Below are 68,791 nucleotides of genomic sequence, written 5' to 3'. Positions count from 1 at the left end.
ATGCCATCCAGCCATCTCATCCTCTGTCGTCCCCTTGTCCTCCTGCCCCCAATCCCTCCCTGCATGTGTGGCAAAAAAATAAAAATAAATAAAAAAATAAAAATTCCAGAATCAGATACATTAAAAAGAAGTCTAAAAGCTATCCTTTTACCATGAACTTGTAGGCAATTAAAACATTCCCAGGGTTTCTATTTTTTAATCAAAGTTGATATTAGGTTCATTCTCCCTTGGCTACCCTTTGTCTATTTTAAGATAAGGTGTGTATTGTATTATATTTTGTTTCGGGTTTTTAATCTATCAATCTCAGCTATCGAGATAATATTGAATCCCAGCCCTTCCTAAAAATTAGAAGGAAATCCACATTTACTGAATCTCTCTCCTGGGTGATTAACTTCTGCTGTGCAGTCTAATTCTCACAAAGCCTCTAGGAGGTATTCTCATTTGCTGAGACTCAGAGAAGGAAATCGAAGCCCATAAAAGCTCCCATAGCTCGTGCGTGGACGCTTGGGTGGAACCCTTCAGTGTGCCGACAGTCCCTTATAACGTGGCATCAATCATAAACAGGATACACGGTCTTCCGTGTGTCCACTGGGAGGCTAGCAAAAACAATTCAGTGAGCAGGACTAGGGCCAGACAGTGGGGAGCCCTCTTTAGGCTCACGCAGGGCCAACAGCCCACTCAGTTTGTTCTATCATCCACAGATCCCGTCACCTCTACATGGGACCCACGTGTCTCCTCTGACCAAGAGACCCTGAGGGATTTTGTTACACATCTATTGCAAATCATAGCATGCAGGACACAGCCTTCTCTATTTTTTAAATTAATCTTAAAAAAAATCTTTTAAAATAACTGAAGCTAGTTTGGTTGTATCTTTCACTTGTTCCTTTTCTCAGGGTTTACTTACCGTCTGTTATTCACTAATTTTTAGGTTTTGCTGGGAATCAAAATCAAACCAATTCTGGTCTACATTCTCTGGAATACACATTTCTTCCCTGGTTGAATTTTTGTGCATTTGGTTGCTCTCTGTTTTAAGTGTGTAAACGATTACTGAGAATGGCTCAGATTACATTCTTTTTTTCCAGATTACATGTTTATACAACCATTTGTGTTTTTTTTAATGGAGGTATAAATGACACAAAACATGATGTTGTTTCAGTTATACAGCATAATGATTCAATATTTGTACATATTATGAAACAACCAGCACAAGGAGTCTGGTTAACATCCCTCACTATACAAAGTTTCAGAATTTGTTTCTTTCGATGTGAACTTTTAAGATTTACTCTCTTAGCAACTTTCAAATATGCAGCACTGTATTATTATTTATAGTAATTTGGGCGTTGTACATTACATCCCAGGACGTATTTATTGTATAACTGGAAATTTGTACCTTTTGACTCTGTTTCCCCATTTTATCCATCCCTAGCCCCTGTCTCAGGCAACCACCAATCTCTTCTCTGTAAATCTGTTTTTTTTTTAAGATTCCACATGTAAGTGAAATCATATGGTATTTGTCTTTCTCTGTCTGACTGACTTCACTTAGCCTACTAGCCTCTAGATCCATCCTTATTATCACAAATGGCAAGATTTCATTGTATTTTTTATGGCTGAGTTGTATTCCATTGTATTTACATACATACTGTTTTCTTTATCCATTGCTCTATTGACGGGCACTTAGGTTGTTTCCATATCTTGGCAATTTTAAATAACACTGCAATAAACGTGGGGTGGGCTCCCCTGGTGTCTCAGACGGTAGAGAATCTGCCTGCAATGCAGGAGCCCTGGGTTCGATCCCTTGGGTGGGAAGATCCCCTGAAGGAGGAAATGGCAACCCACTCCAGTATTCTTGCCTGGAGAATCCCCATGGACAGAGGAGCCTGGTGGGCTACAGTCCATGAGATTGCAAAGAGTCAGGCACGACTGAGTGACTACATGCACACAAACGTGGGAGTACATACATCTTTTCAAATTTCTTCTTTTTTTTTTTTCTCTCTCTCACCTTTTTATTTATTTATTTATTTTTTTAATTAAAAAAAATTATACATGTGTTCCCCATCCTGAACCCTCCTCCCACCTCCCTCCCCATACCATCCCTCTGTGTCGTCCCAGTGCACCAGCCCCAAGCATCCAGCATCGTGCATTGAACCTGGACTGGCATCTCGTTTCATACATGACATTTCACATGTTTCAATGCCTTGGAAAAATACCCAAGAGTAGGATTGCTGGATCATATGGTAGTTTTATTTTTAGTTTTTTTAGGTACTTCCATCTTAAAGGAAATCAACCCTGAATATTCAATGGAAGGACTGATGCTGAAACTGAAACTCCAATACTTAAGCTGCTGCTGCTAAGTCACTTCAGTCGTGTCTGACTCTGTGTGACCCCATAGACGGCACCCCACCAGGCTCCCCTGTCCCTGGGATTCTCCAGGCAAGAACACTGAAGTGGGTTGCCATTTCCTTCTCCAATGCATGGAAGTGAAAAGTGAAAGTGAAGTTGCTCAGTTGTGTCTGACTTAGCAACCCCATGGACTGTAGCCTACCAGGCTCCTCCATCCATGGGGTTTTCCAGGCAAGAGTACTGGAGTAGGGTGTCATTGCCTTCTCTGAATACTTCGGCACCTGATGTGAAAAGCCGACTCATTAGAAAAGACCCTGATGCTGGGAAAGATTGACGCCAAAAGGAGAAGCAGGTGGCAGAGGATGAGATGGTTAGATAGCATCATCGACTCAATGGACGTGAATTTGAACAAACTCTGGAGACGGTGAAGGACAGGGAAGCCTGGCGCGCTGCAGTCCATGGGGTCACAAAGAGTTGGACACGACTGAGGGACTGAACAGCAGCCATACAGTTGTCTACAGTGGCTGCGCCAATTTACATTCCCACTAGCAGTGCACGAGGGTTCCCTTTTCTCATGTTTCTTTGACATTAAAGTGACAAAGGTTTCATATCAGAAATGTCTCTGCTATTCCTGGTCCCATTAGAAAGCTATCTTTCTCTTCTAATACTATTTTAATACCCAGTTGTTGTTTTTTTTTACCTGACTTCAGGGTTATCTTTCTATAAACAGAATGTAGGGACTTTCCTCCTCACCCTTTCATTGGCGATATTCAAAACTGAACTAAGTGTCAATGAACCTCTGAGAGTCATAGCTGTGGTGCTTAGTCTTCCACAAAATCCTAGAGTGTGAGTCAAGTTCAAGTTCAAGGTCAGACTTACCCTTCTTCTTTGCAGTCTGAAGTGTGTCTGGGTGATCTCTCTTCCGGTTTTCTCGTCACGTAAGAGTGCACAGAAAGCCAGTGAGATGAAACAGCAAAGGACTGATGTTTTGCTTTTCGAACGTCTGAGGGTTAAGTGAGTCTGAAGTTGACTCAGCGGGGTTGCCTGGTGTGCTGCTGCTACTGACGGGCCTGCTCGTCCAGCTGGGTTCACTTAAGGCGCCTTAACTGCTTATCTGCTCCCCCATTTCAGGATGGCTCTTCCCGCATTCCTGACAGCACTTAGCTCGACCTAATGGACAGAATGTGAATCCCAGATGGTACCGTTTCATAAATCCAACCTACCGACCGTGCATTTACGTCTTCAGCAGGCATGGAAACTACAACATACTCAATCCAGGTGTTTTACATTTTAAGATAAGTCAGGTGCCCTTGCAGGGAATTTGAACTACTTTAGAGCAAGCCCACAGTTTTGTTTGCTGTACCCACTGGTGTGGGTTGGGTGACCCTGCTCAACTAGGAGGGCTCCCCATGGGCAGAGCCAGTGGGAAGCTTGTCTGTAGCTGTGAAGTCTTCTTGTCTCGGTGTCATCCAGAAAGGTTGCCAGGAAGCCTTGACCAAGGAGAGGAGAGTGTGTGCGCTTCCTTGAATGAGGACATTAATGGCCCAATTATAGGGAAGTTCTTAGCACCAGATACCTGTTCACTCAGTGCATTGGGAGCCTAAAAAAACAACTCTGATTTAGGAGTGTCCGACTCTGTATGATCCTATGGACTGTAGTCCCCCAGGCTCCTTTGTCCATGGATTCTCCAGGCAAGAATCCTGGAGTGAGTTGCCATTTCCTTCTCCAGGGGGTCTTCCCAACCCAGGGATTGAACCCTGTGTCTCTTATGTCTCCTGCATTGGCAAGCTCGTTCTTTACCACTAGCGCCACCCTGAAAGTTAATCACTCAGTCGAGTCCGACTCTTTGTGACCCCCATGTACTATAGCCCACCAGGCTCCTCTGTCCATGGAATTCTCCAGGCAAGAATACTGGAGTGGGTTGGCATTTCCTTCTCCAGGGGATCTTCCCGACCCAGGGATCGAACTCAGGTCTCTGGCATTACAGGCAGACTCTTTACCAACTGAGCCACCAAGGAAGCCACCCTAGAGGGCATTAAAATATACATGATGGGTGACTTCCCTGTCAGTCAGTGGTTAAGACTCGGTGCCCCCACTGCAGGGGCACCAGCTCAATCCCTGGTCAAAGAACTAAAATCCTGCATGCCATGTAGCACAGCCAAAAAATTAAAAAAATAAGAAAATATACATGATGGACTCCAACTAAAAGGTGAGCGTGAGTTTGCCCTTTGGTTTGGGCCCTTGGGTGTCACGATTTGCATTTGGCAATGTGCTGTGTAGGTCTTTCCCCTCTTCCGTGTGACAGCCTCTTCTCAATCTTCAGCATCACTTTCCTGAGAAGCCCACCCTGGGGACCTTCTCTGAAGTTGTCTCTTCCCTCCTCCCATCCCTGTGTATCATATCACCTTGCTTATTTAATTCATGGCACGGACCACAGTTTATAATCAGAAATTTGTTTATCTGCATGTGTGTTTTCTGTCTCATCCACTTGTTTATCATCTCACAATCTCAGGGGCCCTCTGTTTTTATTCCTCTTACTGTATCCCCAACATTTAGCACACAATGCTCATTGGTACTTAGTAGGTTCTTAATAAACACTGAATTAATAGATGAATCCATCCATTCAGTAGGTAGCACGACTGACATTCAGTGATGAGATCCCTTATTTTTTATCCTTTACTTTTTAAAGCTTTCTATTTAGTTGTTATAAAGTTGCACATATTTTAGTATAAGATTTTATTCATCATACTTTTAAACTGGTTTGGGAAAGTTGCTCAAATCACAGCTCCAATACCTACCAATAGATCCAGTTTTTTCCCAGAGGTAGTAGTGTTTATTAGATATTCCCATTATCTTAAAGCCCGATGTGTTTGTTCCTATTATAGTTGCTCCAGTATTATCAGACTGACCTCTCTGTTGGCATGAGCTATGGGCTCTCAGTGAGTATTCAAGTTTGAGGGCAGGGAGGAAGGGGTGAGTAAAATGATCCAAGGAGCTTAGAGAGAAAATACTGGAGCTTCTGTTTATATACTTTTGCAGATAGGTAGGAAAGAAATTGACCTTTGTGGATATTTAATATGTTTTGATAGTAGTTCATGGGTGTGCATGTTCAGTCACTCAGTCGTGTCCTGATCTTTGCGATCGCAGGGACTGTAGCCCATCAGGCTCCTATATCCATAGAGTTTTCCAGGCAAGAATATGGGAGTGAGTTGCCATTTCCTTCTCCGGGGGATCTTCCCCACGCAGGGATCAAAACCACGACCCTTGTGTTTCCTGCCCTGGCAGGCAGATTCTTTACCACTGCGCCACCTGGGAAGCGCCAGTTCATGTTTAAATTTGTGTATTAACATCCAGACATTAGGGGTACATACTCAGTTTTTTTTTTTTTTTTTTTACTGATGGGCTTCTCATTTTAAACCGTGTAGAAGCCACTAGACTACAACATTCTGTTAGGGTAAATTTTTTGAAGACATAGTTGTTTGCGTCACTGATGAGGTCAAAGATCATGGATACTGCTCAATTCAGGATAATTCTCTTTCCATTGGAAAACAGGAAAGCTATAGGTTGTACCTCTGGCCTGTCTGTAGTTCTCCACAACATCACTTTGTAAACACTTAGGATCAGTCCTAGGAAAACAGCTGACAATGGAAACCCCACTGACAGCAGGTCAGTAAAATTATCTTGGTACATGGAGGGCAGAATATTCTATTTTTACCATGTTTTTCCCTCAGGCCTCCATGAATCAGAGGAACTGTGTCTGTCCCTTGGGTTGATGCGTAATTCTGCTGGAGCTGGTGAAGGTCAAACTGGAGGGCCATTTATGTGATGGAAATTTACATGCGTTGCTTCCATTCTTCTAGCGGTGTGAGACTCACCGCCTCTTGAGTACTGAATTCCTCATGTCAGCCTGAAGTCTGCGCTTCCATAACTTCTGTCCATAGGTCTTCCCAACCCACTAAAGCCCAACCCTCTCTCAAATGACTGCTTCCCAAGGGCTGGAGGAGAGTTTCTTGGGTCTCTGATAGGTTGTTCTGCTTCAGACCACATATTCCCAGGCTTTTCAAGCTCTTGCCATATTCCATGGTCCTTAGTCACCACGCATGCTAGTTATCCTCCTTGAAATGGGCTCTCATCTGGCCTGGGGTGCGGGGCCCAGAACTATCTGTGATTACAGAGAGATGGCCCAGTGAGTGTAGGCCAGGCACCCCCTCCCTTTGCCCTGAACACCATGTTTCTATCATGTGGATGAGCCAGCTACTGGCTCTCCCTACAGACATATTACATTGCAGACACATACTGAGCCCCGGAATGAGGAAATCCCCTCTCTCCTCCCTGGGAACAAACGTGAATAATGGATCTTTTTTCAAGGTACTATGGAGTTTAGAGGGGAAAAAATGCTATAAATGTCGAGCACCAGCTATCTGCAGCATTCTGTGGGCTTCTGATCCTTATCGATGAGCACACAGACTGATTTATGTCCGCGGTCAGGGTGAACATACTCTTTCACATTCTTTTCTTTTCTCTTGCGATTATCTTACATGTGCCTTTCGACGTATCAACAGAATCTGTAAACTCAGTTCCCTTTAATAGTAACATAACATTCCATTGTCTTAATGTACGACAGTTCGCATAACCTTTTCCTAATTTGGGGCATTGGGTCATGCCCCATTTTTCCACTGTTGTGAATGGTGTTACCGTAAACCTCTCGGTGCTATTTACTTGCTTTTCTCTTTTGCATATTTCCCCTGGGGTCTATTCCTCAGCGGGGACCATTGGGTCAAAGTGTAGGGACAGTTTTATAGCTCTCTTTTATATATTGCCAGCCTGATCTCCAGAGGCGATGGATATTTTTCAAAAGTGCCAAAGAAGACAACCAGGGCCTGGAGAGATCATAGCTTAACTGGAAAAGCTGGTCCTGTGCGTTGCTTCAGGTTCCTCTCTAGTACCCTCTCCAGTGCTAATGATGGAGATATGAAGGAGGGGACTTTAGGAAGACCAGCACCCTCTGTACCCAGACGTGTTTACCCAGAAGTGCAATTGCTTCCTTTCTGGTTGGTTTTTTTTTTTAATGTGGACCATTTTTAAGGTCTTTATTGACTTTGTTACAATATTGCTTCTGTTTCATGTTTTAGTTTTTTGGTCACTAGGCACGTGGGATTCTGGGTCCCCGACCAAGGACCGAACCTGTACCCCCAGCATCGGAAGGCAAAGTCCTGACCACTGGGCCGCAAGGGAAGTCTCTGCTTCCTTTCTGTGAGGGGATTTTTGTCTTCTGAAAGGAGGTTTCACTGCCTGACCTAGGTTCTAATCTCAGCTTTGCCACCACCTCCAAATGTGTGCCATTAGACAAATCCCCTAACCCCTCTGAGTTGATTTCTTCCTCGTCTGTGAAGAGGTTAAATGATACTCCTTACTCAGGGAGTTTTGAGAAGCTTTTGTAGAGTTCTGGGCTCTTGTCATTCCCCATGACTCACTTGGTGTGAAGGGTCTACGAGTTCCTTCCTGCCTTGTACTGCTAGGAGCCAGCTCTGTTTGCCCTGGGACTGAGGGCAATAAACCTCTGTCAGGGAATGCATGGATTGTCTTCACCCATAACCTTGCTTCCCTGTGTTTAGGAACTGGAAAACATTGTGGGAAAGTTTATGAAGAATTATGTCTTTAACAGGTGAGGAAAGGCCTGCACGTAAATGTTTATAGGATGTGCTGGGTCTGAGGCCCATGCTTCGGTTTCCTCATCAGTTTCCTCATCAGCGTGGCTGCAGGAAGAGCATCTCGGTTTTTTCAAGACCTCCAGAGGTATATGACTTTGTAGACGAGATGGGCCGAAAGCTTAGGGAGGGAGGTCAGAGAGAGCTCTTCATTTCAGAAAAGGGTACTCACAGGGAAGGGCCTGGGTCTCTGGGTCCCCAAGGCTGTTTGCAGCACCCTTGAGTCCCTGGGAGAGGTTGGGAGGATGTGTTCAGGACCTGCCTTGTGAGACTTCCCTGGAGGCCCAGTGGTTAAGACTCTGCCCTTCCACTGCTGGGGAAGCAGGTTAGATCCATGGGTCGGGAAACTAAGATCCCACATGCCATGCAGTGCTGAGGTGGGGGTGGGGGGCCAAAAAAAAAAAAAGACCTGCCTTTCATCTCTCCAGTCTCCTTCTTGCTATTGCAGAAAAATGACAATAGGCTTCTGCAGGGGACCACCCTCCACTGGGGGGACATTTCTTCCATTCTCCAATGGCCTAGGTTAATGGGGCCACAAAGGCTTGCTCCTTCTCCCACCAGCAGGGCTTCCCAGGTGGCTCAGTGATAAAGAATCCGCCTGCCAAGGCAGGAAACGTGGGTTCGATCCCTGGGTGGGGAAGATCCCCTGGAGGAGGGCATGGCAGCCCACTCCAGTATTCTTGCCTGGGAAATCCCACAGACAGAGGAGCCTGGTTGGCTACAGTCCACGGGGTTGCAGAGAGTCAGACACAACAGAGCAGCTGGGCACACACTTCTCCCATCTAGAGGTGGAGTCTCATGCCTCTCCCCTTGGAGCTGGCCTGTCCTTACTGACCTCCTTGACTAGCAGAATGCTGTCCAAGGGACATTCTAGAACTTCTGGGGGTAAAGACCTAAGAAGCTGTGTAGTTTCCACCCAGGTCTCCTGGAACACTTTCTCTGGGAGCCCTGGGCACCACGTGAGAGTTTGTCTGCCCTGAGACTGCCATGCCATGAGGTCTTGGGAACACACTCCACTCAGCAGTTCCAGTCAAGCCCACCAGGCTCGAGACACGTGAGTGGAAGCCACGGACCCTCCAGCTGAGACCTCCTGAGGTGATACACATGAAGCAGAAAAATCACCCAACTGAACTTTCCCGAATTCCTGAACCCCAAGGTCAGGAGACAGACTGCTGTTTTAACCTGCTAAGCCCTGGGGAAATTTTTATGCAGCCACAGAGCAGAGAACACCAGGGCTACCTGGGCTGAGCTGAGTCCCTGCTTCATGCCCTCCCCTCAGCTGTAATCTCGCTTCTCACTCTCGGGACTAAATATCAGAGGCCATGCAGAAGTCATTGACGTCAGCCCTTCTCTTTGACAGGATTCCCCAGATGTATTTTTGGCCTCGTGTCTATTATTTATGATCCCTTGTTGAATTTTACAGTCAGATAGGACAGGAAGCATCGGCAGAGTTCCAGAATCCTGGCTAACTGGATTTTTCTGTTGTATTCAAAGAGGAAATGACAAAGCAAAAATCTCCAGCGCTCTTCCTGTTATATGAGTCGCCCCCGATACATGTGGGGTGACTCGATTCTCTGGCAGCCCTGTTTGGAGAGCCTCAGATCTTAAATGAGGACCTGTTCAGAGCACCCAGATATTTAAGGAATTCCAGTACTCCTTCTTGATGATGCTCATCCTCTTCTGGTATCCCAGGAGACCTGTATTTACATTTATTTTATTTGAATTTATTTAAACATGTCAGAAGATTAAAAGCGCACCTTACCCCTGCAGATGTTTCCCATGGAGACTATTAACAGGACCCAGACACGCACGAGAATCTGAAATACTGAAACAATCGCCATTTCAGTTTTCAGGCTTCTCTGCTATGACATGTCAATTATTAACTAAGAAATTAATCATTAAGGGCATTAATGAAATTGACCCAACCGTCTTGCTGGGCCACATTGCTCCCTACACAATGGAGCCCGTTAACTTCTGGCTTTTTCCACCCCTTTCATAGCAACCTTCTTTCTACGGGCTGTGTATTTTGAAGGGAGCCAACTCTTTTATTTCTACTTACTTCCGTGGCTGGTACTAGTAACCACTAGGGACCTCAAAACCAGCACTTCCTCTAACTTTCAGCCCTTCCAAAGCAGATTCTCAAAGGTCAGCAGTTCTACACTGACTCATTTGTTTCTCCACTCATTTATTTTTTTTCCCACCCATACATTTATTTACTTATTCAATAATCGTTGATAAAATGCTTGAAATGTACCAGACATTGTGTTAGGCATTTGGGATAGAAGATGAAGAACACCTGGCTGTGCTTGACAAGAGGCTCACGGTGCTTAATAGATGCTCAGTAAACAGATAAGGAATCCCTCTTCGAGAGGCCACGCTGGGATTTCTTGCCGGGGGAACTGAAGCTCTGGGTAAGTAACTAGCTGGACAGTAACGAGGCAGGAAGGAGAGAAGGCGTGTCTGCTTCTCTGTCCTGACCACATCGCTGTGTTCCTTTCCCTCCTGCTCCGCTCCTTCTGGTCCTTCCGCTGCACTTGGTCATAACATTGATTCAAAGTCTGAGACTTCCATCTCTGGGATGATACTACACTGTCTCTTGGCTCCAAGGCAATGCTTATGAGAGGATGCTACTGCCAGTTCTAGAACATCCCTTATTAATCTATTATGGAAAAGCAACAACTGTATTCCAGTGAAAGCAAAAGATGTCTCAGAAAAAATTTTAGTCCACGAAAGATGCCAGAGCCCCTCTTAGAAGGCAAGACAAAGTCAGCCCTTATCCCCGGATCTAGCGACTTGGTTGGCACTAAAAGGTTGCTCAGGGTTACTGTTGTGTGAAGGGTCTGGAAGCCCTGAAGCTCAGCATACGATTGCACTGGGCGTAGGCAGACCTTGGAGACCTTGAAACTGAGAACAGTATAAAATGCAGCTGATTTCAGTAGTGTTAAGGTCATTGCCCTCGCCCAACCTACTATTTTAACACTGCTCAATCCTTTCTTTAGAGCCTTTTTCCTTCTTCCATTCTGAGCATAGGCATAGCCAGTCAAGGCCAAAGCTCCAGAAGACAAGTGAATCGATTGGGAAAGTAATTGAAGAAATTTCCAGAGGTGGTTACTAATGAGGGTTTACATGTCAAACATCTATCATGACGCACTTTCAAACTGTGGCTTGGCTGCCCAGGTGACAGGAAGCAATGCAGAGCTCCAAGACGACGAATGAGAAAGTTCCCTGAGTTTCAGAACAGAGACTGGAGGCGCCATCTAGGAGACCCGCTGGACACTCAGACTGGGTGAGTGGTATTGACCTTGGTGTCTACTCTACACAGGCTCTCAACCTTGCCCTGTCCTTTGCCCACGTGGCTTCTGTTTTAAGAAGTACTCAAAATGCCTTCTACTTTGGGTTCCTGGTCCTAACTCTGTACCAATAGGCAGGTATTCAGACGGAAAGAGCATCACTGGTCCAATCTATGCTGATGCTGACCTGCTGTCTCACTCAATAACTGAAACTTCTGCCTGTTCTTTTGCCATCTCCCCTGCTGATAATGGCTGCCAGCAGTCAAGGGCTCCCTCTCAACCCCTTCTCCACCTGAAGTCCTGTACCCGCTCCTACCACTTTCCAGAACACATGAGTAGCCAGGCAATGCTGTGAATCATCACAAATTGGTCCCAACCAAGTTGATTAAGAAATATTAGACTTATGTAGTGGAAAGGGCTTGTGCCTAGGAGCAAAATCCTGTTTTTAGTGAGAAAAAGAGGACATAAAACTGTACAAGGTATCATAAACTTAGACTTAAGAAGTTACTTAGAAGAAATAACAATGCTTAATGTATATGTGCCTAACAGCAGAGCCTCAAAATACATGAAAAAAAAAAAACTGATGGAATGTAAGGAGAAATTGCAAGGAAATGAATGCACAATCATAGATACTGACTTCAACACCCCTCTATCAGAAATAGACAAATCCATGAAGCAAAAAATCAGTAAGGACATAGTTGAACTCAATAGCACCATTAATCAACAGGATAGAAGAGATGTCTGTGGACTACTTCATCGACATGCAATGGAATATACATTCTTCTTAAGCTCACATGGAACATTTACCAAGATAGAACACCTTCTAGGCCATAAAACATACTTCAGTGGTTGTAAAAGAACAGAAATCATACAATCTCTGCTTTCAGATCTGACAGGAATTAAACTAGAAATAAATATAAAAAGACGGCTGAAAAAATCCCCAAGACACATCTGAACAACACATGGTTCAAAGAAGAAATCTCAAGAGAAATTTTAAAGTATTTTGAACAAAATGAAATTGAAAATACAGCTTAAACTATGCAGCAAAAGCAGTGCTTAGAGGGAAACTTTTAGGACTTATATGTGGAGTCCAAAAAAAAAAAAAAAGATGCAGATGAACTTATTTACAAAACAGAAACATATTCACAGACATAGGAAACAAACTTAGGGTTACGGGAGGGGAAGAAGGGAGGGAAGGGATAAATCAGGAGTATGGGAGTAACAGATACACATTACTGTATAAAAAAGCTTAGATAAACAACAAGGACCTACTGTACAGCACAGAGAACTATGTTTGATATCCTATAATAAACCTAAAGGAAAAGAATCTAAAAAAGAGTATGTATATAATATATATATATGTATGTATATCTGAATCACTTTGCTGTACACCAGAAACTAATATAACATTGTAAATCAACTATTCTTCAGTAGAAAAATACATTAAAAAAAGAATATGTATCACTTAGATATTCAGAAAAACAATATTTATTTTAAATAAGAGGAAATGAAAGAGCACAGGGTTTGAACTCAGGACCCAATTCAGTCTGGGCTACACCCCTTACTAGCTCTGTGACCCGCGAGGCCCTTAGCACGGCACACCTCAGTTTCTGCATCTGTAAAATGAGGATGGTAAGACCTACCCCGCAGTGATTTGCATGTGTATATCTGCATACAAATAAAGATAAAACTATACAAGGAAAATGTGCAAGGCGCCTGAGGGATGCTCACTACGCATTGATTTCCAAGCCCTTTAAGGATATTTGGGAGTTGGTAGGTTCCAAGGAAATTTTGCTGGGCACACACAAGGCCTTTTGTTCACCCTTCTCCCTTTCCCATCCTGACATTCCTGATGACACAGACAACCCACCTAGGGGGGCTGCCCACTCCCCTAGGCACCAAGTGTCTCCATTTTGGAGGAGATAGGGGAGCCCTGGAAAGGAAGCTGTTTTCTACTTTGAAAACCCCAGAAAGCGCAAGGCTCTGGGACAGGCTGATACCGTCTCTTTTCTCCCTCTGCCATGCTTTAAAGAACGTTCTGGGCTTCCTGTCCCAGCCTGAGGGAGAAACCAAGGGTACACGTCACTAGAAAATAACTACGGGGCCAGAGCCTTACACGGGAACTTGGATCCGGAGTGGGCTTTGGGCAGACAAGGAGGAGACTGTTGCAGAGCTGGGATGGCGAGGAAGGGTGCCCAGGGCCCCAAGGGGGACGGGAACAAAGGACTTAGTCTCCCAACAAGCCTGGGCTGGGTCAGGCAGAACTGGGGGAGTCGTGAGCGGAAAACCACCCGGGCCCCTCCAGCTAAGGGCGAGGTGTGGAATGTGAGAGGAAGGTGAACGGAATGGCATGAAGGGACTTTGGTTCTGATTCACATTCAGTTTGACTCTGAAGCATTCCAAACGTGGTGGGAACAGAGCCTGTTTGGAGAGGATTGTTATCTGAGGACAGAGCAGGATGAAGGGAAGGGTGGGGGGTGATGGCTGACGGCTGCAGAGAGCATTCCAGCTTGCAGATAAGTGAAGCCAGAAGGTTAGGCATGATTCAGTGGAAGTCTGAAGAACTGCCCGTTCCACTCCTGACCTGAGTTGAAATGAGACACATCAGAGAGAACTTTTGAGGCTACGTGGTTCCGTAATGCTGGGCTTGATCAGTGGCTGTCAGATTTCAACTAAAGACATTTCCTCTTACTCTAAATTTGCATTCCAGGAAATGTGCCTGTTCTCTTTTGTGTGTTAACTGAAAACTTCCCTGGTGGCTCTGCAATGCAGAAGACCCGAGTTTGATCCCTGGGTTGGGAAGATCCTCTAGAGAAGGGAATGGCAACCTACTCCAGTATTCTTGCCTGGGAAATCCCATGGACAGAGGCGCCTGGTGGGCTCTGGTCCATGGGGTCGCAAAGAGTTGGACATGATGAGCGATTAACACACACACTAACTATCCATGGCTGGTTCCTCTTACTCTAAATTTGAATTCCAGGAAACTTGCCTTTTCTCTTTTACTTCTCTAATTTTCATTGGTAAGATAGGATTTCAGAAGCCAAGATGATTCACATTGTACAGCAGAAACCAATACAACATTGTAAAGCAATTATCCTCCAATTAAAAACTAAGAAAAAAAAAATACTAAGAAAATCAGAATGAAAGCTGTCAGTGATGGTCGTGTTACGGGGGACTGAATGTGACAAGAGAGTAACAATAAATGATGACAAAATTCCATTCAGTTCAGTCTCTGAGTTGTGTCCCAACTCTTTGCGACCCCATGGACTCCAGCATGCCAGGCTTCCCTGTCCATCACCAACTCCCAGAGCTTGCTCAAACTCATGTCCGTTGAGTTGGTGATGCCATCCAACCATCTCATCTCATCTCATCGTCAAAATTCCATAGGCATCTTTCAACGATAAACTTGACTCCCTTGTCTTTTGTCATCTTAGCCCTTACCTGCCTCCAGCCACACTCCCTTTTGTTCCATGGGCTCCTCCTGGGCTGAAGGGTACAAGCCACTTCTTGGAGTGGAGATGAAAGAGAACGGTGGCTTGGGTACCCTCAGCATCACCTGTGTTCACTGACCACCGGTGTTCACTGACCACCAGGAGGTAGGGGGCTTATTCTCCATTTCCAACGATCTTACACCTCACTCTCGGGAAATGTAAGAGTCTCCAGCATTTCAAAAGGATGGACTTTGAGGTTACGGAGGACATCCGTGAGAGGTGGATGGGCCATTTCCTCTTTTTCTTTAAAAAATGTTTTATTGATTTGGCTGCGCCTGGTCTTAGTTGTGGCACAGGGGATTTCTGATCTTTGCTGCAGCGTGTGGGATCTTGACTCACAGTGTTTTAGTTGCGGCGTGTGAACTCTTAGTTGCAGCACATGGAATCTGGTTCCCTGACCAAAGATTGAACCCAGGCCGCCTGCATTGGGAACACAGAATCTTAGCCACTGTACCACCGAGGAAGTCCCAGGAATGCATTATTCCGCTGCAGACTCTCTTTCCCTGACCTTCCAGGCTCATTGTCTTAACCCACCAAAATGCTGTTCTGGAGAAATGAGCAGCTTTGGACGTGCTATTTCTTCTGCTATAAAGTCCTGGCCCCAGATCTCAGCATGGTTCACCCCTTTAACCCTTCACCTTTGGGCTTAGCAGCAGCAGCAGCAGCAGCATTTTGACAAAAAAGCTTTCTGATAAGGGTTGACTTGTGTCCCTTCGGAATATGTTGAAATCCCAACTCCTAGTGCCTGTGACTATGACCTTATTTGGAAAAAAGATCTTTGCAGATGACCAACGGAAGATGAAGTCATTCATTAGGGTGCGATCCTAACCCAACATGACTGGTGTTCTTGTAGAAAGATGACACTTAGAAACAGAGACAGATGCATGCAAAGGAAAGATGGTGGGAAGGCATGAGGAGAAGACAGCTATCCACCAGTCAAGGAAGACCTGAGGTTGCCAGAAGCCAGGAGAAAGACACGGAACCAATTCTTCCTCACAGCCTGAGAAGGAACAGACCCTACCAATACCTTGGATTCAGACTCCCATGAGACAATATATCTCTGCTGTTTAAACCACCCAGGTTGTGATACTTTATTACAGCAATCCCAGTACAGTACCTTGCTCAAACTGCATTATTTAAAATTCCCCTGTCTGTACCTCTTGTTTTCTCCAGAGTACTTATTACTATCAAATATCTCCGACTCTTTGCAACCCCATGTTCTATAGCCCACCAGGTTCCTCTTTCCATGGGATTCTCCAGGCAAGAGTACTGCTGTGGGTTGCCATTCCCTTCTCTAGGGCATCTTCCTGATCCAAGGATTGAGCCTGGGTCTCCCACATAGCAGGCAGATTCTTTACCAACTGAGCCACCAGGGAAGCCCCTAAGGGTACTGTATATGTAGCTATTTACTTTTTGCTCTGTATTTGTTTATAGCCTGTCTCCCTCCACTGAGTGTACACAACACAAAGGCAGAGATTTTGGTACGTTTCTTCATGTATTCCCTGCATCTAGAATCAATACTGCCCTTACACACCAACAGGCTGTACGAGGCTCTCTCTGGCCCTTCTCTGGTCGTGCCTTCACCTCGGGGTGAAGAGTCTGTGTGGGTAAGTGGCTATGCCACATGGAGCCCACACCCCTGCTTCTAGACCATGCACCAGGAACCCACATGTTGGCCTCAAGCCCACTTCCAGAGTCTGCATCAGCCTCTTCCTTGAGTCTGTCCTAAGACTCTAGCGAAATGGGTGTGGATGGAGGTTCGACTGGCTGGAGCATCCACACAGCTTGCAGAGGGGCCTTTCTGGTGTGGGAGAAAGCTTCAGGGTAAGATGAGAAGAAGAGGGGGACACAGGCCGGGGTCTTCCTTTGTATTTGCCTCTTGCCTCTCAAAAGGTAGGGGGTTGGGGGAGACTCTACCTTGAATAATGTCTGGCATACAGCAGGCACTTGGTGAACAGGAATAAATGAATGTGTGAGTTACTCTTCAAAGCTTTTTTTATTTGAATTACACAGTCCTTTAAAGAAAACATCAGAACTTCCCCGGTGGTCCAGTGGTTGAGACTTCACCTGTGTTTTAATTAATTAATTTTAAAAATCTTCATAATTGCTTTACAATATTGTGTTAGTTTCTGCTGTATGATGAAGTGAACCAGCTGTATGTATACTATATCCCCTCCCTCTTGGAGCTCCCTCCCCTCTCACCCCCATCCCACCCATCTAGGTCATCACAGAGCACTGAGCTGAGCTTCCTGTGCTTTGTAGCAGGTTGTCACTAGCTATCTATTTTACACATGGTAGTATATACCTGTCAATTTCAATCTCCCACCCTCCCCTTCCTCCACCGGCTCCACATGTCTGTTCTCTTATGACTGTGTCTCCGTTCCTATCTTGGAAATAGATTTAGCTGTACCATTTTTCTAGATCCCACATATATGCTTTAATATACAATATTTATTCTTCTCTTTCTGACTTACTTCACTCTGCATGACAGACTCCATCCATGTGAGACTCCCCTTCTAATGCAGGGAGTGTCGGTTAAATTCCTGGTCAAGCAGCTAAGATTCCACATGGCTCGTAGCCAAAAAACCAAAACATAAAACAGAAGCAATACTGTAAAAAATTCAATAAAGACTTTAAAAAAGATCCACATCAAAAAATAATCTTTTTTTTAATAAACAATATCAAATCCTCAATGATTCAAATCAAAAGCAGGGCATATTCCTGGCTTTCAGGCTTGACCCAGTCTCCTTCAACTGTGAAACCCACAAGGCACCCCCATCCCCCTGTGTCCTTCATCTTTGCCATCCAACCTTCTGGGGGCTGGGATAAAGGAACTGTTACATCAGTTCACAGGAGCCTGCTAATAAGACAGGTAGTGAGAGAGACTTTTAAAACATTGCAGTAAAAGAACTGTAAGGAAAGGTCAATAACTTTACTAAAAGGATGAATTTCTAATGAGGGGATTTGGGGGGATGATCTGTGCTGTCTGGAATATGTCGGGGTAGGTTAGGTTTTGGAGCTTGTTATCACCTATCCTGCATGTGGTCCACCTGGTTCTTGCTGCTCAGGTAAAAACAGAGTAGAAACTCCTTCCTTTGCCAGTAAACTATTGGGGAAATGGGCTTCACTGGTGGCTCAGCTGGTAAAGAATCCACCCGCAATGCAGAAGACCTGGGTTCAATCCCTGGGTTGGGACGATCCCCTGGAGGAGGGCATGGCAACTCACTCCAGTATTCTTGCCTGGAGAATCCCCATGGACAGAGGAGCCTGGCGGGCTACAGTCCATAAGGGTCACAAAAAGTTGGACATGACTGAGCAATTAGTTGGGCAGGTGATTTTGTTTCTGATGCTCACCAACCTGGTTTGCCAATTCCTCCCACGTGGGGAATGCACATTGAATCATGTTTGGGTGTAAACATGTGATCGTGTTTGGATTTTAAGCCAGTTTTTAAATTGGGATTTGGGGCGGGGACGTGACAATATTTATGCTAACTACTACCTAAGGCTTCCTGACCCAGGAGAAACCTCTGAAATTTCACAGGAAGGGGATCCTTGAGATGTTGGGCCCTGAAGACTCCCTGTGGTTCCTGCAGGATCTAAGGACTGTGGTTGGAAGGCTCAGGGTCACACAGACCCTGAGCCTTGCCGGTCCCAGGGCCAGTACACTGCTGCCTGTGCTGGCCTGCAGCTTTGATGCGTGTAGTCGACTCACCAGCACAGCCCAGAGAGGCTCAGGAGCCAGGTCTGCTGACTTTCAACAAGTTAAACGCTCACCCCACAACACTGGCTTTGGGGCTTCATCAGATGGGATGAGTGAGTGAAGAATGCGTACAACCAGGATACACATCTCATTTCTTTTCTTCTTTTAGAAACGAGGACTAGAAACTAGATTCATAATTTCTGCTAGTTTCTGCCTCAACCTCATAAAAGCGACTATTGGAATACTTTCAAAGGTAATACTCAGAAGTACTGTTTATTGAGCAATTACTATGTGCCAGGCACTTTGCCCCTGTCATTCATTCTTCACAATGAACCGTCCTGGTGAGAATGATAATTCTCCCCATTTTAGGCAGAGATAATGGAGTAAAACATTTATTTACTTTAAAGATCTTACCCAAGGACACACAAGTAACCATCTAGGAATCTGCAGATCAATCTAACCGCACAGCCCGTGCTGTGGACTGCTAAGCTACTCTGTCTTTGTGATGTGGTTGCATTCTCACACTCAGTTACTTCATTCCACATGTGTGCCGAGGGCCTGCTCTTTGCGGGGCACTTTCCTCCACTCTGAGGACTATGACGGTGAACAAAACTGGATCCAGTCCCAGACTTATAGAGCTAACAGGCTGGTGAGGAGACGAACGATCAAACACCCACGCGTACAAAAATAAAATTGCACACGTGGGCTTCCCTGGTGGCTCAGTCTGCCAACAAGGGAGACCTGGATTCAGTCCTCGTCTGGGAAGATCCCACATGCCCTGGAGCAACAAAGTCAGTGGGCCACAAATATTGAGCTTGCACTTTAGAGCCCGGGACCTGCAGCTGCTGAGCCCACGTGCTGGAACTACCGAAGCCCGCACCCTCTAGAGCAGTGCTCTGCAACGGGAGACGCCACGGCAAGGAGAAGTCCAAGCACCACAGCTAGACAGTATCTCCCGCTCACCACAACTAGAGAAAAGCCCACACGACAGTGAAGACCCAGCACCGCCAAAAAATTCAAATAAAATTATTTTAAAAAATAAATAAAATTTCACATGTGACAAATGCTATAAAGGGGACCTACGGGATACTGTACAAGCCTATTGTGTTTTTGTTTGTTTTTCAATTTTTTACAGTTTCTAAAAATCACACAAGATAGTTGTTTTTAAGATTTTTGGTTTTTTGATGTGGACCATTTTTAAAGTCTGTATTGAATCTGCTACAATACTGCTTCTGTTTTATGATTAGGTTTCTTTGGTCCTGCAGCATGTGAGTTTAGCTCCCTGACCAGGGATCAAACCTACACACCCTGCATTGGAAGGAGGAGTCTTAACCACTGGACCACCAGGGTGGTCCTAAGTTTGATTATTTAAATTCCTATATTATTCTGTAGTTGTTTGACAGGTATCCATCTTGTTATTAAGATGATAAACTGCCTTTGGTTAGAACTGTATCTTAGAACTGACTTCCACAGGTCTGGGCACACAATAGATTGTCCAAAAACACCCGCTGGCCATGGGGAAATGTCTTTTCCATTTCTGCAATTCTAACATTTCTCATTAAATACTCTAAAATGTAGACAATGATGTACAAAATACCTGATCAAATCCTTCCAACATCTGGAGAAGCAGAGCCGAGGATGCGTATCCCAGCACTCTTCTGGAGTCAGGTTTTACACATAAGCTCGTGCATGTGCGGTCAGTCGCTAAGTCACGTCCGATTCTCTGTGACCCCATGGACTGCAGCCTGCCAGGCTCCCCTGTCCATGGGGTTTTCCAGGCAAGAATACTGGAGTGGGTTGTCATTTCCTCATCCAGGGGATCTTCCCAACCCAGAGATCAAACCTACATCTGCTGCATTGGCAGGTGGATTCCTTACCTCTGAGCCACCTGGGAAGTCCCACATGTACCCATCTGCTAAGCACTCCCACATCCGTCCCTGGCAGGACCATCCTCAGTTGAGCCCAGTTAGCAGCACAAAGGTATGTGTCAGCCTGACTCAGAAAGCAAGTTGAAGCTGAGCTTCTGAGGTGGATGGCTGGAAGCCTGGGGATGCTCTTCCTGTGGTAGTACATATTCAAAGTGTGCTTTCTCTGTCACGTCTGTGTTCTCACTGAATTCATCCTTCTTACAGTCAGACGTTTATAGCACTTACTACCTCTCAACATATTGTATATTTATTTGTATTGTCTGCTCTGATGGGAATGTAAACTTTGAGAATAAGGACTTTTTATTTCTGCGTTTTACTTGGGGGAGCATTTTATTGAAGTAAAGACACAGCATGCATGCATCATAAACCTGGTCAATTTTAAAATGTATTTGGCTGCTCCCGGTCTTCCATGTGGCATGCAGGATCATCTAGTTACAGCACGAGGCATCTTGTCCGGGCCCCCTGCATTGGGAGCGTGGAGTCTTGGCCCCTGGACCACCAGGGAAGTCCCCAGCCTGGTAAAATTTTGCAACATAAACACACCTAGGTAACCAGTACCTGTTTATCTGGAATAAAACATTCCCTCTCCCTAGAAGCTTTGTCACACCAAGACTCCCAGGACTGCCTTGGTCTTGCCCACTGTTGTAATCTGACACCTCCTTTGGTACCTGGCATACAGCAGGTGCTTAATAAACACAGATGGTTCCCACCTTACAATGGTTTAACTTGCGGGTTTTTTTTTTCCTTAACTTTCTGATGGTATGAAAAAGATACACATTCAATAGAAACCACACTTGGAATTTTGATCTTTCCGCTGGTTACATACTCTGACGCTGGGTAGTGGCACCTGCCACAGCTCCAAGTCAACCACGTGATACACTTAAAACCATTCTGGACCCATCAAGCGTCTGGTTTTTCACTCTCAGTGCAGCATTCAATAAATGACATATACCCAACACTTTGCTTTAACATCAGTTTGTGTTAGATGATTTGGTGCAATTGTAGGCTAGTTTCAGTGCTCTGAGTATGTTGAAGGCTAAGCTATGATGCATTTTATTTTTACTTTCTTGGCCATGCTATGAGGCACGCAGGATCTTAGTTCCCCAACCAGGGGTCAAACCTGTGCCCCTGCAATGGAAGTGTGGGGTCCTAACCACCAGAGAATACCGTATGGTGCATTTTAATTGTAAAAAATAACTGTATTTGTTTACCTTTGGTTGTGCTGGGTCTTCGTTGCAGCACAGGCTTTTTTTGGTTGCCGGAAGCGAGGGCTACACTAATTGTGGTGCTCAGGCTTCTCAGGCGCTTCTCTTACTGTGAAGCACGGACTCTAGGGGCACGTGGACTCAGTCATTGCCGCTCCCCAGGCTCTAGAGCACAGGCTCAGTAATTGCAATGCACGGCTTATTTACTCCAGGGCATGTGGGATCTTCACAGACCAGGGATCGAACCTGTGTCTCCTGCATTGGCAGGGAGATTCTTTACCACTGAGCCACCAGGGAAGCCCCTTATGATGCATTTTAAACTGACAATATTTTCAACTTATGATGGGTTTACTGGAACGTAACCACAGCTTAAGTTGAGGAAGATCTGTAATTGTTAAATAAATAAATCCATCCATTCATACATTCATAGTTATTAGGGGCCTAGTCTTTGCCAGGCACTGTTCAAAGTGCTGAATGCACTAAGAAAAATAAGTTACTCTCCCTTTCTTTAAAGATTCTCGATCAAGTGAACTCTCAGAGAAATGCTGAGATGTATCCCTGGAACCCTGTGGAGGAGAAGAGGCTACTTTGAAGGATGTTTATAGTTGCAGAGAAAGAAGGAATGTAGGCTGTAGCTCTGCAGAATTCCTCTGGTGGTTTCAAGTTTTGCATACATGGTCGTCTTTTCTGATGTATGCAGTCCAACTTGGTTGCTCACATAGCAGAAATGTTTACTTTTCTGTTGCATTCTTAACGGGATCATTGAATGTTAGTCTCTCATTGATCATCACATTGAAATTCCAACTGTATTAGAAGTCTTTTGGTTGCAGGTAACAGAAAATTCAGCCCCAACCAGTTGACATGATAAATGGAATTTGCTGGCTCCTATAACTGTTAAGTTCAGCTATATGGTGGTTTTGGAGAAGGCAATGGCACCCCACTCCAGTAGTCTTGCCTGGAAAATCCCATGGACGGAGGAGCCTGGTAGGCTGCAGTCCATGGGGTCGCTAAGAGTCGGACACGACCGAGTGACGTCACTTTCACTTTTCACTTCCATGCATTGGAGAAAGCAATGGCAACCCACTCCAGTGTTCTTGCCTGGAGAATCCCACCGGGGGAGCCTGGTGGGCTGCTGTCTATGGGGTCCCACAGAGTCGGACACGACTGAAGTGACTTAGCAGCAGGAGCATATGGTGGTTTTAAGGCAAACCATGATCCCAGGCTCAATAATTTCAACACTGATCCAGTTTAATTTCATGCCTTTCTCTGCCTTCCAGACTACCTGTTATGTCCCAAGCCTGGCTTCTTCATCATCTCAAGATGACTACTAGCAACGTTCCTGGACTGAATCTTTTTCATTCATGTCCAGATGGATAAGAAGTCACTTCCATAGAAAAGTAAGAAAGTTTCTATTCTTGCAATCTCCAGCAAATGTCATCTCCTCTTGCATTTTATTGGCCTGGAGTTGGATATTTGCTCATTTTGAACCAAGCACTGTGACCAGCAACATGGCAGGGTGTGATGACTGGCTTAAACCAAATAGGGTTTGCCCTTGGTGATGGCTGATTCGATGTATCAATTTGACTGGGACACAGGGTTTCCATACACTGATCAAACATTATTTCTGACTGTGTCTGTGAGGGTGTTTCTGAAGGAGATGAATGTCTAAATTTGTAGACTGAGTAAAGTAGATTGCCCTCCCCAATGTGGGTGAGCCTTGTCTAATCTGTTGGAGGCTTGAATTGAATAAAGGTCTGGGGGGAAAGAAGAATTTGCTTTCTATCTGTTTTTGAGCAACAACATCAGTTTCTTCTTGTCTTTGGACTTGAACTCAATCCATCCACTCTCCTGAGCCTCCATCTGCAAGCTCCATCTTAACCCCACACGAGCCAATTCTGTATAATTAATCTCTTTATATATATATTTGTTCTGTTTCTCTGGAAAACCCTGACTAATACACCCCTGGAGCCAGGAGTGGGATCAGATTTTTCCCAAGGGGCGTTGACTGCATGAGCAAGGAATGGATAAGTGATGAAAATTGGGATTCTGTTGTCATTGAAAGGAAGGAAGGAAAGAAGAAAAAAAATCGGCGCGAGAAAAAGAACAAGCATCTGTGACACTTGTACCTCTCCTGTCTTTTTTAAAAAAGATTTTTATTTTATTTATTTGGCCTCACAGCATGTGGGATCTTAGTTCCCTGACCAGGGATTGAACCTTCACTCCCTGCATTGGAAGTACAGGGCCTTAACCACTGGACCACGAGGGAAGTTTCACATCTCTTCTGTCTTTAGTATCAGAGCCTTAGTACTTAATGCTCTACACCCATATACTGCCTCTTATGATTTATTGCCTGTCCAGTGCTAGGGGCTGTGGGAAAATAAGGCCTCGGAATGTCCCAGAAAGTAGAGTTTAATATGATATAGAAGGCATCCACAAATAGCTACAGTGGAAGGTAGTATAATGACTACATGTCATCAAAGAAAAATCAGTAAGGTGCTCCCTGAAGAAAAACTCCCCTCTGTGGACACATGGTACTCCCCTCCTTAACTGGGTTGCATACAACTTCTTGTACGGGTGCTGAGCATCTTTACCCTGTGGACAGGGGGTTTCACAGAAACAGCACATTGTGCAACTTTCCTTAAAACTAAGACGTAAGGGACTTCCCTGATTGCCCAGTGGTTAGCAGTCCACCTGCCAATGCAGAGGACACGGGTTCCCTCCCTGCTCTGGGAAGATTCCACATGTTGAGGATAGCTAAGTCTGTGTGCCACAACCACTGAGCCCATGCTCTAGAACCCACAAGTCGCAACTACTGAGTCCCTACGCCCAGAACCCATGCTCCACGACAAGAGAAGCTACCACAGCGAGAAGCCCGAGCACTGCATTGAAGAGTCGCCCCGCTGGCCGCAACTCGAGAAAGCCCACATGAAGAAACGAAGATGCAGAGCAGCCAAAAATAAATACATAAGTAAATTTTTGGAAAATTAAAATGCAATATGAACTAACACGGCTAAAATGCAAATCTTTCACGTCCAGGACTCTTACCACATCCTTCAGAAGAACTGGAGGCTTAATTGAATGGAATATTATACAAACTTGAGCTTTAAAATGTACCCCTGAGTCTCCAAATATATTCCTGAAATATTTTTCCCTACATGGGAGAATATCTAGTAAGAACTTTTCTTCCTTCCAGAGTCCTAAAATAGTTGTTGTTGTTTTTCACACCTCCCTGCTCAACACTAGAGAGGGGACATGATTTTTTTGTTTTGAATTTAATGAGTTGTATTTTTAAAAACGCTTGACCTAGGACCTTGTGCTTAAGGGGTCCTTGATCAATGCTGATTGAACCCAAGTCTACAACTACAAATGATCATCATGTCTGCCTTCTCCTTAAGATATTCTGCTTAATCATGCTGCTCAATATAAAAAAATATCCAATCAAAAAATAGGCAGAAGACCTAAAGAGATATTTCTCCAAAGAAGACATACGGATGGCTAAGAGACACATGAAAACATGCTCAGATTGCTAATTATTAGAGAAATGCAGATCAAAACTACAATGAGATATCACCTCACACTAGTTAGAATGGCTATCACCAAAAATTTGCGAACAATAAATGCTGGAGAGAGTGTGGAGAAAAGGGAACCCTCCTACACTGTTGGTGGGCTTCTCTGGTGGCTCAGAGGGTAAAGCATCTGCCTGCATTGCTGGAGACCTGGGGTTGATTCCTGGGTGGGGAAGATCCCCTGGAGAAGGAAACAGCACCCCACTCCAGTATTCTTGCCTAGAAAACCCCATGGATGGAGAAGCTTGGTGGGCTACAGTCCATGGGGTGGCAGAGAGTCGGACTTGACTGAGCGACTTCACTTTCACTTTATGGAGAGAAGGGCAAAGCATTTGAATGCCAAGAGACAAGACCATCAAATTCTTCATCTTTCCCCAGAAGATTTTCCCTGCCACCACTTTCCCTTTCTGTCTCCCCTTCCGCATACAGTTTCTATGTAGATGTAGCAGGTTCTGAAATCAAGGATAGAACTCAACTCTGTCAGGTGCAAATACCTGTCTTTTGAGGCAGACTCCACCTGTGAGGAATAAAGTGTGGTAAACACTATCTACCGTGATGGACGCTGGACCACAGGGGAAGGCTACAGGAGACAGGCCACCCATCAGATGTTTCCTCTTTCCAAGTGTGGAGCTCAGATGTGGATTGAGGCCTTTTAGTACTGGATAGAAGAAGTATTAAGAGACTCCAGAATGGAAATTCTTCTCACTTCCACGTCCTTTTAAAATTATCTGCCTCAAGATGGTTATAAACCTCTAGTCCTCAAAAGTCATTAGACATTTGACTGACACGAAGCAGACTCTCTTGTCTTACGGCAGAAGGTGCTGTGTTGACTCTCCCCGAGAAACGTGACACCGGCTGGAGGCCTGAGGAGCTAGCGCTCGGTCTTTGTGGCCTGGCCTTGTTCTTTGTGGTGAGTTAGGTTATTCAGAGATACCCTTTGGCTAAGAGCATCTAAAAACTATGAGGAAAAGAAAAATGTTTCATAATCTTCACGAAAGCATCAAATTACTGATCAAATAAAAACAAAAAAATCAGGCCAAAAGCTAAGAGAAAGCAGAAATCCAGAGGTAAACAGAGCACTCTTCTGTCCTCACAAAAGCCAGATGGTTCCGAGGAACTGAGCTCTCAGTGTGAGAGGGACCGAAATTAAAGCCCAGGACAGAGGTTTAAATGGAAGCCTCCACAGGAAGCGGGACTTTCAAAGGGGACGCCACCTCCCTGCTTCCACCTCCATGGGGTTTGAGGAGATTAAACTGGGCCAGAAGGAGCAAAGGAGCAAAACAAAATGCATGAGAAGTTGTAATTTGAGGTAGTTACTCCCACGGATTCAAAAGACTTGGGTGGTCTGAGAAATCCTAAACCCTGAATGAAGTTAAAATGGTACCACACAGAAGGGTACCTATGTGCCCGAAAGAAGGAAAGACAAATTCAAATTCTCCTGAGGAAGAGCCCCTTCATCTTAGGCCACAGAGCATCTCCATAAACAGTTTTCCAAGGCAGTGAGCAGCGTATAATTTAAAATATCCAAGATATCCAAGCACACACGGAAACCAACAGAAACAACAGAGAACCATAAAAAGAGCCATGTAGATTCTAGATGATTAAGTTAGAGATGATAAATTATAAGACATCCTTACTTAGTGTTTAAAGGATATATTTTAGAAATATCTGCAGAGATTAGTAAACTATAAAAAGTGTCGTGGGGCTTTAAAAATAAAAAAGTTTAAGTTTTAACTGAAATTAAAAATTCAGGGGATAGATTAAGAGTGCAATTGAAGAAACAATTATTGAAAGAGCAATGAACTGTTCTGAATGCAACACAAAATAAAAAAGATGGAAAATATGAAATAGAGGTTAAGAGACATGCGAGATAATGTTACAGAGGAATTCCAGAAGGAGGGAGAAAAGAATTGGGCAAATGCAATATGTGAAGACATAATGCTCAAACATTTTTACCACTGCTCCAGATACTTATCCAGAGATTAAGGAATCTGCTGAATCCAAGCAATATAACATACTTAGATATATTCAGATGCATCATAGTGAAATTATAGATAACTAAAAATAAAGAAATTCTTAAAAATACTCGGAAAAAAACAGAGAGAAAAGATTGCCAGGAGCTAGATTGACAGCAAGCTTTCAACAACAAACAATGGACACCAGAAAAATAACGCTATATTTTCAGCATATTAAAAAAAAACAATTTGCAAGCCTACCATTGTATATCTAGTGAAAACACATCTTTTAAGAATACGGACACAATTGGGACTTCCCTGATGGTCCAGTGGTTAAGAATTTGCCTGCTAATTCAGGGGACACGGGTTAGGTCCCTGGTTTTGGAACTAAGATCCCACACGCTGTGGAGCAGCTAAGCCCATACGCAGCAGCTACTGAAGCCCACATGCTCTAGAGCCTGTGCTAAGTAATGAGAGAAGCCACCGCAATGAGACGTCGCTGAAAGACAACTAGAGGGCAGACCCCACTCACCGCACCTGGAGAAAGCCCTCTCTGCGTGTGGGAGTCGCTCCGTTGTGTCCGACTCTTTGTGACCCCATGGATTGTAGCCCACCAGGCTCCTCTGTCCATGGGATTTTCCAGGCAAGGATACTGGAGTGGATTGCCATTGCCTTCTGCACGGGATCTTCCCAACCCAGGGATCAAACCCGGGTCTTCTGCTTTGCAGGTGGATGCTTTACCATCTGAGCTACTAGGGAAGCCCACACAGTAACAAAGATCCAGCACAGCCAAAAGTAAATAAGTAAATCAATTTTAAAAAGAATAAAGGCAAAATAAATAAATAAACATCTTAGGGAAATAAAGATTGTTCACTCCTCACTAACAAAATCTCCTAAGTGAAGTGCAATGAAGTGAAAGTCGCTCAGTCATGACTGACTCTTTGCACCCCCATGGACTATACAGTCCATGGAATTCTCCAGACCAGAATACTGGAGTCAGTAGCCTTTCTCTTCTCCAGGGGATCTTCCCAACTCAGGGATCGAACTCAGGTCTCCTGCATTGCAGGCAGATTCTTTACCAGCTGAGCCACCAGGGAAAGCCAAAATCTCCTAAAGGTACTTGACTTAGGGAAAAAAAAGTGATCTTATAGGGAATGTACGAGACACAGAAAGAATGAAAAACAAAGAAAATGGCAAGTGCAAATGAACATTGGCAATATAAAATTGTAATAAATAATTTTAGGTTATGCTTTAAAATTGAATTAAAATATATGAAAAAAGTCAGTTTACAAGTAGGTAAGTGGGAATGGAATTTAAGTATTTAAGGTTTTTATAATGCCTGAAAAGAGGGTAAAGATACTGATTAACCTAAATTTGGTAAATTAAGTTGGAATTTCTAGGGTAACCACCAGAAGAATATAAATCAAGTATGTAACTTCCAAATTAGTATTTGTGAGAAAGATGGAATAATTTAAAATTCTCAGTTAAACCAAAAGAAGGGATATAGCTGTATAAGCATCCAAGAAAGCAGCACTTCCAGCTAGTTTTGAGTATATTGGAGGCCTGGAAAGAAGAGGAGATTCTGTTGTGAGTCACGTCTGTACGATCTGGCTGACCACAATGGGTAGAGAACCCTGGAGTGAGCTGTACTAGTAAGATTCTTTCATGGGAACTTGAAAACATGACCAGGATGATAAGTAAGGCTAAAACACATGAGTGCAGCAGCTAAGAAAAACAAAAAAAAAAACGTCTATGAGCTTTGGCCCCCGAGGTCCCTGGAGAAGCCCTGGTCTCTGTCCCCCTGTCCTTTCCAAGGCCTAGCTGGTCAGCTCTTCCTTTGAGTCTGTGAACTCTCCCCTGTGCTTCCAATACCTTCTCCCACCAATCCCTTTCCCCACATTCTCCCTCTCTCTCTCTTTTTTTCTTCTTGCTTAATCGGCTTTGATTTGCTTTAAAACAAAAGAAACTTAACTGATGCCAAGAACCATTGGCTCATGCCAGAAGTATCTTCACTCTCTTACATAAAAGTCCAAATGTTTGGCATGGATGGCGAGGTTGTCTTCTTAGCAACAACTTAATCTGAACTGCAGCTGGATTCTCTAACTTATACCAAACATGTGAGATGAACATTCCCAAGATGCAGCCCAGATGGGTGGGCCTCCCGTGGGGGCCTTGACTCTTACTTTACACTCGCTATGAGGCTATGCTCACCGCTCTGTCATATCCTCCAAAACACATCCAATACCACAATGTACTAATGAGAAAACTGATGTTTTATTGGGGATTCTTTGGAGCCTGTGAAAGAAGGATCACGTCTCACACATATCACTGGGCAGAAACTGAATCCATTACCCCAGAGGACATCTTTGTCTTTTCCCATCAAAGAGCCCAGCTCTGCTGGTTGCCTCTTCTCTCTTCTTTCTTTCCTCCCACTCAACTTGCCTTTGCTTAGAAAATAACTTATAGTTACCAGGGGGGAAGGGGAGGGGAGAGGGATAGTTAAGGAGTTTGAGATCGACATGTATACACTGCTCCATTTAAAATGGATAACTAACAATGTCTTCTGCTCAGTAGCACGGGCAACTCTGCTCAGTGTTAGGTGGCAGCCCGGATGGGAAGGGAGTTTGGGAGTGAATAGACACGTGCATATTCAAAGGCTGAGTCCTTTTGCTGTTCACCTAAAACTATCACAACATTGTTAATCTGCTATACTCCAACACAAAATAAAAAGCTAAAACAAAAAAAGAAAAAAAAAAGAATTAGTTTTGTCATCCTAAGAAAGTCAGACTTTGCCCTCAGCTTGTACCCTCCACTCAGCAAAACAAAACCCCTACTCTTTAGCAGAACACAGTCCCTTGGCGTTGGGGATCTTGGTGTCTTTTCCCACCTTATTGGATGTGCTCTTCCTTGGTCAATTGCAAGCCCATCTACAGCACTCCCAGCACCTTGAGTACTGCCTGCCACAGTAGATTCTCGGAGGGTCATTGATGAGTTTCATACGTCTTTGTACATCTCATGGGGGTGCCCAGGTGGCACTAGTAGTAAAGAATCCGCCTGCCAATGCAGGAGACATAAGAGATGTGGGTTTGATCCCTGGGTAAGAAAGATCCCCTGGAGAAGGAAATGGCAACCTGCTCCAGTATGAGTGAGTGAGAGCTGCTCAGTGGTGTCCTACTCTTTGCAACCTCATGATCTATACAGTCAATGGAATTCTCCAGCCCAGAATACTGGAGTGGGTAGCCTTTCCCTTCTCCAGTGGATCTTTCCAACCCAGGGACTGAACCCAGGTCTCCCACATGGCGGATGGATTCTTTACCAGCTGAGCCAGAAGGGAAGCCCAAATACTAGAGTGGGTAACTTATCCCTTCTTCAGCAGATCTTCCCAACCCGGGAATCAAACTGGGGTCTCCTACATTGCAGGCGGATTCTTTACCAACTGAACAATCAGGGAAGCCCTCTCCAGTATTCTTGCCTGGAGGATTCCATGGACAGAGGATCCTGGTTGGCTACAGTGTGTAGGGCTGCAAAAAGTTGGACACAACTGAAACGACCTGGGATGCACTCAGGCATCTCATAGAGCCTAGAAAGGAGCATTGCAGGGACTGTGTTTGACAACTGGTCCTTGAATAGATGACTGCATCACCACTATTTAGGAGATTTTGTGAGAGGACTAAAGGTTGTGACACTGGCCTAAACACTGTAATGTATTCAAAGTAAGAAGCAATCAAATTAACAAAGAGTATGTTAACAGAATAGAGTATTAACTCAATTTATCCATTGATTAAACTGCTTTCGGGTTCCAGGATGTGAGCCATATGGAATAAAATTTGGAATTTAGAAGAACAGTCAAGTTTTTCATTTCAAAGATAGTGGAAAGATAAACCATGGGAAAGGCTTCATTTCTCTTCACATATACCTTTTGAGAATTTTTGTTTATTTATTTATTTTGGTTGCGCTGGGTCTTCATTGCTGTGAGTGGGCTCTCTCTAGTTGTGGTGAGCAGGGGCTACTCTCTAGCTGCGGTGAATGGGCTTCTCATTGCAGGGCTCCTCCTGCTGTGGAGCACAGGCTCTAGACCATACAAGCTTCAGCAGTTGTGACTCACAGTCTGAGTAGGTGCTGCTTCCAGGCTCTAGGACACAGGCTCAATAGTTTCGGCTCATGGGCTTAGTGGTCCTGTGGCATGTGGGATCTTCCCAGACCAGAGATACAACTGGTGTCCCCTGCATTGGCAGGCAGATTCCTAACTGCTGGACCACCCAGGAAATCCTATGTATATATATCTTAAAAAAAAAATTATTGACTTACAAGTAAAATTCATACTGTGTCTATATAAGGCCAAAGTACCTAATCTAAGTAGAACTAACAGATAAAATACAGGACACCTGATTAAATGTGAATTTCAGATACACTAAATTTTTTAGTGTAAGTTTGTCCTGAGAATCACATGGGAAATACTTATAGTTTAAAAATATCATTGTTTATTTGAAATTTAAATGGCATATTATATATTTTTTGTAAAGCCTGGCAACTGCAAATCTATGAAAAAAATATTCAGTTCATGGTATGGTCTAGACATGTGACATATCATCTGGATAAATTAATCTCCTTTTCATATAGATGTTTGGCTATCGTGTGTAGTGTTAAGAGCCCACTTTCTGCTATCCTTAACATCTCTTTGCTTCTCTCCTCTCTTAATGATAAGTATTGGTTGAAATAAAAGATTTTTCTTGCCATGCCCCCAGCTTTCAAGGACTCAAGGACCAGAAGGTCTGGGTAATTCAGTTCTTATTGACTTTCAGTAGAGGTGACATTGATAAAAGGGGTCAAAATGGTTAGTAAAGATCTCAAAGTGTGAAAAAGCTCAAAGTGAGAAAACCAATTCACCCTTGACCTACTTTCCAATCTGAGTCTCACAGCCCTGGCCATGAGGGCCCATCCCAGAAAAACCAGTCTTGAAGAATATGTTCATAATTTTTCATAATGAATAATGGTCAATTTGAGCAAAAGAAACAAACATGCATTCTACATAGCAAATCCACAAGTGCTGGGATTCAAGGTATAGGATGTTGATGAAAGTGGAAGAGAGAAAATTGGTCAAAAATACAAGGAATTTGTGTACAACAACCAAAAGCTAGAATAAGCTTGATGCCATTTTTTCACTGGGGTCCAGCTACATACATATAGAAATTTCATCAACCCATTTTAGTTAGAGGTAAAGTTTATCTAGATTAGAGGAAAGTTTGATTTTAAAGGATCTTTAGGAAGGAATTCACTGATGGTCCATTGGTTAGGACTCCATGCCTTCACTGCCAAGGATGCCGATTCAATCCCTGGTTGGGAAACTAAGATCCCAGAAACCTCAAGTTGTGGCCAAAGGAAGAAAGAAGGAAAGAATCAATTTTCTTCCTTTCAGGTGTATATTCTATTAGGAGTGAGACTGACAAGTGGAATTACTAAAAGTTCTACTTTAATGAATAGAAATGGGCTTCCCTGGTAGCTCAGCTGGTAAAGAATCCGCGTGCAATGTGGGAGACCTGGGTTAGGAAGATCCCCTGGAGAAGGAAAAGGCGACCCACTCCAGTATTCTGGCCTGGAGAATTCCACGGACTGTATAGACCATGGGGTCCCAAAGAGTCAGACACGACTGAACGACTTTCCCTTTCAAGAAATGGGTACGTGGTTAATATGACAAAGAACAGCCCTGAGCAGTGATTGAATTCTTAGGGCACTACTACATACATTCTCATCAACAAAAATACTAATAACGTGTTTGAAATAAATTTATTGGATACAAGAGTGCTATACTACTCAACCATAAAAAAAGAAATAATGCCATTTGCAGCAACATGGTTGAACCTAGAGATTATCATACTTAGTGAAGTAAATCTGACAGAGAAAGGCAAATATCATATGGTGTCACTCGTATATGGAATCTAAAATACGATACAAATGGACTTCTTTACAAAACAGAAATACTCACAGACACAGAAAACAAACTTATTGTTACCAAAGAGGAGAGCTGGGGGAGGGATAAATTAGGAGTTTGGAGTTAGCAGATACACACTTTAATATATAAAATAAACAACAAGGTCCTACTGTATAATACAGGGAACTATATTTAATATCTTATAATAACCTATAATTAAAAAGAAAATTATATATATGAGTCACTTTGCTGTATATCAGAATCTAATCTGTTAGATTAAAAAAAAAAAAATCTAGCTCTTTTTGTGTGTAGCTCTTTCTCGTGGCGCCTTGGAGGCTGTCAGCCGCTTCAGAATGAAGCTGAACATCTCTTTCCCAGCCACTGGCTGCCAGAAGTTCATTGAAGCAGACCATGAACGAAAACTTTGTACCTTCTACGAGAAGCGTATGGCCACAGAAGTTGCTGCTGCCACTCTGGGTGGAGAATGGAAGGGTTATGTGGTCCGAATAGGTGGCAGGAACGATAAGCAGGGTTTCTCCATGAAGCAGGGTGTCTTGACCCATGGCCGAGTTTGCCTGCTACTGAGTAAGGGGCATTCCTGTTACAGATCAAGGAGGACTGGAGAGAGAGCGCAAACCTGTACGGGGTTGCACTGTGGATGCAAATCTGAGTGTTCTCAATTTGGTCATCGTGAAAAAAGGGGAGGAGGATATTCCTGGACTCACCGATACTACAGTGCCTCGTCGCCTGGGTCCCCAAAGAGCTAGCAGAATCTGCAAACTTTTCAGTCTCTCTAAAGAAGATGATGTCCGCCAGTATGTTGTGCGAAAGCCCCTAAACAAAGACGGTAAGAAAGCTAGGACTAAAGCACCCAAGATTCAGCGTCTTGTGATTCCATGAGTTCTGCAACACAAACGCCCGCGTACTGCTCTGAAGAAACAGCGTACTAAGAAAAATAAAGAAGAGGCTGCAGAATATGCTAAATTTTTGGTCAAGAGAATGAAGGAGGCCAAAGAAAAACGGCAGGAACAGATTGCCAAGAGACGGAGGCTGTCCTCTCTGAGAGCTTCTACTTCTGAGTCCAGTCAAAAATGAGATGTTCTAAGAGTAACAGATAAATAAGATCAGACATCAAAAAAAAAAAACAACAAACAAACAGCATTGTAAATCAACTATAGTACTTCTTTAAAAAAAAAAAAAAAAAGGAGAAAAAGAATGCTCTAATTCTTGGGGTGCCTGCCTGGCTCATGAAAATTCCTCTTTTCTAAAAATCAGCTCCAGAACCCAGGAGTGAGCTCCTGAAAGACTGAGTCATCCAATCAACTGGCCAAGCTGATTGATTGAAGGAAGACCTCTGGTCCAGGCTGGACCAATCAGAGTAGTTCTCTAAGACAATTTTTCCAACTGCAGCTTAAATTCCGGCCCTCTTTGGAGGTGGAAGCCTGGTATGTGAGTCCTGGGAGCTGTCAGTGCCATGCGGAGGGATCTTGATTGCAGAAGGAGAATGAATCCAACAGATAGGGAGAAGCAGAGACATGGAGCCTGTGTCCTGCTGAATTCCAGTCCGTGGTTCCAGCTGTCCCCAGGCCCAGCTGTTCCCCTGTGCCTCCCACTGCTGTGTGACCTGCTGTGTTTGTTTATCTAATACGTTCTCTTTTCCTGGCCTGTTAGCGAGGTTCCTGTCACTTGTAATAAAAGCATCCTGAGTAGTCCAGCATTGTGTCGTGTGCTATGCTGCTTGTAGGGGGCATGCGGAGATGAACAGACAAGGATGCACACCCTTAAAGGACTTACAGTTCTGTGTGTCAACCATAATACAGGGTGGAAAATTATAAATGTTTAAGAGGACTCAAAAGCTGTAGGAAAGTAAAGGTGGGAGAAATCACTTCTACGGGGAGTCTTTAGGGACAACTTGTCTGAGATGGCTTTTGAACTCACCTCTAAGGTAAGATGAATTTTGTTCATGTGGCCATGAAGGAGAGAAGACCCTCAAGATGGAGAAAAGGGACTTCCCTGGAAGTCCAGTCGTTAAGACTTCACTTTCCAATGCAGGGGGTGCAGGTTCGATACCTGGTAGGGGAGCTAAGATGCCACATGCTTCGCAGCCAAAAAAACCAAAACATAAAACAGAAGTGATGTGGTAACAAATGCAATAAAAGACTTTAAAAATGGTCCACATTCAAAAAAAAAAAAAAAAAAAAGAGAGAAAAAAACATGAGCAAAGATTAAGCAGCAAAGTGGGGTATGTGTGAAAAATAGGCTTGCCCAGTAGGTCAAAGCATTGAGCCTCAGTGGGGAAACATGAAGATTTTTAAGCAAGACAGGAATGTGGTCTTTGAACAGTAGGTTGGAATGGAGGAGACGATGGGATCATGCAGCTAGGAGGTTCTTACAGTGTGCCAAGCTGAAAATAATAAATGTTCTGATTAGGAGAAGGCCAATAGGGAATGGGGGAAATGAGGAAACTCCTTACTTTGGATAATCACAGGGTTTTCAGTCCAGAATGATATCTGAAGAGCAGGGAAAAGGGATGGCCTGGGGACCCACGTGGTGAAACAAAGGCTGAGACAGGCCCTGTGGGGAGTATATTGTTGTTTCGTCTGGTCAGGTCTGACTCTTTGTGACCCCAGGGACTGTCGCCCGCCAGGCTCCTCTGTCCATGCGGTTCTCCAGGCAAGAAGACTGGAGTGGGTTGCCATTTCCTCCTCCAGGGCAGGGTTTGAGGAGTGACTGGAGCATTGCGTCATTGACATCTTCCTTGAGACTAACTAGTAAGAACTAGAAGTAAAACCAGGAACCAGGCTCCACGGTGGTGACCTCACAGCAGAGGAGAGAAGGTAAAAGGCACAGGTTCCCCACCAGAGGGACCTCAGGAAGCCTGCGAAAGACAAACACAAAAGAATCAAAAAACAAAGAGGCACAGAGAGACCGTTGTAGAAACGGTGGAGGCTGGGAACAGCTTACACGGGAAACTGCGTGATTCAGAAGTGGGAACTTTCCAGCCTGGGTGAAGAGGCAAGGAAATCCAGGAGGACATTCAAGCCACAAGAAGGGGGGACTTCCCTGGAGGTCCAGTGGCCGAGACTCTGCACTCCCAGCGCAGGGGGTCTGGGTTCCCTCCCTGGCCCAGGAACTAGGTCCCACCTGCCGCAACTAAGACCTGGCACAGCCAAATAAATAAATGTTTTTTTAAAAAACAAATAAAGAAAGAAAACAACAAGAAGGGTTCGGTAGGGATAGGGGGGAAATGTGAAAGCCTGCAGAGCCCAGTGGAGAATTTCCAGGCTTCAGAGTGTGGGCCAGGAGAGATCCTGTTTGATTATCTGCCTGTGTCTTGATGACATTAAGCAGTGCAGATAAAGCTCTCTAGACCCAAGAAGGCTGAGGAACTATAAGAAAAGATCTATGGGTGTTTCTAGAATGTTGAGGAGCAAGAGACATCTGAAGAGTACCCTAGAGGGTGGCAGGCAGGAAGAAGGACTGGGGAAGCTGAGGAAGCATAGCGGCGTGGACTTCCTTGGAGTTGATGATGGACCAAAAAATAGTCAGGAAAAGGAACCGGGGAAGCAAGCATCAGGAGACTCATGTCAGTTTGGAATGGGGAGGGTGGGGAAAGGAGGTATGTGTGTGGAATGCTGTGCAAAAAGAGGAGGAACGTATCCTCCTGCAGATAAAGTCAGATTTTGACAAAAGGTGATGAAACAAGCATTTGAAGCAAAGATTGAGGGTATCAGATGGTTTATTTCCAAGAGATGACTGGTTGCCCAGGGGGCCTGGAGGAGAGCTCAGACTGAGCTGCAGAGAACCAGGAATGCAGGGGAAAAAAAGATGAGCATGGTTGATAATTTTTACAGTAAATTTAATGAAGTGAGAGTAGCTCAAGACTCACATTAATGATAAAGAAGCAGACATAGGAGGGAGTCGGGGAGGGGGGCTGGATGAAGAGGGTCAAAAGGAACCAATCTCTAGTTAGAAGATAAATAAGTACCAGGTATGTCATGCACAACATGATAAATATAATTAGCCCTGCCATATGTTACATATGAAAGTCAAGACAGTAAATCCTAAGAGCACTCATCAGAACGAAAAAGATGTTTCTATTTTTTTATGTCACACCTATATGAGATGATGCACATTCACCAAATTTATTATGATAATCACTACATATGTAAGTCAAATTGTTACATTGTACACTTAAACTTATACGGTGCCATGTGTCAGTTATGTCTTAATAAAACTGGAAGTAAAAAATAAAATCAATTAAAAAAAAAAAACCTGTAAAAGTCATTTTGCAGAAAGGGCTTCCCTGATGGTTCAGTGGTAAAAAGTCTGCCAGCTGATGGAGGAGACATGGGTTCGATCCCTGATCCAGGAAGATCCCATTGGAAATGGGGCAACCAAGCCCGTGGCATCACAACTACTGAGCCTGCGCTCTAGAGCCCGGGAACCATAACTACTGAAGCCAGAATACCCTAGAGCCTGCGCTCCGCAGTAAGAAGCAGCTGCAATAAGAGACCCGTGCACCGCAACTAGAGTAGGCCCCACTCACTGCAACTAGAGCAGAAAAAAGCCCTCACAGCAACGGAGACCCAGCATTGCCAAAAATGAATAAATAATAATAAATTTTTTAAGAGTCAGTTTAAAAAAAGGAGACATAGAGGGACTTCACTGGCAGTCCAGTGGTTAAGACTCCAAGCTCCCAATGCAAGGGGTGAGGGTTAGATCCCTGGACAGGGAACTAACTGCACGGTGAGACCAAAAAAAAAAAAGGAGATGTAGGCAGATGGGATTCTTTTGACGAGATTGTTTTCACAAGTGTGACACATTCCGCTCTTCCATGCTTCCATGTTTGAGCCCTGTATCTGCTTGGCAAACCACGTGTGTGTGCATGCGTGTGCGTATGTGTGTGTGGGAATGCACGCAAGATAACAAGAGCTCACTGCACCTTTGCTATGTTTGGAGGTAAGGGACCTATGTCCCCCCTTTTGATCACGGTGGTAAACAGAGAAGCGTAAAAGATTCTAGAGCAAACAGCTGCTTCCCTGACTTTTTATTCTCTACCAAAAAAAAAAAATAAAGGAATGCCAGGGCTGAAGGTGGAAGCAAAGTTTATCCAGGGCTGCTTTTGGAGACAAGCCCATTTTCCCTTAACAGCTTCTTTCCCAAAGCCTCGTGATCTGAGGATTATCACCCCTTCGGTCTTCTCCCAGCAGCGTGGATGGAAGATAACTCTGCTCCACTCATTTTCAGACCCCATGGCTCCAGTTCCCATGTGCCAGATGCAGGGAACCTGTTGGGTGTGGGTAGAGTCCTACATACAGCGACTCAGGCACGGGTTCCAGAGTTACGCCCAGAGTCCGTGAAGGCGCCCTGCTCTTCCGTTCCCTGCTAGCAGCTGCCACCCGTGTCACGGATGGGGTGGCAGCACAGGGCAGTGAAGAGGCGCCCCAGCTGCATCCCCCACTGACTGTGACCTTGGAAAGGTTAGCCTTTCCAGAGACTTGCGGTCCTCACCTGGATCACGGTTATGATGGTCGTCTACCTCATTTGTAATGACAAACGGGCACGGAGTAGAGAAGGAAATGGCAACCCACTCCAGCGTTCTTGCCTGGAGAATCCCGTGGACAGAGGAGCCTGGCGGGCTATAGTCCAAAGGGTCCCAAAGAGTTGGACACAACTGTTGTGATGCACACAATGGGCATGGAATACCTATCAATAGTGCCCATGAGGAGGGGAGCAGTTGCGGTTACTATTGTTATGCACGCAGTAAGCTTTCAGTGGAAAGGAGGAGGCATGGTGAGCATGGTGTTCAAGGACAGGGTGTAGACCTGGAGCACTGGGGTGGCGGGAAGACCCCAGGTCCATGGAGAGGACGCGGAGCCTTACAAACAGAGCGAGGCAGAGGACAAAGCCTTCAGGTGTGCCCTGGGTGGTTCTGTGTTTCTGTAACAAGGTTCCCTGGGGTCAGGCCTCACTGCTCAAAATGTTGTCTGGACCAGAGCTCTGGTACCCCCTGGATGCTGGTAAGGAATGCTGATTCTCAGGCCCCACCCCTGGCTGCCGGAATCAGCACCTACATTTTATTTGTATTATTTATTTATTTTTGGCTATGCTGTGCATGCAGGATCTTAGTTCCCTGACCAGGGATGGATTCCGCAACCTCTGCATTAGAGTTTTAGCCATCGGACCATTAGGAAAGTCCCAGCATCTGCATTTAAACAAGATGTTCAGGTGGTTCACGAGCACTTGGGAGTTTGGAGCTGACGGACTCAGTTAGCCCCATTTATTAACCAGCTCCACCTTCCCATGAAGGTGGGAGGAGCTCACAGCCCTCACGATGTTTCTGGGTGACTGAGAGAAGATGCTGGTCAGAGAAGAAACCTCCAGGCTGGCTGCCCCCTAGTCAAACATCTCTCGGGGGCCCCTCTCCAGAAAAACCATTCGTATGGGAGAAGAGGGGGATAGATCCACAGAAACCCTGAGCGGTGCCTGGTGAAGGGAGAATCCTGCATAAACCATGAAGCAAATTAACCTCGTGGCAAGACTGAAAGCACCACAGCCTTGGTCAGCCCCGAGAGGCTGTGTTTGCAAAGTGCCTGGAGCCTTAGCCCTGTGTGTGTTGTGTTGTAAACAATCCTCTCCACAATACGCATGGTGAGGAAAAGGTCTGCTTTCTTTCATAAACAGAACCGCTGTGCCTGCGTAAAAGGAAATACTAGATGATTAAGACCTTTTCTGAGAGGGTACAGAAACCTCTCTCTCCAAAGAGAGGGAAGGGCTTTTTCTTTACTGTGAAGTGAAACCAGTCTCTGAATCCAGCTTTCTCTTTCTCACTGCCCTGTCCACAAGAGATTTTCTCTGTTGATATTTTTAACAGAGAACATAAGTTTCCCATTGACAGAGCCCATGATCTGCTCCTTCACCGAACCCTGGACCCAAGATGTAGACCTCTGGCTGTCCCGTAAACAGACAGGGCAGGGGGACGCCAGGACTTCCAGCAATGGTGCTACCCCAGTCAGGTCCCTGCCCAGCGCCTCTGCGAGGCGCGAGGCCCTTCCTAAGGGTTCGCTCCAGGGAGCGGTTCTGGCAGGGCCCCCGAGCCCGGGGCCGGGCCTGTGTGCTCTGGGCAGAGGCCCTGTCCATCAGCACTCCTCTGGGGTCTGTCCCGTTTTAGTCAGGAATGTTCCCCAGATAAAGAACCTGGAGGAATGCAGGCCCTCCATCGCAGTGACCCAGGGACAGCGGATCTTTATCACGCGCTGGGCAAGTGCAGGCAGCCCCTCAGACTACTCCATGTGAAACCCCCAAACGGGGATGACACTGAACTCAGGGCACTGAGTCCAGGAAAAGAAGGCGCTGGTGACGCCTTCCCCAGCTCACCTCTGACCTGGGGGGCCCAACACCCACTTCTTTCCCGGCCTGGCTCCTCCTCTGAGCCTGACCCCCCTGGGACTGCAGATTACTGAACAGTTATATTTAGCAAGTCCAGGGAAGGGACGAGCTGGTCCAGCCCACGAGCCCTCTTCCTTCAGAGACCCGGATTCCTTTGTCTTCTCCCTTCCCCTCCCTTCCTAGTCCTTCCTGCCGGCTGGCCCTTAACCCCTTCCTGGCCTGAGGACTTGCCTACTGGCCTCACCCTTAGGCAGGACAGACAGACTCTGAGAGGTGTCACCCAAGTGTCCAGGGACCCAAACTCCTGCCTGAAATTCTGCTCCATAAACCTCTCTTCTGGAACCTGAATATTTTTTGTTATCCAGTGTTTCCTCATAAAATTATGCAAGTACTCTTGGGAAGGGAAATGACAAGCTTTTCTTTTATCGGCTCACAGACTCTGAAGAATGGGTCCAAGTCAAGGCTTTGGAGGAGAAAGAACACACTGGAGACTGATAAGCCGACTTTTGGTGACAAGAGGATTGATGAGTCTCCCAAACCCACTAAAATGGAGTGAAGGAGTGAAAAGAAAAAAAAAGCATAAATCCACAAGGGCCAAAATCAATGGACGAGAACTCAGAGGAGAGAATACACAACTTTGCTACAGCTGTGAATAAAATGAAAGGTCACCAGAATGGAAACCCTAAATGTGGATTTAGGGTTTGTGAGCGGGATGAGGGGTGAGGTGGAGTGTGTGGGAGGCAGTGCGCGCGAGAGCCCTGGTGTTAGGGGAAACGCTGACTGAAACTGCCCACCCTAGTCAGGCACCGCAGTAACCGTGTGTGTGAGGTACTTTATGACAGGGAGATCCTGGTAAGGAACACAGGACTAACAAGCCACCACCGAAAGGTCAAAAAGGAGACAGCAGCCCATATGTCTTACCAACACATGGTAAGAATTACCATATGTAAGAATTACCCAGAATCCTTCTTGCTGGCATCCATCTTGGCTGAACAATGCAGGCACCACCAGGAAGGACCCTGAGTCAGAGTGATTGGCCAGAGACAGCCTGGAGACTAATAGCATCACCATAATACCAGCTAGATGGGAGAAAAGTCCTCCTGGGTTCCCTGACCCTCCTGCTCTCCGCCCAGCTGCCCCCTCCCAATAAAGTCTCTCGTTCTGTCAGCACGTGTGAATCCTTGAACAATTCATTTCCTGGTGTCAGACAAGAGCCCTCTCTCCGGGCCCAGAAGGGGTCTTCCTTCCGGTAACCCTAGATCTTGCTTTTCCGCTAGGAAGGCAATAGGCACTATCTAAAACTGAAAAATCGAGCTGTAGTTGAGTAGGCTTATATTTCAAAACTACAGAGTAAGTACCAGAAAAAACAAAAGCAGAGGCCTCAGAAGCGCAGAGGGCTACATCAGGGATTCCCACTTTTCCTTCCAAATCCAGCAGCGTTCAGTTTTTCAACAAGTTAATGTTTCTTCTTGTAATAGACATAAAATTCCTTCCCCACCCCCCGCCCCAAATGAGAGACATGAGAAGGAATAAGAGAAATGCTTTTGACTTCAGGTTTCTACCTGGGGCTGGCTCAGCTGGGATGTTCTGAGGTTTGGCCATTCCGAGGCTGTCTTGGTTGAAATTTTCACCGTCACACCCTCGGGAGGAGGGCACAGCGCCCTGCCAATGTTGTTCTGAAGAAATGGGACTAAGAAGACAGTATTCTGCTTTTTCCCTGTTGGTTTGAAAGGCGTGAAGCTATAGGCTGCAGGTTGAGGTGGAGGGTTGGGGGAGGGAAGAAGGGGTTGGTGTGGGGTGGTGGGGAGGCTACGAAGAAGGCTGAAAAGGCCAAATTCAAAAGGAAGAATTTGCATCTCCTTTACTTCCCAGGGGTTTTCTATCTTCTGTAGTGGACTCCACACACCAGGTTGCCCTGCCCTTGCTGTCTACACTTGGCGCCTCAGCCTGTATCTGGAGCGGGCACCTGGCCAGCACCGGCATGGGCACCAATTCCTCCCGGAGCCCCAGTGAGGCCCTATGGTGGCTGGAGACTGCTGGTCTGGGTGGGTGAGCTGGCTGCTGATGGGCAAATCCAGTTCCCTGCTTTTTCCTGCGCAGTCCTCTTTCACAAGTGCAATAAAATCCGGGATCAGGTTGCCAGGATCCCCAAGCTAATAACTGGGAAGTCTTCATCCCTCAGGGCCATCGTACCTACCTGGCTGGCAAAATGCTTAGGAGGGAAACAGATTGGAACACTCTAGCTTGGGCAGCCTTGCAAAATGTGTGCAATGAGAATAAAATAAGATGATATGGACCACTTGAGAAAGCCCCTGACATATAGTCAGCATTCAATAAAACATCCCTGACTACTCTAATAATAATTGCTGTCACCTCCTTTGGCCAGGAAATGTGCTAGAAACTGATAAATGTACCCTGTAGTCATTTACCAGAAAAGGCTTTTCATTTCTTAATTAATTTAAAAAATAGTTTAATAAGTCCATTGTTTGTTGATAAGCACATCCCTGGATTCCAGCGGTTTCAGCTTTACAACACTGTGTGTAAAACAAAACAGCCAATCCTGGCAGAGCTAACTGGAACCTTGTCCTCTCCTGTCTGTCTTTGTCCTAACAAAGGCAGCTGGGAGTTCCCTGGCAGTCCAGTGGTTAGAAGTCCTACTTTCATTGCCAGCCTGAGGCCTGGGTTCCATCTCCAGTCCGGGAACTAAAATCCCGCAAGCCAAAAAAAAAAAGAAATAAATAAAAGAGAAAAAAGAAAGGGAGTTAGCTAGACGATCTAATATTCTGCTGAGTGAACCTGTCACAATTTTTGAAACCATTCCCTAAGTGCTAGGTATTTGCTTGTTTCTTACTTTACACATTACTTATTGCGCTGGCTGGGCATTTTTGTTTCAAAAGTCTTTTGCCATATTTAAGATGATTTCCTTGTATTAGACTCACTACAGGGAACTATTAAAGGGGAATCAAGATTTTTAAAAGCTCTTGAATTTTACCCTGTAAGACTTGTGCTAATTTGTAGTCTCAATGGGAGTATTGGATTGGATTTTATTGGATTCATTTAAAAAATAAGTTTAATTATTTGAAAAATAGAAAAGGCATTTTCTTTTAACCTAGAAATATTTATTAGGCTAGTGAGATTGAACAGTTGCTTGTATGTCTGCTAATCAGTTGTATGTCTATGTGAATTTTCTATTCATATCTTTAAGGCACTTGTGCCTATTTAGGAACGAATATGATAAACATAAATAATTATTGGGGCTTCCCCTGTGGCTCAGTGGTAAAGAATCTGCCTGCAGTGCAGGAGCCAGAGGAGATGAGGGTTCGATCCTTGGGTGGGGAAGATGCCCTGGAGTAAGAAATGGCAACCCACTCCAGTATTCCTGCCTGGAGAAACCCATGGACAGTGAGCTACAATCCATGGGCTTGCAAAGTGTCAGACATGACTGAGTAACCAAGCACACACACAGCTCACACATATACATTCCCCTAAGATTAGGAGATTTTACTGTGTCTATATTCCCCAACCCCCTTCTCTCTCTCTATACACATTACATGCCTGCACTTCTTTCCCCTCATAAACTTACTTTTACAACCTCCATAAATCATCCTAAGGTCAAAACTCTAAGGATTCACAATAGCCCAGGGGGTTGGCTGTGCCATTGCAGAGTTTGAGGAAAAAGCAGCAGACGGCTTCCTGGGTTTTTCCCCTCTGTGTGGGAATCTAAGCAACAGAAGTCTGTTGTAAACACAGAGGGGGAAAAAAACCTAGATTTTTCACAGGGCCATGAACCAGGAAATACTGTGAAGTCTACAAAGTTCTGGCTCTCACTGACCACACATTAAACCTGGAGCACGTGTGAAGTCAGAAGAGACTAGGAAGGGCTGGGAAGAGAGTTGGGGAGCTGGCTGTCAGAGACCAGGGTGTCTGTGGACGACCTCAGGTTGGTCTTTCAGGACCTTTCCTGTAAGGAAGCAGGCAAGATGCAAATACTCCTGGAGGACAGGAGAGCGAATGTTTAGAATAGTGACCGCCTTGACCCTGCAAGATGTTCCACTAGAAGAAAAGATTCATTTTGTTGGATTTAGGCAAGGAAAGTAATTTAAACACGTCAGGGGTTTTCGTTGATAAATATTGGAGTCAAGGATGACCCAAGAGTTCAGTTAGCCAGAGCGCAGGAGCTCTGGATCTCCAGGCTCTAGGTCTGTGTTCCTACAACTGCTAAGAGTCCAACCTTGTGCTTCCCTGGTGGCCCAGTGGTTAAGAATCCACCTTGCAATGCAGGGGACACGGGTGGATCCCTGCTCCAAGAAGATCCCACATTCCGAGAGGCACCGAAGTCCATGCGCCACAACTATTGAAGCCTGGGGTCTAGACCCCGGATGCCACAGCTACTGAAGCCTGCGTGCCCTAGAGCCTGTGCTCTGCGACAAGTGAAGCCGCTGCAGTGAGAAACCTGAGCACCGCAACTGCAGAGCAGTCCCCACTTGTTTCAACTTGAGAAAAACCCCCACCCCTCCCCCCGCCCCGCCCCGCCCACTCAGCAAAAAAAGACCCAGTGCAGCCAAAAATAAAAACAAACAAACAAATAAAAAAACCCTTCAACTGGGACTTCCCTGGCCCTCCAGTAGTTAAGATGCCCCTCTTCAACTGCAGGGGGGGACGGGTTTGATCCCTGGGACGGGAGCGGTTAACTATTCTTAGACGCATATATATATATGTGTGTGTATGTGTGTGTGTGTGCGTGCGCATGCTCAGTTGCTCAGTTGTCTCCGACCCTGTGGGATCCTATAGACTATAGCCCACAAGGCTCCTCTGTCCATGGGATTCTCCGGGCAAGAATACTGGAGTGAGTTGCCATGCCCTCCTCCAGGAGATCTTCCCAACCCAGGGACTGAACCTACGTCTCTTATGTCTCCTGCATTGGCAGGTGAGTTCTTTACTACTAGCGCCTCCTGGGAAGCCCGTATGTGTGTGTATGTATTTGTATACATATATATGTGTGGAATTCTATTGTTTGAGCATAAAAGAAGCAACAGAGTGCAAGGACCTGTTAAGAAGATAAACAGCATCTTATGACCTTATTGCCTTTCTGACTCCCTTTCCCTCTCCTAGGAAAACCTCATCTGACCTCCCAGGGTACAGAGTCGTCCGATTCTTTATCTGTTCTCTTTTCAGTCTATTGTTTATGGCACACGTTTTCTCATTCTTTCATGGTTTTGTTTTTGACACTTAAAAACCAAGCATTTGGAACTAAAGGCTCTTTTATCTCTCAAAACGGCTGTCATTTATTTTGGGTTTCCAAGTTGGGTCATCAATTTAGTTTCTTTTGACTGCTATAACAAATGACGACACGCATGGTGACTTAAAACAATACACGTACATTATCTTACAGCGCTGGAGATCCGAAGTCTAACACAGCTCTCACTGGACTAAAGTCGAGGTGTTGAGGTGTTGGCAGGGCTGCGTTTCTTCTGGGGGCTCTAGGAGAGAATCCCTTTCTTGCCTCTTGCAGCTTCTTGAGGCAGCTTACATTCACTGACTTGTGGCCCTCCTCCTCTGTCTCCAAAGCCAGGGGCATGCAGCTGAGCCCTGCTCACGCTGCCATCGTGCTGGTTCTCTCTTTTGCCACTTCTCTTCCGCTTGTAAGGATCCTTGTGACTACATTACCACCAGGACAATCTCCTCCACCCAAGATCAACTCATCACAAACTTAATTCCATCTGTAACTTCACTTCCCCTTTGCCATGTAATCTAGCAAGTTCACAAATTCTAGGAATTAGGATGTGGACATCTTTGCCTCCCACTGTCACACCAAGCTGTATCCAATTAGCACAATCCATTGCCCTGGCTACAGTCCTAGACAATAGCCTAATGCAGTCCAATCAGAGTGGATGTCCATGCTAGCCGGAAACGCTGGGACAGAAGGACTTTTCCCCTGCTCTAGATCTGTCCTGCCCAGTACAGGAGCCACTGGGCACATGAGGCTATCGAACACTTGAAATGCGGGTGCTCTGACTTATGATGTTCTTTAAGTATGTGAAAGTGAAAATGGTTCAGTCGTGTCCGACTCTTGGCAACCTCATGGACTTTACAGTTTATGGAATTCTCCAGGCCAGAATACTGGAGTGGGTAGCCTTTCCCTTCTCCAAGGGGCCTTCCCAACCGAGGGATTGAACCCAGGTCTCCTGCATTGCAGGCAGATTCAGCTAAGCCACAAGGGAAGCCCTCTTTAAGTGTAAAACACATGTGAAACGCAGGCTGGAACATCCCTGGTGGCCCAGTGGTTAGGAATCTGCCTGCCATTGCAGGGGACCTGGGCTCCATCCCTAGTCTGGGAAGATTCTGCATGCCAGGGGGCAACCAAGCCCATGCACGACTCTTAAAGCCTGAGCTTAGAGCCTGTGAGCCACGACTACTAATGCCCACACCCCAGAGTTCGTGTTCCGCAACAGGAGAAGCCACTGCAGTGAGAAGCCTGCACGCTTCTAGAGAGTTGCCCCACTTGGCGCAACTAGAGAAAGCCCTTGCACAGCAATGATGACCCAGCGCAGTCAAAAATACATTAATAAAAATATAAAATAAATACTTAAAAAAAACACTGCATTTTGAAGACTTAGTACAAAAAATGAATGCAAAATAGGTTATGAATTTTTTAATGACTACACACTGAGATAATGTTTTGTATACATTGGGTGAAATAGCGTGTGTTGCTGGAATTAACATCACCTTTTTCTTTTTGCTTTTTAAAAACATGACTACTGGAAAATTTAAAATCACACACAGGGCTTGCATTATATTTCTACCAGACAGTGCTGTGCTGGACGGTGCCCTGCATAGATGTGAAGCCTGGAATGATTGGAGCAGTTTGTGCCAGAATGTGGGGAGTCAGATTTGGATGCAGCGGAAACTGATGAAGGCAGAACAGAGAGAGGAAGGATTCAGCTCCTTGATAATATCACTGGGCCACTGGTTTAAACAATCTAGAACCTTCCAATCATAATCTTCCCAGTCTAACATCCACCCAGACTGTGGGTCCCCTCTTCTTCAGCCCCCTGGACTTCCCCAGGCTGCATCTCCTTCCTTTAGTCTCAAATAGAATGTCTAAATACAGCTTTGAGTAATTACAATTTTTTTGAAGTAGTGCTTTATAAAATGTTAAAAGTAGCACATATTCATTGTAGACAGTTCGGCCAATATACTAAAGTAAGACAATAACACTTCTGACCCTGCCACTCAGAGACTGCCCCTGCTAATGTTGCTTCTTCCTAAGTCAAGCAAACGTTCAGTCCTGGAACATGTAAAACTCAAATGGTGTTTAAGTCAAAAGGACGACAATCATGACATCATCCGGTGACCAGCATCCAGAATGTGTTTGCCCGCAAGACACAGCAGCTGAGAGGGGTGATCTCCCACTTTCTTCTTCTGGTACCTTCTCCTTTTCTGGGTCCCTCTGTTCATCTCCAGGACTTTGGAGGATTTGGGGTCTCAGTTCTCAAACCATGTCATTGCCAAGTCATCTTCAGGGCACACAGCTGCCGCCTCCTTGAAGATAGAGGGTTCCTTTGTCATTCTGCCTTGCGGTGACTTTCAGCCCCTTCCAGGCCTGTTCTGTGGCTCCCATCGTGTAGAATTCCTTTCGCTGCTGCAGACGTGGCTAGTTCATCCCTACCATCAACAGCTGAAGTGCCTCTGTAAGCCTCCTGTTTTTAGCGCCTCTTTCAATTCCAGTGGCCTTAAAGTAGTGTCTGCTTCCACCCAAGCAGAGTTTAGGATGCCTTAGAAAATTCTTGATTTTTCAAGATTGGCATAAAGCTTTGCCTGTAATGATACAGAAATCCCATAAGCGTAGGGTGAGAATCTCAACAATAACAGAGATACACGACGGCAGAAGACCACCCTGCCCCAAGACCCGCCTCCTGCTGTGTGCTCTTGCTTATAGGAAATTGCCCCCCAGAGAGCTTCACGTCCCCAAAATTCCCTGTCTCCAAAATGATATTTCGCACCAGTTTAGAAGGGGGCGACAGAGGGTGAGATGGTTGGATGGCATCACTGACTCTATGGACATGAATATGAGCAAACTCCAGGAGACAGTGGAGGACAGAGGAGCCTGGCATGCTACAGTCCCTGAGGTTGCAAAGAGTCACATACGACTGACCGACTGAACAACAGCATTGACCCAGTTCACCTGTTTTGCTGGAGTGACTTTTTCATGTGGGTGGGAGCAGGTGCGAATCACAGATCTGAAATAAGGATATTCTAGGACATTTTCTATTCAATTACATACTACGTTTTACTAAAAATTTTAAATTACTTTTTTTTGGATGTTGAAGGGTTTTTAAATTTTTTTTTAATTAAAAAAACATTTTTTTAATTTTAAAATTTTTTTAAATTTTACATTTATTTATTTTTTAATTGAAGGATAATTGCTTTACAGAATTTTGTTGGTTTCTGCAAAACATCAACATGAATCAACTTTAGGTATGCATGTGTTCCCTTCCTTTTGAACCTCCCAACAACTCAGCAGTTATTTTATTCATAAATAGATTTAAGATTAAAGTTATTCATATCAATAACCTCAGATATGCAGATGACACCACCCTTATGGCAGAAAGTGAAGAGGAACTAAAAAGCCTCTTGATGAAAGTGGAAAAGTTGGCTTAAAGCTCAACATTCAGAAAACTAAGGTCATGGCATCTGGTCTCATCACTTCATGGCAAATAGATGGGGAAACGGTGGAAACAGTGTCAGACTTTATTTTTTTTTTGGCTCCAAAATCACTGCAGATGATGATTGCAGCCATGAAATTAAAAGACGCTTACTCCTTGGAAGGAAAGTTATGATCAACCTAGATAGCATATTGAAAAGCAGAGACATTACTTTGCCAACAAAGGTCCGTCTAGTCAAGGCTATGGTTTTTCCAGTGGTTATGTGTGGATGTGAGAGTTGGACTGTGAAGAAGGCTGAGCGCCAAAGAATTGATGCTTTTGAACTCCTTGGACTGCAAGGAGATCCAACCAGTCCATTCTGAAGGAGATCAGTCCTGGGTGTTCACTGGAAGGACTGATGCTGAAGTTGAAATTCCAATACTTTGGCCACCTCATGTAAAGAGTTGACTCATTGGAAAAGACCCTGATGCTGGGAGGGATTGGGGGCAGGAGGAGAAGGGGACGACAGAGGATGAGACGGCTGGATGGCATCACCGACTTGATGGACATGAGTTTGGGTAAACTCCGGGAGTTGGTGATGGACAGGGAGGCCTGGCTTGCTGCAATTCATGGGGTCGCAGAGAGTCATACACAACTGAGCGACTGAACTGAACTGAACTGAAGACTTTAGAAAGGTTCTGTATTACTTAAACAAAGGCAGTATTATAAGTTAGAAGTGAGGTTTTGCCGGTGTTTATATCATGCCCAGGAGCATAGGACTTGCTCAGTCCTGTGGCCCACAGCTCCAGGGGGCTTGTCTGCAGGGAAGAATAATCAGATGGGAAACAAAGCATGATTTGGTCAGAGTTGGCCAAGCCCTCCATACTCCCAGATGTGGGTTGTCTTGGGGGAAATGCACTGGAAAATATGGCTTAGACCAGAGAGACACAGGGGAACTCTCTGATCTCTGCCTTCTTGAATCCAAGAAGGTTATCTGCAGCCTCAAGGTAATCAATTCAGCCCATTGCAGGCAGAGAGGAGCAGGAACAGAGACTTGGACAAGCCTGATTGCTCAGAAAAACTGAACTTGACCCTCTCTGCGTATTTTCCTAGGATGCAGAAGTCAAAAAGAGCATGAATCGGCCTGGGGGATAAAAGCCCCTGCCACGGGTGCTCACTACAAGGGAACAGAAAGGGTGAAGGGGAGCACTGGGTACCACCTTGATCCTCACAGGTACCCCGCAATGGAGAAAGTCTTAGTCCCAGTTACAGGTGAAGAAACTCAGAGAGGTTAAGTCATGTTATGGTTAATTTTATGTGTGAACCTGACTGCCCAAGGTATGCACAGAGGCCAGGGAGAATAAGATTTCCAGGTGCGTCTCTGAGGATGTCTTCCCATTGGCCTGCGGGGATGAAAGGAATCAGCCTGAGGATGAACTAAGTAGAAAGAAAGTTACCAGCCTAGCATCTTATAAGGGCAACTTACACTACATGCAGAGACATAAGTCTGCCAAGAAACCAAAGATGCCTCTTTATGTGATTGGGGAAGGAAAATTAACTGAATTAAAAACATCTGCTCCTTTCTTCTGATGAGATTATGGAGAAAGAAAAGCAGAAAGCTTTCTGAGTAGGTGTTTAGAGGAACAGCTTACTATCGCTTATGGAATGGAACCTCTAGCCAAGTGCCATGAAGACACTATGGCCCTGGGGCGGGGATGATGACCCTCCATCCCCTGGAATCCTAAGTATGACAGCAAGTTAGTCGTTCCCTCTGCCATTCATGGTCCTAGCTCTTCCTCCTAGCAACCCAGATGCCCAGAGGACTCTAGTCATTTCAATGAAAGCCACAAAGTTGCTTCAATTCCCTTCTCCCTCTCTTTTTTTTTTCCTTGGCCACGCCCTGTGGCATGTGGGATCTTAGTTTCAAGATGAGTGATCAAATCCATGCCCCCTGCATTGGTGCATTGGGAACATGGAGTCTTAACCACTGGACCGCCAGGGAAGTCCTTCATTCCCTTCTTAATTCCCTTGGCGTGATGCAGTCCATGGGGTCGCGAAGAGTCAGACACGACTGAACTGAAGGGTACCTATCTTGGACATCCAGTTTTTCTGTTGATTCCCCATCACTTTTCAGATGACAGAAGATGTGTACTTCCTTCCCAGCTGAAAAGCACATATTTCTAAAAGCTCCCTAATTGGTGTTCCTAATAGTAGGAGCTTTAGTGCCTGCGGAAAGCTCCAAGGGAGAACTGTGAAATGAGATGTTAGGTCAGAACTTTCTTATCAGGCTGGAATTGTGGCTAAGGCTCAAAGCTGAGGACAAGAGGAGCTAATACTGACACAATTAGCCAATAACGGGCCAGACACATCCACCCCGCCCGATGGAGTTCACAGAAAGTGGCAGAACAGGTTCCGCTACCACGCCTGTGCTGCTCCAGACGGTTTCTATCTGAGACTGGGGACGAGTCAGGGTGCATAATGAGGAGCGGTTCTCTCCCCGGTTCTCTCCCCACCCTCCAAGGGAGGGAGATGCTCGCGTTCTGTGAACCCAAGCAAAGAGTTGATACCTTCTAGGGAATCACTTACAGGCAATAAAGATACCCGTGAGAAGCCCTGCTCTGGTCACCTCATTTCCCCCGCTGGACATCAGCGTAGATGGCAGACTTCTGGCTGCCTGTGTTCTGGTAGGATCGGCAACAAGAGAGCTGGAAAGAGAGCTGGAAAGAGAGCTGGTCTCGGGGGAGGGGCAGCAGCTGGGAGGCTCCATCCCCAGAGCCATCGGCTGCAATGTGGTGGCTTTGCAACCTGGCGGGGCTGAGTGAGGGCCCCCACAACTCCCTTTCTTCCATGTTTCTGGTGAGGGCTGCCCACAAGAGGCATCTGTACGTGATGTGGAAGATGGAGGTGGGGTGGCAGCTGTGATTATTCCCAGAGGGTCCAGACAGGGCAGGTCCGGTCACAGCTCCCACTGGGTTTTGTGGATCCAATAGATCCATTACTGGTGCGGGAAGCAAATGGGCTGAAGCTCCAGCTCAGTGGGATCTCTTCCTCCAGCTCTTCCAAACCCTCTCCTGCAGGTCATGGTGACAATGGAGATGGGGTGGCCTGACGTGGACTTCAGTGAGGGGCAGGAGGAGGTCAGCTGCCCGCCTTTCCCCCACTTTGCATTCATCTTACCTTCTCCATCACCCACCCTGAGACTTTGGGCTTGGCCCCAGATCCAGGAGGGACAGCTGGACTCAGACTGTTTAACTAGCTTTCTCAGTCAATTTAACGCCCTTATTCAACATCCTTCCTAGTGATTCGGCTTCTCGGAGCTAGCACTGCCTGATACATGTCGCTTCTATCCAAAACCAGTCATCAGACTTCCAGATCACGTAGGGAAACTTGGTGCAATAAAAAGAGCACAGTTCTGGGATTCAGATATGTGTTCCAATTTCATCTTTCGACTGACTTGCTATGGTCATGTCACTTAACCCTCCGAGTGTCGGTTACATCACTGTTACATAAACAGGGTGTGGATTCGGTGTTCTCCAAAGATGTTCTCAACTTTAAACATATAAGGAAACACATGACATTAGATTTGTGGTTATCAGAGGCAGCAGGTAGAAGGAGGGAGAACTGGATAAAGGTGATCAAAAGGTATAAACTTCCAGTTATAAGATAAATAAGTACCAGTATGTAGTGCACAATACTGATAAGTGTAATTAACACTGCTGTATGTTATATACTGGAGAAGGAAATGGCAACCCACTCCAGTACTCTTGCCTGGAACATCCCATGGACAGAGAAGCGTAGTAGGCTACAGTCCATGCGGTCGCAAAGAATCGGACACGACTGAGCGACTTCACTTCACTTCTATATTATATATGAAAGTTAAGAGAGTCAATCCTAAGAATTCCATCACAAGGAAAACAGTTTGTTTCTATTTCTTTACTTTTATATCTACATGAGGTTACAGATGCTCACTAAACTTCTTACAATATTCATTTCATGATGTATCCATGTCAAATCATTATGCTGTACATTTCAAATTTATACAGTTCCATGTGTCAGTTACATTGCAAAAAAACTGTAGGGAAAAAAGAGTTTCTGAACTCTTTATAAACAGTTAAGAAAATTAAGTCATACAGAACTATCACTAATGGTTAATTCCAAATTTTAAAAAACAATTCTCCTGCAACTCAGTTATGATAAACACTTTTGAGGACACATACAAAGTGCAAAACTGCTATTCTTCATCCTTTGGGAACTTCCCCTGGTTCATGGTGTTACTGTTATGGGACCAACTCCTCCCCTTGCTCCTGTTAATTAGAACAGAGGGGACACCAGACCCCAAGGTGGGGCCCAGGTTTTCTCTCCTGGGAATTGAGAATTGGGACCAAAAAGCTGTCTGTCAGCCTCTGCTGGTATCTCAAGCTGTGGAAATACTGGGTGGCCACATTTCCATAATCTTCCTGGAGGGCCAGAGAGGCAGAAAAACCATGTCCGAATTGAGAACAGAAAGGAGACCACAGCACATGCTCGAAGGGAAGCAGAGACAAGAACTGGGGTGAAAATGTCCTAATGTTTTCTGGTCCTAGCCTGGCAGCCTTCTGTTCCTTGGTTCCTTGAGACAACCTGTGATTTTATTTATTCCTCCTTTTAGTTTATGCTAACCCAGGTTCATCTTTATTACTGGTCCTTGAACTTCAACTGATAATCCAGTAGGAAGATGTATTTTTTCTTTTTTAAACTTTCAGTTCAGTCCAGTCGCTCAGTTGTGTCTGACTCTCTGTGACCCCACAGACTGCAGCACGCCAGGCTTCCCTGTCTATCACCAACTCCCAAAGCTTGCTCAAACTCATGTCCATCAAGTCGGTGATGCCATCCAACCATCTCCTCCTCTGTCGTCCCCTTCTCCTGTCTTCAATCTTTCCCAGCATCAGGGTCTTTTCCAATGAGTCAGTTCTTTGCATCAGGTGGCCAAAGTGTTGGAGTTTCAGCTTCAGCATCAGTCCTTTCTGTATTTATAAATTTTCCTTATTTTTATTTTGACTGTACTGGGTCTTCCTGATGGGTGCACAGGCTTAACTGCCCCGAGTCATGTGGAATCTTAGTTCCCTGACCAGGGATTGAACCCGAGTCCCTTGCATTGGAAGGCAGATTCTTAACCACTGGACTACCAGGAAAACCTCAAGGTATATTTTTTTCAGGATAAAAACTAGCTTCAAACTGCTCATTGATTCTTTATTATTATGCTTCTTCATCCAAATCAGAAATTTTGGCTTTGAAAAGTTGCCTAGCCCTGCTAGAAAATGGACATTCTCAAACAGCTAATAATACTAGGTTTGTCTGATAGCAAGAGTGACAACTGTTTATTAGTGTTTCTATGGCAAGAAAGCATTAACCACCCACCTGAACATTCTCAAACGAAAACACAAGGAGTCACCAACAGTCTCATACTGGGGCAGCGACCTTGGCACACACATGTAGGGTTCAAGTCCCGGTACTGCCATTTCCTATCTGTGCGCCCTTGGGTAAATGTATACACTCTCTGGCCTGTAATTACTCCATCTATTAAACAGACAATGCCTTCTAAACAAAGCTGCTGTGATGTTTACACGAACTGCTGTATGCCAAAGAACTTTATAAATTATAAAGCTCTTTACCAACGAGAATGGTAGATACTGAATATTATGCCTGTGTAGAAACAGAGTAGAAAACACACACAATAGAAGGAAGACAAAGGAAATACCGTCAGACAACAGGCTTCCAAATGAACAGCCAAAAACTCGATGGAAAATTCTCTTCCCCCATCCCCCGATTAATGTAAAATAAGAGTAACTGAAACAGCAGAAAGGATCTCCTTCTTCATGTTTACACTACGGCAGAGAAGTCGTGTCATTCTGTCCCAGAAGGGAATCGTGTGGACGTGGGCATGAGCAGAAACTCTAGCCTACACACCAAAATGCACGTTCCTGTGGTCAGTTCCATGAGCCGTGGCACGTCATCCAGATATACAAACACCTCTGAATGTACATAACGCCCTTATAGGGTATACACATGTTTGCACAGAGAGTGGGGCTTCCAGAGTGAGAGCATAGCCTGGGATGTCCCCTGGAAATGCAGACATATTCAGACATGAAAGAAGGGCCAGATGTGAGGCCACCTGGGATCTATTTACATGAGATGGTGCACGCAAGGGACAATGATGGGACGTGCTGGGACAGAGAGCAGACCCCTCCGAGAATAAGACCACCTGTCTTTGGGAAACAGAGCCACTTATGGTGCTTTGGTAATGAAATGAAGGGCAGAAAGATGTAGAAAGGGACATGTACGCAAACCCACACACACAAAACCACATAAACTCATGTCTAATGTGTCCAGGAGTCATGGTCAAAGAGATCCGTCAAGCTGTCCTTGCCCCAGACAGGCCTGCTGGTCCCAGAACTTTAGGGTGCAGTGGAGAGCCAGTTCTGTACAGCATGAATATGCTGCCTTGGTGTCACCCAGATGTCCTCAGGATCCTTCTCTTGTGACCAAGAACTAAGAAGATGGCTACATCGCTAGAGTCTGTGTGGGCCAAGTAAGAGCGTAAGAAGATACTGGTGGATCTCACTGCTTCCCCACTTTAATATGGTGCCTGTTTATCAGGCAACAAAACCAAGAAAAAGAGAGATGATCGACAGTCCATTGTGATCCAGCCCTGCTGATCTCTCTAGCTCACATCAATCTCCCCTCACTGCTTATCTGGCCAGTTGCCCATGGCAACTTCCTCCCCACCAAGGGTGAGGCTGCCTGCACCCTCTAGAAAAACCCCTGTGACTCCACTCAAATGCAGAGGTTTGCAGGGCCAGAGTGTCCTGATGTACTATGACCCCCTCGGAGTGGTGTAGTCTTAACAGGACACATGCACTATCCTTTAATGTTCAAAACACTCTGTCAGCTCCTGAAGAAAACAAAAGCACTAATTTGAAAAGATAGACAAACATCAGTGCTCATTGCAGCGTTATTCATAACAGGCAAGACATGGAAGCAACCATCGGCAGACGAATGGAAAAAGAAGATGTGGCATATATACACAATCGAATATTCAGTTCAGTTCAGTTCAGTTCAGTCGCTCAGTTGTGTCCGACTCTCTGCGACCCCATGAATCACAGCACGCCAGGCTTCCCTGTCCATCACCAACTCTCGGAGTTCACTCAGACTCACGTCCATTGAGTCAGTGATGCCATCCAGCCATCTCATCCTCTGTCATCCCCTTCTCCTCCTGCCCCCAATCCCTGCCAGCATCAGAGTCTTTTCCAATGAGTCAACTCTTCACATGAGGTGGCCAAAGTACTGGAGTTTCAGCTTTGGCATCATTCCTTCCAAAGAAATCCCAGGGCGATCTCCTTTAGAATGGACAGTTTGGATCTCCTTGCAGTCCAAGGGACTCTCAGGAGTCTTCTCCAACACCACAGTTCAAAAGCATCAATTCTTCAGCACTCAGCCTTCTTCACAGTCCAACTCTCACTTCCATACATGACCACAGGAAAAACCATAGCCTTGACTAGACGGACCTTTGTTGGCAAAGTATGTCTCTGCTTTTGAATATGCTATCTAGGTTGGTCATAACTTTCCTTCCAAGGAGTAAGCGTCTTTTAATTTCATGGCTGCAGTCACCATCTGCAGTGATTTTGGAGCCCCCCAAAATAAAGTCTGACACTGTTTCCACTGTTTCCCCATCTATTTCCCATGAAGTGATGGGACCGGACTCAGCCATAAAAAAGAATGGCTGAGAAAGACAAACATTGTATGATCTCACTTACATGTGGAATCTAAAAATCAAAGCAAACAAAGAAAGAAAACAAAACGGAAGCAGACTCACAGAGAACAAACAGGTAGTTTCCAGATGGGGTGAGTTCTGGGTGAAATAAGTGAAAGGGATTAAGATTTATAAACCTCCATTTATAAAATAAATAAGTCACAGGGATGTAGTACACAGCATAAGAAATATGGTCAATAATATTGCAATAACTTTGTACACTAATAGACTCATTGTGGTGAACATTTCCTAGTTTATGCAAATATCAGATCACTATGCAGTACTCCTGAAACTCACATAATATTGTATGTCAACAATATTTCAATTAAAAGACTTACAAGGATGGGTGCACAATAATGCAAATGAATTTAATATCCCTGAACTGCACACTTAAAAATTATTAAGATAGTGAAAGGGAAAAGGTTAGATAATAGCAGAAAAATCCATCCTCAAGGCGAGAGGGCATGTCGACCCAAAGACGCAAAGAGAAGAATGCCCCGGCGTGCGGGAGAGAGAGAGAAAAAGAGAGAGAGCCCTTTGGCTCCTCTTTTTATATGTTTTTCCCTCCCCCTGGGCCTGCCCTATGCAAATTGGGCTAGCCAGAAATTCTGTTTGTTCTACCTGAAGTCCTCACTCGGGTCCTCGGACTTTCCTTTGACCTTCCTTTGTTCTATTTTCGCGGGCTTTTCCCTTCCTTGTCTTTTAGCCAGCACCATTTTGGACTCCTATTTCCTATTCTAACCACCCAACAGTATCATTAGCTGTCAGGGAAGTGCAACTAAGAGGGTAGTTTTATGTCATTCTATTTTACCATAATAAAAGAAAGACATTTCCCTCAAAAACCAAAACAAAACACTCCACCAACCACTTAATGGCTTCCTAGCTTTTTCTCTTCTGGATCACCAAAGACTCAAACAGATGACTCCACCCACCTTGGGAGGAAGTGCCATGGAAGGGGACAGGACAGAAGGAGGCAGGAGGCCCAATCCAGCTGGAATATCTCAACTGTGTAAATTACAAAGTGGGTGACAAGCGAGACGTGACCAGGCTCCTCTCAGGGCTTGGAGGAGACACCTGAGCCAGTGAGGGCCCTGGTGCTCCATGGGGACTCCAGCCCTGCTCAGCCCTTCCTGTCTTGCTCCAGCCATAGGGGCCCCCTTTGCATGAACATGTCAGCTCGCTGCTCAAGCTTTTGCTTTTGCCCGTCTCAGCCTGGCACTTCTTCCCTCAGATCCCTGTACAGTTCCTTCCACATTTCCTTCAAATACCACTGGGTCAGAAAGTACTTCGCAGGCATCCTGTACAAAAGATAGCCGCCACCATTTCCTTCCCTCTCACCTGGTGTATTCGTCTCCCTGATTCGATATCAAGCTGTTTGCTGTCTCCCACATCAGATGTGACAGAAGAGACCCTATTTCATTCACCGCTTTATCCCCAGTAACGTCACAGTGCCTGGCACATGGTAAAGGGTCAATAAATACTGGTTGAACCAGTAGATATTTTAATAATTACAAGTATTACATTGTGAGTACTTGGTGACAGGCTCCTACTAGGTGGTATGATTCTCAAGAGCAGGAAATGTATTTATTCTTTCACTTGTTTTTTCCACCAAAGTTTCTGTGCACTCCATGTGTACTAGTCTGCTATAATAAAATACCCCGGACAAGGTGGCTTAAACAACACAACTTTAATTTCTCAAGTGCAAGATCAACCAGCTGTCAGGCTTGGTTTCTGGTGAGAGCTCTTTCTGACCTGCATGTGGCTGCTTTCTCCCTGTGACCTCACGTGGTCTTTCCTCTGTGTGCAAGCATGGGAGAGATCTCTGTCTTCCACAGGGTCTCTCACTCTTATGAGGACACCAATCCCAGTGGATCAGGGCCCCACCCATATGACTTCATCTATGACTTCACCCTTAATTACCTTCCTAAAGGCCCTAGCTCCAAACTCAGTCACATGGAAGGTTAGGTCTTCAACACATGACTTTTTTGAGGGACACAATTCAGCCCATAGCACTATGTTAGGAAGTGGAGGTGCAACAAAATAGTCCTGACCTCAGTCTGATTGGAATTTGCGACATTTACTACAAAGAGTAAAATGTGACAAAAACGTTCCCAGGTGGGGAGTTGCTACAGGCAGTTTGTCAAACAGCACTGTAGGGACTTCCCTGGTGGTCCTGGTGGTTAAGTCTCTGCACCCCCAATGCAGGGGGCCTGGGTTTGATATTGGTCAGGGAACTAGATCCCATATGCGGCAACTGAGACCTGGTGTGGCTAAAAAAAGTACAGAGAGCTCATACAGGGATTTAAAAACAAAAAGCACTGTGGGAAGCAGGTGACAGATACCAGCAACAGCAACAATAACGGTAGCTGATGTTTACTCTGTACTTCCTATGGGCCAAGCAGTGTTCTAAACAAGAAACAACAGTGAGATAGACACCACTGTCCTCCGTCTATCGCAGAGGTGCAAAGGGGAGCTCACCAGGCTCTTCTGTCCATGGGATTCTCCAGGCAAGAACACTGGAGCGGGTTGCCATTTCCTTCTCCAGGAGATCTTCCTGACCCAGGGATCAAACCTGGGTTTCCTTCATTGCAGGCAGACTCTATACTGTCTGAGCCACAAGGGAAGCTCTCTCTGTTGGCTGAGTTGAAGCGACATCCCAGCACGTCCATAACCTACAAGATCAGATACGGACTGTCTTGTACCGTGTGGTTACTCACCATCTGATTATTCATAATAACTGGTATTAGTTCGGTACTTGGCCAGTTTACAAAGCATTTTCATATGCCTTAGCTAAGTTAATCTTCATAATAATACTACTTGGTAGGTATTGTGATCCAAGGTTAAAATTTTTAATTTATTTACTCATTTATTTATTTATTCATATTTTTTTTGCCACACCATGAGCAGCATGTGGGATATTAGTTCCCCCACCAGGGGTCAAACTGTGCACCCTGCATTGGAAATGCAGAGTCTTAATTCCTGGACCACCAGGGAAGTCCTGTGACCCCATTTTATAGGAGAGGAAATTGAGAGTAAGAATGAAAGGAAAAGAAATGTCAGGAAATAAAATGGCTTTTCCTTGAATGAATGGGGGCTTTGGAAGCACCTGACTGGAATCCCTGACCTTAGGCTTGGCCTCCACTAGCATGAGGTCTTGAGCAAGTTGCCTTGTCAAAGGAGTCCTTTCCTGAGCCCAGGCTTGTTGCCTGGAAGCAGGGTTTCTCAGCCTCGGCACCACTGACATTTGTGGGGGCTGTGCTGTGTGTCCTGGGATACACAGCAGCAACCCTGGTCTCTGCCCACTAGAGGCTAGAGCACCTTCCTCCCTGCTTTGACAACCCAGGATGCCTGCAGACATCTCCCAGTGTGCCCTGGGGATAAAATTGCTCCTGATTGAGAACCACCTTAGCAAGAGGCTGGGGAGAGCCAAGAGTCATAGAAACTCATGCCCCAAAACATGGCCATATATAGAGATGGGGCCCTGCATCCTGTCAGCCCTGCACCCATCAAAGGTCACCTTGATCTTCAAAGCAGGAATCCATACTTTGCGCTCAATATGTGTTTTATTAATGCATAACATTATAAATATTTATACTCACTTCTGCCACAGTCCCCCACACCCCTTGGCAACATTGGAGGGGCCAGTCACGGCAGCTGGGAGAGGGGTGAGGGACATGGCCAGACATAGAGTTCTCAGAGCCAGCAACAGGCTGACGGACTGGCCCATCTCGGGGATCCTGGGCCCACCTGGCCTTGGAGGGCTGGTATTGGGCCCTATGGAGCCCTGTGCACCTTCTTGGATAATTGACTTGAAGACCTGGGTTCTAGTCTGGTTTTTGTCTCCTGTGTGATTGCCATGAAGTCCTAGCTGGGTCTTGTCTAACCTTGGGTCAGTGATAACCTGCCTCACTTGCTCAACTGAGATGGAGTATATAGAGACTCTTTTAAACTAAGTTTGCTATGGTAAAGAATCTACCTGCCATGCAGGAGACACAAGAGACACAGATGTGATCCCTGGGTTGGGAAAGTCCCCTGAAGGAGGAAATGGCAACCTGCTTCAGTATTCTTGCCTGGAAAATTCCATGGACAGAGGACCCTGGTGAGTTGCCAAGAGTCAGACAAGACTGAGCACACACGCTCTTAAGGAAAATGAAAAAAACGTGCTGTGCATCAGCTCTCGACATGAAGAGTGCCTGCTCTGGTTCCACAAGCCTCTGACTATCGCCAGAAATCATGCCGGAGACACTCCTTTGCGTGAAGACAAGTCCAGAAAGAATCTGAAATCTGTATCAGCTTCCTGGAATTTTAGCCCGGCCTCCCAGATCTCACACTATCCAGCCCTGCCTTTACCATCGCTTGTCTCCCTGCCCCAAGTGTCCCAGGGAGACACCCACTTGAGCTGCAGACACTTCTAGAAGGAGGTCAAGGAAATTTGGGACCAGGAGTGGTTCCTGCCACCACAGCAACCCTGGGTGATCAGGACATCTGGGGAACCCAAGGAAGAAGCCGAGCTGTCTGTGTGAGCACACTCGATGCAGCTAAACAAGAAATGGTTCAAAACACACTTCTTTTCCCTCTGTACTTCACTTGGATGTTAAATTACCCCTTCCCATCTTAGTGTTTTTTTCAGAAATGGTCCATAGGAATCCTTTCTGTTGGAGGTTCGTTTTTCTTTTCGTAGCAAACTCTACCCTCGCCGCTCAAACATAGCTTTCGAACTGGCTGGGGGGCCGAATTCAGTGAGTGGACTTACACTTACTTTTCTTTTTTTAAATACATTTACTTTTTTAAAGTAACAACTTCAGATATGCAGATGATACCACTATAATAGCAGAAATGAAGAGGAACTGAAGAGCATCCTGATGAGGGTAAAAGAGAGTGAAAAAGCTGGCTTAAAACTCAACATTCAAAAAACGAAGATCATGGCACCCAGTCCCATCACTTTATGGCAAATAGATGGGGAAAAAGTAGAAACAGCGACAGATTTTATTTTTTCCAAAATCACTGCAGACCATGACTGCAGCCATGAAATTAAAAGACACTTACTCCTTGGAAGGAAAGCTATGACAAATCTAGACAGCATATTGAAAAGCAGAGACATCACTTTGCCAACAAAGGTCTGTATAGTCAAAACTATGGTTTTTCCAGTAGTCATGTATGGATGTGAGAGCTAGACCATGAAGAAGGCTTAGCACTGAAGAATTGATGCTTTTGAACTGTGGTGTTGGAGAAGACTCTTGGGAGTCCCTTGGACTGTAAGGAGATTAAACCACTCAATCCTAAAGGAAATCAGCTCTGAATATTCATTGGAAGGACTGTTGCTAAAGCTGCAATACTTTGGCTACCTGATGGAAAGAGCCAACTCTGTCAAAGACCCTTATGCTAGGAAAGATTGAAGGCAAAAGAAGAGGGTGGTAGAGGGAAGCAGATGAGATGGTTGGATGGCATCACCAAATCCATGGACATGAATTTGAGCAAAGTCTGGGAGATAGTGAAGGACAGGGAAGCCTGGCGTGCTGCAATCCATGAGGTCACAGAGTCAGACATGACTTAGTGACTGAACAACAGTCACTTTTTTAAAGTCTATTTTATTTTATTTTTTTTATTGAATTGTTGCTTCACCCCTTTACTTCACTGGGGATAAACCCTTTATGGTTCAATCTCTCTGGAGACAAAACCTCCCAACTCTTGTGTTTTAAAACAAATTTTCTTTAGGATAATTTACTCTCAATTGGAGAGGAAAATTTAAATTCCTGAAATCAAGGCTGAAAGGAATAGAACAAGCAAGAGGAGAGAAGCTGTGCTATTGAGTCAGGCTCCTCTCTGGGGACTTTCAAAATTGTTGGTAAAAAGCTATAGGAAAAAAATCAACAAATCAAAATGAAACAAGCAAGCAGATTTGACTGAAATTAAAGAGAAATTTTCTAAGTGAAAAATCTGACAAAGCTGCTTAGAAGTGTAAATCGATTTTAAGATTAGTTTTTAAGTTCTCGAATTTTTACCTATTTGTTTAATCAAAACAGCTGCTCCTATGAACTCTTGCTTGTTCTTCAGATAATACATGATTCATTCATTGTTCATCACACTTAATATTTCACTCTCTGGTGAATCATTGATTCTCCTTGGACTCCCTGGAAAAGTGTGGAGTCCATCTTTGGTCTCCCTAACCGCTGCTTGCTCATTCATTCATTCAACAAACATTTGTTCAAAGTTTTCTGTGCATCAGATAGTGTAAAAGGCTGTGGGGACTCAGACCAGGAAGAATAAAGAATAAAAACTCATAATAAAGGGTGAACACCAAATAGTATACAGGAAAGAGCTACAGCAGAGAATCACCTATGAAATATGGAGTGACCACAGCTGAAGAACCGTGAATGTTCCACTGAGAGCGTGGGATGACTTGGCCATCGAGGTCAATAGTTTTAATATCTCCTCTGCCCATATTATCTGACTCATTCATCTTTTCCATGAACATGCAAACAAAAATAAACCTCACTTTGCTTCTCATTGAAATATAAACATGAATTGGAGTTCTCTCATGAGTTGTGCAGAGAAGGCAATGGTACCCCACTCCAGTACTCTTGCCTGGAAAATCCCATGGACAGAGGAGCCTGGTAGGCTGCAGTCCATGGGGTCGCTAGGAGTTGGACATGACTGAGCAACTTCACTTTCACTTTTCACTTTCATGCATTGGAGAAGGAAATGGCAACCCACTCCAGTGTTCTTGCCTGGAGAATCCCAGGGACAGGGGAGCCTGGTGGGCTGCCGTCTATGGGGTCGCACAGAGTCGGACACGACTGAAGTGACTTAGCAGCAGCAGCAGCATGAGTTGCATTCCTTCTCATATTCTCGGTCCTCCCAAGAGGAGCCTGTAATCCAGTAGAGGGTCACAGACTTTGGAAAAAAAAATTAGAATTTCCCACTATTTAATTGCTATGGACCTGGAAAGTGAAAATGTTAGTTGCTCCATTATATCTGACTCTGTGACCCTATGGACTATAGTCTGCCAGGCTCCTCTGTCCATGAGGATTCTCCAGGTAAGAAGAGTGGAGTGGGTTGCCATTCCCTTCTCCAGAGGATCTTTCTGACTCATGGATTGAACCCATGTTTCCTGCATTGGCAGGCAGATTCTTTACCATCTGAGCCAACAGGGAAGCCCTTGGGCAAGTATAAGTTACTTGACCTCATTGGGCCTTAGATTCCTCATCTGAAAAAGATGGGACAAGAAAAATTAGGTGGCAGGCTGCTGTCTGTCAAGATAGCAATAATGTATATAAAATTACAGACTGTTACACAGATGGCTCCCAGTGATTCAAGCCCACTGGTATTCATGGCATTTATGCCCTTGGGTAGTGTCTTCCCACACTGACACTGGGCTTAGCCTTATGAATCGCTTTGCTAATGGGACCTAACCGTGACACAGCAGAGGCTTGACACGCACATGCACACTGGGGCTTACGCTCTCAAAATCCAGATGACTTACCAAAAGAGAGGTCCCAGCTTCCTGGCTGTCTTCACCAAGTGAGACCTTCCAGCTCCAGCCACTCCAGCTGCTGGAGGCAGTTTCTTTTTTTTTTTTTTTTGGCCACATTGCAACACATGCAGGATCTTACTTCCCCAACCAGGTATCGATCCCGTGCTCCCTGCATTGGGATCACAGAGTCTTAGCCACCGGACCACCAGGGAAGTCCCTGAATACAGCATCTTGATGGAGTCCGGGCAAGATCAGCAGAAGAACCACCCAGCCAAGCCACAAAATCATGAGAAGTTATAAGCGGTTTTGTTTTCAGCCACTAAGTTTGGGATGACTTGGTAAGCAGGAATACATAATGGATATATTAAACCCTACTACTACGATTTGTTTTTACTCAGAATACCTCTGATACCAAATATGTGAGGAGTTTTCCCACAACGACCAATTTCCCAACTCTCTGGACACCAGCTGGGTTTCCTCTAATTTAAGTTGATTCTGACACCAACTGCCTGAAGTTAGTGCAGACCTGATGGGATAAAGGCTCAGTCCCAAAGACCAATTGCAAGCCCAGGCCTCCCGTACTTCTAACCAATCAGCTGTAAAGTTGGGAGGTAGGCTCTCACACTGCCTCCTCAGGCTCAATAATTTGCTAGAATGGCTCACAGAACTCAAGGGTACAACTCAGGAATAGCCAGATGAGAGCTACATCCCCAGCACGCCCTCCTAGCACCTTGATGTATTCACCAACCTGGAAGTTTTCCAAACCCTGCACTTTAGGAGTTTGATGAAGGTTTCATTACACAGGCGTCTGTGTGTGAGTGCTAGGTCACTGCAGTCATATCTGACTCTGTGTGACCCTATGGACTGTGGCCCGCCAGGCTCCTCTGTCCGTAGGATTCTCCGGGCAAGAATACTGGAGAGGGACGCCATGCCCTCCTCCAGGGCATCTTCCCAACTCAGGGATTGAACCCACATCTCTTATGTCTCCTGCATTGGAAGGCAAGTTCTTTACCACTAGTGCTACCTGGCATAATTGATTGAATCATTGGCCCTTGGTGATTAACTCAGTCTCCACGAAGTCAGGGGGTGGGACTGAAAATTCCAACCTTTTAATCACAAGATTGCTTCCTCTGTCGGTCAGCTATCTAGGAAACCAAAAGAGTTACCTCAGTAGAATAACTCAGGTATGGTTGAAAGTGTCTTGTTATGAATAACAAAAGACACTCCTCTCATACTTGTCACTCAGAAAATTTCAAGGAAAGTGTTGGTTAATTTCTATGCATTTGTGAATGTTCCAAATTTCCTTCTGCTATTATAATTTCTTTGCATTGTGGTCAGAGAACAGAAAAGTATAATGGTACATTTACCTATATGTACCTATGATGTTCTTTATTTGTATAGATCGCAGTTGCTATCTAGTATCCTTTTATTTCAGCTTGAGAAACTCCTTAAGTATTTCTTGCAAGGCAGGTTTGCTAACAAGCAATGCTCTTGCTTAAAAATATCTATAAATCCCTTCATTTCACCTTTATTTTAAAGAATAGCTTTGCTGAATATAGAATTCTTGGTTGACAGTCTTTTTCATCCCAACACCTTGAATATGTCACTCAGTGTCTTTTGGTCTCCATCGCTTCCGATGAGAAATGATCTGTTAATCTTACTGAAGATCCTTTCTTTGTGATGAGCCGCTTCTCGCTTGCTATGTTCAAGATTCTCTTTTTGTCTTTAGCTTTCAGTAGTTGGATTATGATGTGTCTGGGTGTTGGTCTCTTAGAGTTTAATCCACTTGGAGTTTGCTAAGGGTCTTGAATGTATAGACATCCAAGGGACAGTTTTTATGAACTGCTTTTCCTCCTGTGTATAGGTCATGTTTTTCTTTTTAAAAATATATTTTGATTTATGTATTTTTAAAATTTGTGTGTTTATTTTTTGCTGTGCTGGGTCTTTGTTGCCGTGAGCAGGAGCTACTCTGTACTTGCAGTACACGGGTTTCTCACTACAGTGGCTTCTCTTGTTGCAGGACACAGGCTCCAGGGCACGTGGACTTCAGTAATTGAGGCACATGGTCTCAGCAGTTGTGGCTCCCGGGCTCTGCACTGGCTCAGTACTTGTGGTGCTGGGGCTTAGCTGCTCCACGGCATATGGAATCTTCCCAGGCCAGGAATTGAACCTGTGTCCCTTGCATTGGCAGGCAGATTCTTTATCACTAAGCCACCAGGGAAGCCCCATACTTTTCTGTTTTTTTAATATCTTGTAATTTTTGTCAAAAACTGGACATTAAAAAAAAATATAATCAGCAACTCTGGAAATCAGATTCTCTTCCCCCAGGGGGAGGATATTTTTTTCCCCTCCTCTCTCTCTCTCTTTCTGTTTTGCTATTTGCTTGCCTCGTGACTTTCCTGAACTAATTCTATAGAGTTTGTATTTTTGGTCATGTGTGGCCACTGAATTCTTTGCTCATTTAGCTTAGTGGTCAGCTAGTAATTGGATATTTTCTTAAATTCCCTGAACCAACATACACCAAAAGCAAAAATAAATAAGTGGGACTATATCAAACTAAAACATTTCTGCACAGCAAAGGAAACCATCAGCAAAATGAAAATGCAACATACTGAACAAGAGAAAATGTTTGCAAATTGTATATCTGATAAGGCACTAATGTCCAAAATATATAAAGAATTCATGCACCTCAATAGCAAAAAATAAGCCATCTGATTAAAAAATGGACAGAAGACCTGAAACAATATTTTTCCAAAAACTACACACAGTTTGCCAATAGATATGACATGAGAGATGCCCTCCATCATGCATCATCAGGGAGACACAAATCAAAACCCACTGTGACGTCACCTCACATGTGTTAGGATGGCTATTATCCAAAAGATGAGAAATAGCAAGCGTTGGTGAGGATGTGGAGCAAAGGGGACGCTTGTGCACAGTTGGTGAGGGTGTAGAGTGATGCAGCCACTAGAGTATGGAGTTTCCTCCAAAAAAAAAACAAAACAGCACTACCATATAATCCAACAATTCCACTTTGGTATGCCTTTAAAGAAAATGAAAACACTATTTCAGAAAGATATATGCATTCCCATGTTTACAGCAGCATTATTTGCAACAGCCAAATAATCTTAGGGTCCATTGATAGAGAAACTGTGTTCTATGTATATAATGAAATATTATTCAGCCATAAAAGAAGGACATCTTGCCATTTGTGACCACATGGATGGACTCTGAAGCACTATGCTGAGTGAAATAAATCAGACAGACAAAGACAGATACCATACGATCTCACTTATATTTGGAAAAGATTGGTGGTTGCTAGAGGTGAGGGGTAGAGAATGGGGGAAATGAGTAAACTGTTTGGGGTTTTTTGTTTGTTTGTTTAGTTTATTTGTTGATATAAATTGAATGAGAAAAGAATTCAGAATCCCACTCCTGGGCATATATCCAAAGAAAACCATAATCCCAAAAGATACATGCACTCCAATATTCATTGCAGCACTAAAGACATGGAAGCAACCTAAATGTGCATCAACAGAGGAATGGATAAAAACATGCAGTACATGCGGAATATTACTCAAGCATACAGTGGAGTATTACTCAAGCATTAAGAAGAATGAAATAAAGCCATTTACAGCAACATGGATGGATCCACAAACTGTCATAGTGAGTGAAGCAAGTCAGACAGGGAAGGACAGATATAGAACAATATCACTTATTGTGGAATCTAATAAAAATCATGTAAGTGAACTTAATTACGAAACAGAAACTGATTCACAGACATCAAAATCAAACTTAGGGTTACCAAAGGGGAAAAGTGGGGAGAAGCGATAAGTTAGGAGGTTGGGCTTAACATATACACACTGCTATACATAAAATAGATAATAGAGACTTACTGTATAGCACAGGGAACGCTACTCAATAATCTGTAGTAACCTACATGGGATAAGAATGTGAAAATATATATATATATATATGTATATAAAAGATTCACTTTACTGTACACCTGAAATTAATGCAACATTGTAAGTCAACTATACTCTAATTAAGTTTTAAAAGTTTTTTATTAAAATTTTCTTATTTGCTTTGATTTAAGGCTATATATATTCATATTTCATATATTACAGGTCATTTATTATAGACACACAAAGAATTCGGGAGCAGTTTGGTTGGGTTATTCTAGCTGAGGGTTTCTTATTTCGGTCAGATGTCAACTGGGACTGCAGTCATTTGCAAGCTTGGCTGGGGCTAGAGGATTCTCTTTCTTTTATATTCAGCTCTACTGAGGTATAATTCGTATACAAAAAGCGGAACATAATTAATGTACACGGCTTGGTGAGAGGATTCACTTTCACTGTGGCTCATACACTGAACCAAGT

The 68,791-nt window shown here is 44.8% G+C and overlaps 1 long non-coding RNA gene and 1 pseudogene across 1 annotated transcript; both read left to right on the top strand.

The window, feature by feature from the left end:
• The first annotated feature begins 9,992 nt into the window (after positions 1-9,992).
• LOC113884983 lies at positions 9,993-41,682 on the top strand. Its single transcript, XR_003509083.1, has 4 exons — positions 9,993-10,459; positions 11,226-11,334; positions 22,940-23,059; positions 40,941-41,682. It is a non-coding gene; the product is annotated as an uncharacterized LOC113884983 (long non-coding RNA).
• On the top strand, positions 33,355-35,161 carry LOC113884982 (annotated as a pseudogene).
• Positions 41,683-68,791: the final 27,109 nt, after the last annotated feature.

Source organism: Bos indicus x Bos taurus, chromosome 27 (assembly GCF_003369695.1).
Source record: "Bos indicus x Bos taurus breed Angus x Brahman F1 hybrid chromosome 27, Bos_hybrid_MaternalHap_v2.0, whole genome shotgun sequence".
NCBI lineage: Eukaryota > Metazoa > Chordata > Mammalia > Artiodactyla > Bovidae > Bos > Bos indicus x Bos taurus.
The sequence above is the reverse complement of the archived record's forward strand: the minus strand, read 5'-3'. Positions and strand labels throughout refer to the sequence as shown.